Below are 72,089 nucleotides of genomic sequence, written 5' to 3'. Positions count from 1 at the left end.
GGATGGGGGTGTGGCCAGATGAATGCTGGCATGTAAAGGTACATTTTGAAATGTATTCAGTGTAAATCCACTGAAGCGAGATTTATGCAATATGACGCTGAGCAGCAGCTAGCATGAAACAGAACCATTACACTGCCACAATACCAAAGGGTTAACCCTTTCACTACCGCACTTGACTTACTTAAACCCTTTTGCTCTTTGGGGAGCATAGGTCATTCATGAAATCTCTCCAGCTGGTTCGGTGTTGGCCGATTTTCTCTGCCTCCTTCCATGATGTTCTTTTTTCCTTGAGATCCGCCTCGACAGACCTTCTCCAGCTGTTTCTGGGTCTTCCTGGCTTTCTCTTCCCCTGTGGGTTCCAGGTTAAGGCCTGCCTGGTTGTGTTGGAGGATGGTTTTCTCAGGGTGTGTCCAATCCAGCCCCATTTCCTGCGTTTGATTAGTGTTTCAAGTGGTTCTTGTTGAGTGGTTTGCCAGAGCTGTTCGTTTGTGATGGTGTTTGGCCAGTAGATTCCCAGGATGTGTCGTAAACATCTGTTTATGAAGGTTTGCAGTTTGTTTGAGGTTGTAATGTATCTTCTCAATGATTCTATGTTATAGCTATATGCTCGTTCTCTAATGTATAGTGGAATAGCTTACTCTGCTCGTTGTATTTCCCGTTAAAGTAACAGTTCATTCAAATGTGGTCCGTTGGAAATCACGTGGAGGCAGAGACAGCGCTGCGGGTGAAAACGGTTCTGACCGTTGCTTTATTGGAAGATCCAACAGCTTAATCAATCAGGTTTACAGCAATCAATTATTTCTATTTCTTAATCAGCTCGTCTCGAAGGTTTCTTTCTCGGCTCTGTTCTCGAACTCTGGTGGGGTGGATTCTCCATCTCTGCTTCTCCGTTCTCTCTGCGTGTCTCTCTGCGTCTCGGTGTCTCCGTGTCTCTGTCTCTCTGCGTCTCTGGTTCTTTCTCCATCATTCAACCTGTAGGTTTTATAGAGAAGAGAGAATCCCCCCCACCCTTGCCCCATCCAGTGCCGTCACCCCAGAGAGCCTGCTTTTCTATTGGCTAGAAGGTCTCCCCTCTAAGTGAGTCATTTGGGTCTTGCGAAACAGCGTTACAAGGTGACCTTAAAGAGGGGACAGGAACTAGTCTTCTCTTAGAATGATCTACCCAAGTGTCCCTGAATGCGACCCTCATACCGATTGAAATAATGGCCTGTTTGGACTGCTTAGCTACAGTAAACAGAACTCTAGTGCTGGCCTTCAGGCCTGACTTAAAGTTAAGTATTGGGCCCTCCATCCCACTTTGTTGTGTGGGGAAAGAGGTTTCATCTGTTTGCCATTTGGTCTGTTTTTTTATCTTTATGGCACTCTGGGCCTTTCCTATAACTGCTAAGTGAAGGCTGAAGGGGTGCACTGTTAGCTTTTTGACTGAGTTCTCCTGTGGCTTTTTCCATCAACCGCTAGATGATTTTAATCCTTCCTGTAATGCTTATATGGGTCATTTTGATCCATTTCGACTGAGGCCAGTTAACAGCCTTCTTGTTGACTCAAATGTATGGTTAACCTAACAGGTGATTTGGCATGGCTGTGAGTCTCTATTTTTCTAAGAGAAAATAACCTAGTTCTTTGCTATTTCATATATGTGCATAATTTCTATTGTTTAATTTACAGGTTTTATTTAGATAAATATACGACAATCCACCCTTAGTGGGTTTCATAACCCACTATATAGCACCAATATGTTCTAAATTAAACATGTTAAACCATAATTATCATTTTTGCTAATATTTTCAAAAAATTCAAAAAATCCAAAATTTACACAAATCGAACTACCAAACCCATTTCCGTCTGTACAGTTACAAAATCATCATTCACTCTTTCCGTTGGCTTCTTCCCCAGTCACACACAATATCAGTTATTACTATGACTCTAGACTAAGAAAGCTGTTCCTGTTTTTACAAGGAAACACTCTTTCAATAACAGCTTTTTTGTTTAGACTATTTTATCCATGTTTACTTAGCTTCAATGTGTCTGTTTTGTGTAATTGACTCTGCAAGAAAAGATTAATACATCCTACCCAAAAGATTAACACTCTAAACATCTAGGGAGATTCAAACAAGCAAACATAAATCATCTCTTCTCCTTGAAAAGACCACTGAGGCCTTAATTATTCTTCGCTTTCATCCCTGTCAGTTATCCCTGTTTAAACCTCCTGAGGTCTTTACGGCTACCTCGATTTGACTGTTTTCTTCTTGTTGTATTTTGTGCTAACCACAGCCTCTTCTTTGTTGTATGCAGTTTTTGGTACTGCTCCGATTTTCCACAGAAGGAAACGATTTTCCCTCTGTCCTTTTTTGCATTTTGGATTGTTATTTACAAACACACAATGGATTGGAAGGTCTCATTTTCGCACAGATACATTTTTACTGTTCTGTATTTGACAACACTCTTTTTCCAAATTCGTTATCTATATATTCCACAGCTTCAATTGTTAATATTCAATCAAATCACCTTTGTCTCATTCATTTTTGTGCTGTACTATCTTACTAGATCAAATATCTCAAGTTCAACACAATCACCACTCCACCCTTGAAAGTGGAATAACCATTTATTACACTATCAATACCTTGTTTCCAGACAGCCTCCTCGGTCCGGACAGCCAGCTCTAGACGAGGCCAACCACCAACAGCACCTATGTGCATGGTAACAAACCACAGTCCCTTTATACACACATCCCACACACTCCGCCAGCCTTCAACAAGCCGGTGCAGAGTCTCCTATAAGCCAATTATCAATTTCACATGTCTGCACCCTATTTGCAAACTATTTGGCCAATGGCGACCAAAATCTACAGAGCTTACCTATAAACAGAGAAACACGTTCGCCCAACACTTACCAAACCCAAAAAAGTGACACAACTCCCCAGATACTACTCCTGGACTCTCAATGAGCGGAAAACTAAATCATGAACCAGCTCCCGTCCACCCTTAGTTTCCAGCCCATCATATTAGACATTCCTACCAGTCCCGCTGTGTCACCACCACCTGCTATCCCTGACCGGCGAGAGATCCCTCCCAGCCAGTCAGTTCCTAAAAAAAAATAGTGTCAAACAAAAACAACGAAAATTGCAAACAAACATAAACAAAAATTCGTGAGTGCCTTCATGCAACACACCCATCAACAGAATTAAACTATCAGCTAGAGGCATAAATACCCCCGCATAATCACTAAGAAATAAAAATTAAAAAGAAATTAAGTAAAGAAATTAAATTTTAATTTTTTTTTTTTTTTTTTTTTACGTCTCCTTGACCCCCCTTGGATCAAGTATGTATAATCACTACTAAAATAGTCCTTTGTTATTAACTCTGTTTAATATTATGTCTAATATCAACTGTTTAACCCTTCTCTGACACCGTCTGGTTCAGAGTTCACATGACCACAAGAGCCATTGCGGTGACCATTTTTCTCTCTCTCTCCAATCTGTGCAGCCGGGCCAGGCTGCACAGGTGGGAGATACCAAAAATCGTCCACCATACCCTTCTCCCTTACGTTTTCCTCACTGCCACAGCAAGAGTTGATCAGACACACTGTAGCAAAAAGGAAAACCCATGATTGGTCTATTAATTAACTGTTAGTACGATTGGCTCATGCATCTGTCAGTCATTTCATCTCTCCCTGTTAGTTGCACATCCATCTTAGTCGCTTCCACTCATAACCTAATGTACCAACGCTTCTATATATTTTTTATTCTATTTTTATTCCAATCAGTCCTTTTTCCCATTTTAACTTATTAATAACTCTATTTTCCCGAGCACTATTAGCTTCGCTTGTGCATTCCTGCTTCGTTCTTATTCAACCTATGGCCTTTGCAGACACACCCTCTTTACACCCCTTCTGAAAATGTCCCAACTTTCCACATGTCCAGCAACTCTGTTTTCTGATGGACGCTTGCTTTCTATTGGACTCTTGCTGAGCCCGCCACCCTTTGCCACATGATCGAGCGAGATGGCCGATTTCTCCACATTGCCAGCACTCAGTTGATGCCGGCCATCCAAGCGGTCCCCCTCTTTGTCGTCCATTCCCTCCTTGGGGCTGCCAGTTCTGTTGTCTGGATGAGAGAGGGACATACCTGTTCTTCCCAGCCGCCACACCTTGGGCCTTTTGTTGTTGGGAGGGGCCTGGAAACTCACCCCCCCTGCGGCTGTCATCATTCCCTCGCTGCTCCGCTCCCTGTTCAGGTAACAGGGCAGGTGACTTCTCTTGTTCACTGAGTCCTTGTTCTGCAGTACGAAACATGATTTCCAAAATTACATCACTCATGATCGCAGTCTGTTTCGCCAGCTCTTGTTCTAGCACCTCCTTCTCGCGTGTGACTTGGTCAACCGCCAGCTGCTTCTCCACCAGTTTTCTACGGACTGTCTCATGTCTTTCGGACGCTTCCGTGAATGCTCTTTGTCTTTCTGGAGAGAGGCACGTCATCCTCTCTACCTCCACCCTGGCCCCCGCTGGCTGGCTCCTCGTCACCGGCCCACGCCTCTCATCCCGGCTTTGGTCTCGAGGGACGACTGGACATGGGAAACGGGTGGGCTGTAGAAACTGTTCATGTATAGTTCCATACCTGCTGTTGGTCTCTGTACCAGCCGTACGGCCAGAATAGACTTCGTGGGACTGCTGTAACAACGCCGCTCTTCTCAGTCTCTTTCTCTGTCCCTTGGTTAAACTGCAGTCGCCTGCAATGGACACCCCAGTGTGGCTCGGTTCTGGTTGGAGTAAAACCGTTGTCTCTGGTTCTCTCTCCTGTAAGACCTCCTGTATTGGAATCAAAGTCATTATTTCCAGTCCCTCTGTCGTACTGGTCACCTGAGGAAATTCCATCACATCCCACTCAATCAGATTAACTTCAGATATCAATCTTTCTACGGGAGTGTCTGCAAAGGTTGTCAGCCTATTGCTATTGTTGGCATTACTTCTTTTCATCGCTCTTCGTGCTCTCTTTTCTGTTTTTTTTTTTTTTTTTTTTTTTTCTCAATCTATAACAGCCTCCTTTTTTATACTTAAATACAAGGTTTTGTAAAGGCCTGAATCTCTTTGGCCATGGCTTCTTCACTTATATTGTGATATTTCCAGTCATTGACATAGACAGATTGTCTACTTTTGCTATCGTTATTGCTTCTAAACCTTCAGTTGTCTCTATCAATGTTCCACTAAGGTGAACTTCCTGTGTACCCGACATTCTCACCACTTCCAAACACACCTGCAATCACCGTTTGGAAGAACAAGTTTCTCTGTGTCCAAACCTATTTTTCGCTACTTGAGTTAAAATTCACCCACACTATCAGATTTATACCGGTGCAGACAGGGATTGACAATTTTCTTATCATTCATACTATACCAAGGCTCATATAGCCATTTCCCCAATTGGTATTGAAATCGTCAGAGCCCCAGTCCTCGCCGAGCCTGTGCAAAAAGAAAGCAAAAACATAACACTTAATACAGTGGCATTTCCCTTGTCATTTCCTCAATATTTATGCATTGGAAATGTCGGGCATTCCTATACTAATTCTTCTAGAGAGATTCGGTGTGATCTACTTGAATATAACGATACGGCTTTACTTGTTTTTGTCCGTTTGTCCAACCGGAAACTGGAGGTTCCAATCCTTTGTGTGTTCCTTTCACCTTTGGTTCTCTGGGGAACATAATCATTAAGTTCCACACAACCTATCAATTCTAACAAATGGTAAACTTGGTTAGCCATCTGTTCCAATTTCTTTTTGCCTTGTTGAAATTGTCATAATTTATACTTTAAATGACTGCTCCGCGTATTAACTATGTATAAATGTAATATTAACTTCCCTACTTGCTTTCTACTATGAAAATCAAAAACTATACTTCTTCCTACATTTCTCACCACATTTACATCTCACGCCTTCATCACATTCTTCATACAACACCATTCTACATTATTTTTCCACACATACCCCCTCACACCACCAAAAAAAACCTTTTGGTGGCGTCACTGCTTCCAACCACTATCACGGGAAAAAATTCATCTTTAGCAACTTAGGTCACTAAACCCCTGACCGTTACATAGCCCAGTTGTCCACGTTATTAAATTCATGAACCCCAGTACTATACCCACCGCAACATTTCCCATGATCCCTGAATCCACAGGGACCCGTCATTCCACAGCCCAAAGCATCTTCCCTCAGTTTCGAACCTGAACGAAAACACCCCAAGCCCCCTTCCAAGGAATATCACAACTCGCCCAACCATCACCTGTACCGGCACCTATTTCACATACATAACAGCTACATAGTTTAAAACAACCACCCAACCAATAACACACAACAAGACACAAAGCCAACCCGCCTCCAAGGACCCCAACCGAAGGGGGAAACTAGGGGACTGGCACCTTCCCTAAAATGAAAAACAAAAAACACGCCACAACCGTCTCTAACCAAAACCAACCTAATGTAAAACCCATCTCCCTTATAACAAATGCTCCAACTCCTTTCCCCCAGCCCAAACACACACACCACACTCAAGAGGGCCAGTCTGGGGGTCGGAGGGACCCCAACTAGAAACGGTCCGTAACGTACCCACAATCCATCTGAAGGCAAGGCATCGAGGGGGGGCGCACGTGGAGAAATAAAGGGAGGGAGAGAAGGAGAGACACAGGGAGAAATACAAGGAGAGACAGAGGGGGGGAGAGACATACATACGGAAGAGGAGTTCCCAAATGACCATGAATATTAACTTATCCTTCCGTAAAGTAAACACTATCTGTCCCAAACCCACCATAAGGGCAACCTAACTCGAATACTCTAACTAACTGCATGTCATGTATGTCCTGATGAACCGAAAATGGGGGACCCTGATGTAAACCAGACGAAAGTCTTTCCCTGGTCTGCATCCCCTTACCAATCGTGTGTATTGAGCCGTACTGTATTGCACCCATTCTGATAAAGTTTTTCAATCAACCAATCAATCAACAGAGTCCATCCGGGAGAGAGGGATAGACAGAGGGAAGGGGAGATACCGGGAGGGAGGGAGGGAGGGAGAGCGGGAGGAAGACAGGGAGGGAGAGAGGGAGGACAGATGAAGGGAGGGGGGCACAGACAGATGAAGGGAGGGGGGAGCTATGACGGGAGGGGGGGCACAGAGAGGGAAGGAGGGGGGGATGCTATAAAGGGAGATTTATTTATTTCCCTTCTATTTTCAGAATCAACCAGCAGACTTCACCGTATAGCCTGGTCCAGTTAACCCACAGCTTAATACAACTAATGGTATTTGCATGGAGTTCCCAAAAGCCACCACTATACCCCAAGGGACGGAGGGAGAGAGAAGGGAATGGGGGAGGGAGGGATGCAGGGAGAGAGGGAGGGAGGGAGGGAGAGGGGGAGAGAGGGAAAGAAAAAGAGAGACAGCGAGACGAAGGGAGGAGGGGGGACGGGGGGAGGGAGAAGGCAGGCCGAAACCCCACCTGTTCAAAAAGGCCTTCGACTGTCAGCCTCCTATCTTAACCTTATCGCCCTCGTTTTTTTTTTTTTTTAATCCTCCGTTTATTCTATGTTTCTAATTAACCATGTTCTATTTCTTCCCTATAACTGTTTTAAACCTGTAGCGTAGCACCATGGGATCCCATCGAACAAAAAGCGCATCACAAATCCAATCCATTATTATCACTATCATGTGTGGCTGCCGTCCTGGCGGACATCTGTGCTCTACTGAGTGCACCCTTCTAGTCCAGCGAGAGCGCTGACGCTCCGTATTTGAGCAGGGTTGCCGTCTGTCAACACAAGTTGGAACCCTGGAGGAAGCGATATAAGGAAACAAATTGCCAATAACTGTGAAGTTATCTTCGAACCCGTATCAGGAAATAAGCCTCCACACATCTGGTTAAATTAAATGCGAAACAAGACCTCATGTGCGTCTCATGTTACAAACGTGCCCTCGTGAGCAGAGCGCATCACAACTACATCTAAAGGTGCATTGTTCGCAAACATTTAGAACGGACACATGACTCATACGCACACAGGAACGGGAGAGAGGGAGGGAGGGAGAGAGGGTGGCAGGGAGGGAGGGAGAGAGGGACGGAGGGAGGGAGGGAGGGAAAGAGAGGAGAGGGAGGGAGGGAGGGAGAGAGAGGAGAGGGAGGGAGGGAGGGAGGGAGGGAGGGAGAGAGGGAGGGAGGGAAAAGAGTACTATATCTGCATGGGGGGGCACACACTATGGTATAGAGGGAGACGATATCTCATCTCTACAGTGGGGCGGGGGTGGGCACACACCATAGAAGCCATGAAGGGAGAGACTATGAAAGAAAGGAAGTATTCCAGGGAAGGAGCTGTACCATAGGGAGCTCACACCATATAATAAATGGAAGGATGGAATGGAATGTGGTACCCACTACGACAGTGCAGGATGGCACCCATTATAATAGTGCAGGATGGCACCCATTATAATAGTGCAGGATGGCACCATTATAATAGTGCAGGAGGGGGCACACCCTATAGGGAAGGCTACAGTGGGGAGGGGGGGCCCTGATGAAACTTCTAGTATCCTCTCATATACTGTACCATTTTAGCCATAAAAGGGGAAAAAAGGAGGGAGGGAGTGGAAATGGGAGGGAGGGATGGAGGAAGAAAAGGAGGTGAGGGAGGGAGAGAGAGAGAGGAGAGGAGAGGAGAGGAGAAGGAGGGAGGGAGAGAGAGAGTGGGAGGGAGGGGGGGCTAGGGAGGGAGAGAGAGGGAGGGAGGGATGGAGGAAAGGAGGGGGGGCAACCTAGGGAGAGAGGGCCAAGCAACAGCAGAGGTATATCCATTTCAAAGACAACACCGCCCCCTGCTGTCTCTATTCGCACATCAACCCCATTGCCCCACAGTGCGTCATCACGCAGCCACTCCTCCCATGACGTCAGCCGACGTGCTCACACAACATGAACCCCAATTCCCAGAATTCCCTGTACCGAATCGTAGTCCGCCATTAAGGACGGCTTCCCGCGAGACGTCGCCACAGGCTTACGTCACGTTTACAGCATCACGCGATATTCCCCGAGACTCCCAGCATGCAACATTGTTAGCACAGGTAGCTTTAGCATGTTAGCATAGTTAGCTTAGCATTTTTAGCATAGTTAGCTGTCCACTGCTAACACCATTAGCGTAATACTGTTAGCCCAATTAGCTTAGCTCAATGTTGCTATCGCTCGATTAGCCTAGCACGGCTAGTTAGCCTAGCCTAGCCCCTTACAATAGCGTTTCCTATACGGCCCACCATCCTGTTGATTTGAGCGGCACAACACATCGCGACGTTTTGCACAACCCAGCCATATTTTATAACATAATTTTAACTCTATTAAGCATTCGTTTATAAATCCTACAGTATCATTTTCTCGTTCGCCCGCCCGTCCGGCCCCGGCCGGCTCCGTATTTTAAATCTAACGCTCCCAATCCAGCCCCGTATTTCAAATCTAACGCACCCCCTCTAGGCCCCCACCAAGCAGATGCTCCTAGTGACGTCATCAGTGGTGGCCGCGATCTGCCATTTATTCACCGAAGCAGAAGAAGAACCCTGCTTTCTTTGATCTTTTCCACATTAAACCACGACCTCATTACCACTGATTAAAAAATTTCAAAGAACGTGACACATCCTTTTGGTTCCATCTCACTCGCCATTCACTCAATTCATTCGATATCGCAACGCAGCGTCCATACGGTATGTACGACGTTCTCGCGGGACAGTGTTATGGTGTCCCCGGTTTCCGTCCCTAGAGTTATCATAATGATACAAAAAATACTGGCATCCACTTCATAAGTCATAACCTCTAGCAGACTCATTCACACACATTCTCTCTCATCCGCACAGTTACACTCATACCTCCATTCAGCAACATAATCATTCTTAGCACTGGTCAACCTTGCACATCATGTAGCATCATTTGGTAGCCTTTTTCAGCCACCATGGATGAAGCTATAAGTTCCGTCATCTCAACACAACAGTCGTACTAAACATTAATAACCCCCAGCATTCCCTGTTAGCTTGCAACGTAGCTTAGCATGTATTAGCCCTGCTTTGTATAGCAGTAGCTTCCCGGGTATAAAACGGCTTTATTCCGTATACTGCAGCAATATAGTAATCCGCAACGTTTAGCGTTATGATGACGTACGTTTGATCATAGCTATGATACCATGCATGTGCCATCCTATTTCATCGAAACAACATATATACGTTGTTACATACCAAAGTCCTTATATAATGCCTCATCGCTTCTAAGTGCAGTTCTTTAGTTCGAACATAAGCGCAGATCTTTATAAACCCCCAGTGCACAAGTGCTAAATTTTCCGAGGTTTAAGAGGACTACTTTACGCGCTCCAGATCTCTTGTTCCGTAAGAATTAAACGGATTCGTACGACGCCGATTTGTCTTTAGCACGTCGATTTGTCTCCCCTTCATTTCATTAGTGCCGATACGGCTGTGCGCTCAATCGTCTAACTCGATCGCGCCAATCCCCTTCATTTCATTAGTGCCGATACGGCTGTGCGCTCAATCGTTTAACCCGATCGCGCCAATCCCCTTAATTTCATTAGTGCCGATACGGCTGTGCGCTCAATCGTTTAACCCGATCGCGCCAATCCCCTTAATTTCATTAGTGCCGATACGGCTGTGCGCTCAATCGTTTAACCCGATCGCGCCAATCCCCTTAATTTCATTAGTGCCGATACGGCTGTGCGCTCAATCGTTTAACCCGATCGCGCCAATGCAACCATTCCCTACCCCTGTTCGAAATCTGCCCAAACAAACCCCGACAATACAGACACATCTCCAACTCACCGTTTGACCTCTGCTGGTTGTTGTTGCTCGAGGATGGTGTAGTCAGGCGTCGTTGCTCTGCTCTGAGAGTTTTTGAAGTTCTGTTGTGTCCTTGTCCTGGGTTTCGTTCGGATGTACAGACCGGCAGTCACGGCGCCAGATTAATGTATCTTCTCAATGATTCTATGTTATAGCTATATGCTCGTTCTCTAATGTATAGTGGAATAGCTTACTCTGCTCGTTGTATTTCCCGTTAAAGTAACAGTTCATTCAAATGTGGTCCGTTGGAAATCACGTGGAGGCAGAGACAGCGCTGCGGGTGAAAACGGTTCTGACCGTTGCTTTATTGGAAGATCCAACAGCTTAATCAATCAGGTTTACAGCAATCAATTATTTCTATTTCTTAATCAGCTCGTCTCGAAGGTTTCTTTCTCGGCTCTGTTCTCGAACTCTGGTGGGGTGGATTCTCCATCTCTGCTTCTCCGTTCTCTCTGCGTGTCTCTCTGCGTCTCGGTGTCTCCGTGTCTCTGTCTCTCTGCGTCTCTGGTTCTTTCTCCATCATTCAACCTGTAGGTTTTATAGAGAAGAGAGAATCCCCCCCACCCTTGCCCCATCCAGTGCCGTCACCCCAGAGAGCCTGCTTTTCTATTGGCTAGAAGGTCTCCCCTCTAAGTGAGTCATTTGGGTCTTGCGAAACAGCGTTACAAGGTGACCTTAAAGAGGGGACAGGAACTAGTCTTCTCTTAGAATGATCTACCCAAGTGTCCCTGAATGCGACCCTCATACCGATTGAAATAATGGCCTGTTTGGACTGCTTAGCTACAGTAAACAGAACTCTAGTGCTGGCCTTCAGGCCTGACTTAAAGTTAAGTATTGGGCCCTCCATCCCACTTTGTTGTGTGGGGAAAGAGGTTTCATCTGTTTGCCATTTGGTCTGTTTTTTTATCTTTATGGCACTCTGGGCCTTTCCTATAACTGCTAAGTGAAGGCTGAAGGGGTGCACTGTTAGCTTTTTGACTGAGTTCTCCTGTGGCTTTTTCCATCAACCGCTAGATGATTTTAATCCTTCCTGTAATGCTTATATGGGTCATTTTGATCCATTTCGACTGAGGCCAGTTAACAGCCTTCTTGTTGACTCAAATGTATGGTTAACCTAACAGGTGATTTGGCATGGCTGTGAGTCTCTATTTTTCTAAGAGAAAATAACCTAGTTCTTTGCTATTTCATATATGTGCATAATTTCTATTGTTTAATTTACAGGTTTTATTTAGATAAATATACGACAGTTGCTTTTGTGGTTCTCCATGTTTCTGCTCCGTAGGCTATAATAGAACTGATTTGACATTGGTGTTGAAGATGCGGAGTTTGGTCTTTGTGGAGATGTGGTTTGAATTCCATGTTTGCTTCAGTATTAAAAATGCTGTTCTTGCCTTCCCTATTCTTGCTTTGATGTTTTTGTCGCTGCCTCCGTCCTTCCCCACGATGCTTCCCAGGTATGTGAAGCTGTCCACCTCGTCCAGTGCTTCTCCGTCCAGTTGTACGGCCTCTTCTAAATTGTGGTTCATCTTCATCTCCTTTGTTTTTGCTTTATTGATGTGTAGTCCTGTGGTAGCTGCAATTGTGGCAAGTTTTGTGAGTTTGGTCTGCATTTGTGTTTGTGTGTGTGAGAGGAGGACTATGTCGTCGGCAAAGTCCAAATCCTAAATTGAGACCACATTGTCCACTGAATGCCCAGATTTTGTTTGGCTGTGGTTTGTTTCATGATCCAGTCGACTGCCAGAAGAAAGAGGAAAGGGGAAAGTAGGCAGCCCTGTCTGACTCCTGTCTCTACTGTAAAGCTGTCTGTGAGCTGGCCGTTGTGTATTACTCTGCAGGATGATTGTAGGTACAGCTGTTGGATGATGGTTATGAACTTCGTTGGGATACCATAATGTGCCATGAGTTTCCATATAGTGTCTCTGTCTAGACTGTCGAATGCTTTGTGGAAGTCGATGAATGTGAGGTGGAGAGATGTGTTCCATTCCAGGGTCTGTTCTATGATAATGCGGAGGGTGGCAATGTGATCTGTACATGATCTGTCCTGTCGGAAACCTGCTTGTTCTTCTCGGAATTCTTTGTCCACTTCTTTGGACAGTCTTTCCAGGATGATCCTGCTCAAAATCTTCCCTGGCACAGATGTGAGCATGATGCCCCTGTAGTTGTTACAGTCCTTCAGGTTGCCTTTTTTGGGGAGCTTCACCAGGTATCCCTCTGCCCAGTCGCTTGGCACCTTTTCTTCATACCAGATTTGTCCAAAGAGTTTGTGGAGTAGTGTTGTTGCCATTTCTGGGTCTGCTTTTATGGCCTCTGGGGGTATTCCGTCAGGTCCTGGTGCTTTATTGTTTTTCAGTTTATTGGGCTTGTTGGTATTGACCGGTAGGGAGTGTACCGATGGATGGATGTTGGCTAGCGCTGTCGGTTTGGGTCTGTTCAGTATGTCTCTGAAATTTTCTGCCCATCTCTTCAGCTGAGCCTCTTGCTTTGTGAGTGTTTTTCCTTCTTTGTCTAATATTGGTCTGTCCGGAGTTTTGCGTTTATTAGCCAGTTTCCTTGTGATGTCGTAGAGTTCCTTCATGTTGTGTTGAGCTGCTGCTTCTTCTGCTTGAGTTGCCAGGTTGTTGATGAATTGTTTTTTGTCGTTCTTGATGCTCCTTTTTACCCGCTTGTCTGCCGTGGTGTAGTCTTGTTGTGCTTTTACTTTTGCAGCTCTTGTGCGACTATTGTTGAGAGTGTCTTTGGCTTGTATGCGAGTCTGAATTTTCTGTAGTGTTTCTCCTGTCATCCACTCCTTGTGGTGCCTTGTCTTCCTCGCCCATGTGTCCTCGCATGTCTCCGTCCATGCCCTCTTCATGTTCTGCCAACGTTCATCGATGGATAGATGTTCTTCCAGTTGGCTAAGGGGGTGGAACCGGTTTGAGAGGCTGATTTAAAATTTCTCTCTGGTGTTCTGATCTTGGAGGAGGCTGACATTGTACCTTGTACTGACTTTTTTTGCAGTGTTGGTGAATTTCTTGATTCTACCGCACTACAGAAGGTTAACACTTTCACTACCACACTACCAAAGGGTTAACTTTCACTGCGATAATACAGTATGTTAGCCCTTTCACTGCCACACGACAAAGGCTTAACCCTTTCACTACCACACTACAGAAGGTTAACCCTTTCACTACCAAAGGGTTAACCTTCTGTAGTGTGGTAGTGAAAGGGTTTAAGCGTAAATTCAGAATTTTTGGAGACCTACTTACCCCACTTACTATTGATGTTGACCGGTAGAATACTTTCTATCTAGTTCTTCAGTTAGTTCTTCGTACTATACCCTCAGATCCACAAAACTAAAGTAGCCTAATGGGGCTACTTGTCATCAGTCTGTACAAGCCTAGAAATAAATACTGACACCTACTCCACATTTTTTTTCACCATGGCCCCATTAACTTTACATTCGTTTTGTGGCTAACTAAGGAGGAGCTGGGTATCAAGTATGAAGCACAGCATGGATTGTGCAGATAGAGGACTCTAACCTTCGACAACTTGAGTGGGAAAATAGGGCTAGGTATCCAAAAGGTTGAAAGTTGAAGTTGTTGAAATGGTCCTAGAGACCTCTCTGGTCTGGTCTATATCCGTAGACTGTGGTGAAAACTACGATTAGCTGCAGTACTTTTACAATATATCATTGACACCCACAGTTCTAAAATATTTCTTTTTTATTTATAATTTTTTTAATGAAATAAGAGGTATAAAGGTATAAATCGTAAATGATTGTCAATATGTTTTTAATTTTTAATTTTTTTTATCAACCACAGGAAAAAGGTACATATTGTACGTTATGTTAAGTAATATATTGACGAATTTATGAAAATGTACATTACAAAAAAATTTAAAAAAAAATGCTCCCCTACTGGGGAATGAACCTGGGATGCTTGCTTGGGAGGCAAGACTCAAGACTACCAAGACACCTTTCTGATAGCCTTAACCCTTTATATCTTAACCATAACGTTAAAAGTTAAACGAACCGTCATCATAGTAAAGCTGTGTTTGTATCAGGGTGGGTGGCTTATCTAGTGGTGAGAGCACTCGCCCCACAACCACAATCGTTGTTGGTTCAACTGCCAGTCATGGTCTTTGTGTTGGACCTTCACCCATACTGGCTTTAAGGCTTATATAGGTCAATAGTACTCTGGAATGCTCTGCCGAAAAACATCTCATCCACAATACATAATAAAATTACTTAAAAAAAAATATTAAGAGATATCTTGCAAACTTGTCAAGTATGTAACTGTTATCTGTGTATTTTTTTTCTTTTACTGGAATGTTAGATTTTATAATGTGAATTTGTATATTTGTATTCATTTTTAAATTTATGTGTTTTGTTTTATTTTTTATTCGTATTTTTTGTTGTACATTTGTATTGTATTTGTTTTGTCCTGGGCCCTATTCCCCGTACCTGGTTCAACTAAGTCGATCAAAAGTCCCATTATCCAGATTCAATTAACCCGATGTTTGAATCCAGGCTTTCCCTGTTCCTCGAATGCTGATTCAGTCTTGTTAATTCGAACCAGACTTGATACAGAAAAGACAGCAGGTGTCAATTGCAGAAATCCTGATTTTCTAATGGCATTGATTGATTGATTGATTGATTGATTGATTGATTGAAAACGTTATTAACAGATTGCAGAATGGGTACAATACAGTACGGCTCAATAGCCTCGCCGACAAGTTATAAATGCATAATCTATAGGCTAATTTTAAATCCCTCATTACCCCAATCAATCAGATTATATTTCTTTAAATGTGCCTGCTGGCAGTAGGCTTAATGGAATGAATAATCGAATGAGTTCAACTCTTTCAGAATAAGTAGATAAAAACAAGCCCAAAGAGTATCTAATTCAGTGGTCAGTCACCAACCCGTCGATCGCGATCGACTGGTCGATCTTTAAGACTTTCCCTGTAGATCTTTCCCTGAATTTTTTTTTTTTTTTTTAATTATAATATGAGAGTCCACATTACAGTTCTACTTTTGTTTTGATGTGAAAAGTGATGCTGCATAAGATGACTGCACTTAGCACTGACTGAGAAAGTACATATTACAGTTCTACTTTGACGTTTTAATGTTGGACCAAAGCATTGCATGTAATTAGAATACAGGCAAATAAAAGTCATTTAGTTTTAAGTACAATCTTGGCTGTCTTTTTCTCTCAACGCTTCAATAGGTAGATCTTGCCTTCACCAAAAAAAAAAGTGATCTTGGGCTTAAAAACATTGGTGACCACTGATCTAATTGATACGAATTAATAGATACTTATGAGGATATCTGTACTGTATGTGCTTAGGTATCATGTACTATATAAATACATGGTTCCCAAAGTTTTCAAGGCGCGACCCCCAAAATAACGTGTCAGAGAGGGAGTTGGATGCTATACAGTTTCACTATTAATCAGGTTTTAATCTGTTTCGGACATCATCCATACATGCATTGAATTGATTAACCTTTGGTTTATACCAGTGACACCAGTCATGTTAATCACCCTCTTGTTCATCATCAGATAACAGTGCTTGAACAGATAAATGCATTTTCTCAAGTTCATTCATCAAAACGTCAAAGGCATTCACTTTTCTCACGTCCACGTCATCAAGTCCGTCAAACAGCGCATCTCCTCAGACATTTTAATCCCAGTTACAATATCACAATAACGTGTGACAGTGATACAATTCAACAATCCACAGATTCAGATTCCTCGTAATTCACATCCACGCGACGTCAATTAAATGCTTGAATGAAACACAATCTGTGCGCTCCGGTTAACCAAATGCATCATCCACAGCGGAGAATATGAAACGGATCAGAGCCAAACGCCCGGTAGGCCTTCCACAATAACCTCGGATCCAAGTTTTCATTCAAAATATCCCGCGGGATTCACATTTGCAATGCTCCGTTATTAAAATAACCACAGTGTGTGTCGCGTGCTAGCAAATAATGACGTGCATTATTTAGGACAAAGTAAATCCATAAGCTGAATAGGGTTTATTATCAGCATTTTTGGTCTATTATTACATTTCAAAAGCATTTATTTGACCAGTTTAATGTATTTTAATTGTTTTTAATTATAGGCCTATTTCACACATTCTATGAAATCAATACATTCTGGAAATCATCTCGCGACCCCCCCGCGGCTGCTCGCGACCCCTCTAGAAAAACTAAGCACAAAAACATTATTCAGAATGGTATAATGGGATCTCTGAGGAAGGGAGCTGGCATTTTTTTTCTGAGGGAGTGGCCAGCTTATCCAGCTAACTTAATTAAATCTGCGCTGGAGCAGCTTCAAAATTTTCGATCTGTTGCCATTGTGATTTAGCCAAACTTGATTTGTGGAACCGAAAAGCCGGACTTATGTCAAGTTATCCTGAAAATTATCCGGCTAACTCAGTTAGCTACGTACGAGGAACAGGGCCCAGGTCAGCGTTGTCCAAACTAAGATATTTGTCAACCAGTCAACCATTAACACTTTGAGTGCCAACGACGAGATTTCTCGTTAGTTCATGCCAATCGTTGAGTGCCAACGACGAGCGATCCTTTTTTTTGTATTATTATTATCGATTTCCATAAATTTTTCATCAATCTAGCCTCACGTTACCAGTGGGGATCTGTCTGAACTCGAACATGGAAAATACCGCCCCCTATCGTCTCTCCGGATGGTACTGCACCCCTTTGGATTGGATTGAATGAAACGCATGGAGAAAAAAAAGTCCTTCTTCCACATTTTACTTGTCAGACAAGTAACCGGAGACGATCCAAGTAATCGCCTACCACCAGAACAGCGGAGAATGTGTGTTTCCAGTACCCAGCGTTGGATCAATAAACGCAATCGATATTTGGAATGGCGATCAGGAATTGGAATAATCGTTTTGGAGAACATCTGATCTGAGGTAAGGAATCTATTTTACCAGTCTTGGGATAATCAGAGCTATTTTCACCTATATATCAGCGTGTGCCATATGTGTGTATGTGTGTGTGTGTGCAATCAGGAAATAAGATAATCGATTTTTCAGCCCGCTTCTATAGCGTGCATAAGTACACATATACTATCGATAATCTAGCGAACGATTCATAAATAGGCCGAAAAATGACATTGTGTTTTGTGTATTCCAGTAAAGCGCGATTCCTGCAGAATATATATATATTTTTTCTGGAACTTTAAAAAAAAATTTAATTCGAAAGTTTTTCAAAATTATGCGTTCGCAAATATGAGAGCTCTGTCATTGAAGTGGGTGGTGGCACGCAACAGGGTTCCGGGGCACCGGACCCGTGGCACTCAAAGTGTTAACCACCTGAACAGGATCCAATCAGGAGTGATTTTACACCAAGAGGTTACTACTCTGAGGTTTCAACGTCATTACATCTGCCCTGTCTAGACTTATAGCCTTGACCCCTCTAACCCACCCCCACCCTCTGAGGTCATTGCAACTTGAACACATTTCCTAAAGATAAACACACAAAAGACAACACACTCAAATAGCTTTGAAATGTTTTGAAAAGAAGGTGCTGTCAACTTATAAATTTTTGGTTGCAATACGGGAACACTGTGAAGTCCTTGGGGGGATTGACATAGACATTGTGTCACACTGGGTGGCCGGGTTTTGGCCTGGTTATGTCTGTCCCCCCCTCCCCCTCCGCTACCCCCAGGCAGTAAACACTTTCTCCCCATCTCACTCTAGGACCCCAAGACCATAAATACATGCGCGCTGGGACGTAAATACACATGGACAACTCTGTCTGAGCATGCTTGATTTACGCCCATCCGACGCCCGACTAGATCCCGACCGGGACCTTTCAAATCCGTCAGAACAAACAGGCGAAATAAACTCCACCTGCCTGGGGTGTCTGGTGTTTCTAAATCAAGTGCCCCTCCCCCTCCTTACCTTCCACATGGTAATGAGACTGTTGTTGTTATTGATTTTGTTGTTGTTATTGAAGCAGGTCAGTTTGGTTTGAGTTGTAACTAGATGACAACAGTTTTCCTATTATAATGGAAAGAAAGAAATTCTTGTTTGATTCTTCTAATCTTTTATTTATGTTTTTTTTTTTTTTAAAGGATGAATGAATTTAACATAAGGATTAATGATTTACTTCTGCCAGGTGGGCCCGGGGTCGTGGAGGTTTAGGGTACAGTGGCCTCCTCGTCACCCTTTGAGTCGACCCCCAGGTTAATGATTGTGGATCTGACTTGTGACTTATTGACTTTTAAAAGGTCTCCTGCCGCTGTGGTGTCAATTTGTTTGTCTTCTGTTCTGTCTTCAGCAGGGACCAAGAGGAGCGCTCCACGAGACACAACACTTCTTCTCTAGAGGACTGAAGACCGAAGGACTTCTCCTACTACTACTCGGAGAGCGCTTCCTCTATAGTCGTCTCTGCTCAAATCTTCTTCTGTCAAGTAGGATTTTGATTAACCCCCAAAGGGGAAATTCTGCTTGCAGCAAATGATAATAAAATACACACACATCAATGACCACGTAGAAATCACCACGCGTAGCGTAGCGGTTGGCCAGAATGCGGACCCTCCTCAGGAGTCAAATGACATCCTGCGGCCTCACAACAAGCAGCAGCATAGTGTGACAGCAGCATACTTGACTACTTGGCTGCGCTGGGCGTGACCTACCGTCTGTTGCGGTTCCACCCCCATTGAACTATATAATGAACTATATAGCTCACCCTGAGGTGTCTAGCTTACCTGACCGGTAAAACACTGCCACAGAGAGAGAGAGAGAAGAGAGAGAAGCTAGACAGAGGGAGAACTGGAAACAAAAGAAAAAGGAGGGACTCGTATTACATATCACCTAGGAAATTTAAGAAGGAGGGACAGACAGAAAGATAGAAAGACAAGAAGAGAGAGAGTAAGGAAGAAAAGAAAGCAGAGAGAACTCTACAAGACAGGGAAGGGAGCTTTTTTCCTTTTTTCCAACATTTTAAGTTCTAAACAAAGCAGTTCAATTGAAGACACCGTGGAGGAGGAAGAGGAGAGGTAGGAAGGTGAAGAAACGGAAGGAGCTACAGGAGAGTGAGAACCGTGTCAGAACTGTGTCCATCAGCTGTCAGATTATGGTGCACGCCGCAGCAATGGCTCACGGGAGGAAGCAGCGAGCGGTGTCCCCCCCGGATGGAGAATGGGGCTGGGTGATCGTCGCCTGCTGCTTTATGGTCACTGTCTGCACGCGGGCCGTTACCAGGTAGGATACACACACACAGCCACGTTTTCATACCTTGCGGGGACATTCCATTGACTTCCATTCATTCCCATACCCCCTTACCCCCTTACCTTAACCACCACATGCCTAACCCTTACCCTTACTCTGGGGTCTGTAAAGGATGCACCAGGATACACACACACACACATATATATACACACGCACACACATGCACACACACACACACACACACACACACACACACACACACACACACATTGTAAACTTCAAACACATCATCTAAACTTCAAACAACAGGTTCACAACTCACACCCATAGGAGGGAATGACTTTATAAAACATACATTTGAAAAGCCGAGGAAAGATTTAAATGGTTTTCTTCAGTAGAAGAAGTAGTGTTTGCTTGGCAGGTGTCGGGGCCTATTAATGTAGCTGACTCCTTACAAGCATGTATGTTGTCTGACCACCTTCAAATGCCCTGAATGTTTTCCTTGCATGTGATTTCTGGATGAGATTGCTGTATTAACACCTCAGAATGTGGTCCGATAGATGTGCCCATTGTCGCATAGAAACACTATAGTGAATCACTATGGAAACTTAACATTACTGTGATAAAACCACAGGAATACTATTGTGATTCACCATATATTTCTATAATATTCCACTACAGAAATACTATAGTTTATCACTATAGTATTTATGTGGCAAATCTATAGTGTGTCTGAAAGAAGCACAGGAATACTATAGGTTTTTACTATAGCTAATGATTGTATGGGGCATGGTCTTTTAGAGCCATCAACCCCCCCATCACAGTGTGAAAGACACCCATGCTACTGGAGTTACCACCTAAGAATCTCCTAAATCTGAGGGGAAACCCTGCGACGCATAGATTCCTAAGCCTCAAAGTTCAGAGTGTAGAGGTCAGACTTTGACGAATATTCCCACATTCCTGGCATTCCCCACTCCCAATTCTTGTTGTAAACAAATCCTACTGTTTTTTTCTTTACTGAGAAACCGCATATTTAAAGACACTGAGAGATAGAGACAAATGGGGAGAGCGAGACTGAGAGAGATAGGGAAAGATAGCATTTACATTCAACCAGTATTTTGGGTACTAGCTTTTATCCGGGTTAAAGGGGACATATGTTAGTCCTTTTCAACAAGTTGGTCTTTGAGGTCCCTAAACATGTCTTTGAAGTTTTCGGCTGAAGAAAATAACACTGATTATGCATTATAGCAGCCTCTATACATCTCCGTTTCAGTCCAATTCTCAATGGGCTCTTTCTGTGCCTGTAACAGAAGTGGTGCACTATCCTCTACCAGCGAAGATCCAGCAATACCATATCAAATGTACCGTTAGAAATGTTGTCAGAAACATATTTTAGGTTCAACTTTAGGTAGAAATGAAAAGATTTACCGTGTGAGCCGCCATTTTATAGACGCACACTTTCCAAGATCTCTTCACACTCACATACATGCACGCGCATGTATTAACTATGGCGACTGTGGCTGGAATTCTGAAAGGCTCTTTTCAACAGGCAGCGGGTTCTTGCTGAATTCCGTCAAAACAATGCAAACCCACAGGAAAAAGCCATTTTCACAATAGAGCCCCTCTGCGGTCTGAGATAAGCTGTTAATATGCATATTCACATATCTTTGATCACAAGTATCCCTGTATACATGAATAATCAGAATATCACAAGTATTATCATTACATTATTGTCTTCCTATTATCCTGCCCATACCTGTACCTCCCCCCCCCCCCCCCTGTGCCATTATGACACCTGAATTTCCCCAAGGGGATCAATAAAGGAATATCTTATCTTATCTTATTTTATCGTAAAGCTGACTTTACACAGACCACAGAACCGTAACAGTAGACAGTAAACGTGATACAGTCTCATTGCCTCAGTGTCTCATCCCAGCTATCCCCCCCAGGCTTCTCATCACTGGGATATGAGCTTATCTGGGTCACTATGAACCGGACACTTATGTTTACATGCGTCAACATAAAAACATATTACTCAATATACCATTTACAGTTGGGATATTTAGAGAGAGAGAGAGAGCAAGAAAAAGAGAGAGAGGGAGAGAGAGAGAGAGAGAGAGAAAGAGAAAGAAAGAAAGAAAGAAAGAGAGAGAGAGGGACAGAGAGAGAGAAAGAAAGAGAGAGGGACAGAGAGAGAAAGAAAGAGAGATGGACAGAGAGAGAGGGAGGGAGTGAACATGTTAAATAGTTAAAAAGACACTGGGAATTCCAGCCGGCTTGTTTTACTGATGTGATGGAGAGAGTTACCTTCTGTTTCTGTTGACACCAAACACATACACACAGACACACACACACATGTGTGCATACAGACATACATATGCATGCAAGTGTGCATGAACACACACATGTGACACACACACACACACATAGAGGTTAGGTTACAGATGGCGCAGACAGTAAACAACATGCTTTAGGCTATGTTCAGACTACCAGCTCAAATACTGTATGTTATTTTGGCATAATCCAGATTGTTTGTATCCAGATTGACTTTACCGAAAATGAGAAGGAAATAATCTTTGTGCATTCTTTGGCATATAGTGATAGATGAGACATACAGTATGTACAGACAAAAGGGGTTTGAGTAGGGATGGGTACCGAATTCGGTACTTTTGAGGTACCGAACCGAAACACGTCGGTACTACCGAGTATCGAATCAAGTGAGAAACCGAAAAAAAAAAAAAAAATATTAAAAATTTCATGTCAACGTTCACACGCACAATATAATGCTTACCTAGGATTTGACTTGATTCAACAACAAAGCAGTCGGAGCAATGACAAGCCGAAAACTGTCGAAATTGTAGTTATTTGAAGTTTGGATTTTTTTTTACGACTGAGGTAGGTAAATTAAATTTCGACAGTTTTCGGCTTGTCATTGCTCCGACTGCTTTGTTGTTGAATCAAGTCAAATCCTAGGTAAGCATATATTGTGCGTGTGAACGTTGACATGAAAAGAAAAAAGTAAAAAAAAAAAAGTAAAAAAAAAAAAAAAAGGTAAAAAAAAAAAAAAAAAAATTTTTTTTTTTTTTAAAGTACCGAAAAAAGGTACCGTTGGGTACCGGTATCGTTTCACCGGTATCGGTACCGGTATCGGTTCAAATGTGAAAGGTACCCATCCCTAGGTTTGAGGATCATTTTTGTGGGATCTTTAATGAGCTGACAATTTGAAAGTTCAACTCAGTTCCAGAGCCGAGAGACGTAGTCCCAGCCGGACCAGGTCACGTGAGGAGTGTGAATTTGCCTCACATTGTGAGTTTAGAATCCAAGACGTGTAGAATTTCAGTGTTGAGGCTGAATGAGGCACTGGCATCCTAATCTTACCTGTTCTGACATCCTAATCTTACTGTACCTGTTCTGACATCCTAATCTTACCTGTTCTGACAGTACCTGTTCTTACATGTTCTGACATCATAAATACCACATTTAAGTACCTGGGAATCCGCATCACAGAGGACCTGACATGGACAACACACACTGTGTTAAAAAAGGCAAAGCAGCGCCTCTACCACCTGAGACAACTCAGGAAATTCAGAGTATCAGGGAAGATACTCCAGTCCTTCTACTCTGGGGCTGTGGAGAGCATCCTGACTGGGAACATCACTGCCTGGTTTGGCAACTGCACTGCCCAGGACAGGAAGGCTCTACAGCAGGGGTCTCAAACTCGCGGCCCGCAGGCCAATTGCGGCCCGCGGGATGATATTTTGCGGCCCCCTACTGGACATCAAAGTGTAGTGTTAATGCGGCACTACTGTTTGCCGAGTCGTTGCGCGAGAGTTGGAAGTTTTATTTATTTTATCACTTGTAGGCTACCATAGCGCAGGCATGACAGCAACGTTATGTTAGTGACTTGGTTGAAACGTGATTCCGGAGTGATATGATATCAAGTAAAGTGGAAGCAAATGCATCCTCGCTATCTCTCTCCTCTGCAAGCAGTGCTGCGCGCTGTCCGCCTGCACTGCCACCGTCTGTCTGTGTACGAGTCTGGTGCAATCACATACGCGTCCCGTCAGCGTTTTTCCCCCTCACCCACAGTCTGCGAATCAGAGGCAGAGTAGGGGAGTAGGGCGGGTCTTCACGGACTGCATGTCGTCTCTTCTAGGCTTGTTCATAGTAAGGGCATTTTATCAGATATTTGACCGATCTGCAAACTAAATCCTTACCAATCAATTTCTTCACTAATGTGTTTGTAAAGGTGTGTAGCAAGATGTATTAAAAAGTTGAAGTTCAAATCCTGTATGTTTTTTCGTAACAACTACTCAAAGTAGAGGTACCGAATACCGATTTTCGAACAATCTAAAATGTTCAGTTTGGCCTTGGGTAACTTGTGAGGGGTCAAACTAGTGGGTTTTCATGATTCTGAGTTGATTGCAATCATTTATTTTTCACTAAAATCATTCCTTTGTGGAAAAATGGCTATGCCCACCTTTCCCGCTCGGCCCCCCACCCCCCCACAATGCCTTTCCACTGCTAGCATAAACATTTTTGATTACTTTACTATTTGCCCTTTTAGGACTTTATTATTATTATTATTATTATTATTATTATTATTATTATTATTATTATTATTATTATTATTATTATTATTATTATTATTATTATTATTATTATTATTATAGTTGGTTGGCATTCAGAGTGAGGAAGTTTAGAGTTAACATGCTGAAGCCATTTGCAACCTTCATTTGATCATGGACAGACTGCTTTTTACGCCTGATATGTAAGTATTATCTACATTTTTTACTTGAAATATTTCATGTCACTACTTTGGTATTGAAATGTAACATACTGTACAAGTTGTCAACTTTGCTTACTTGTTAGCTGTGTAACAGTAGGCGCAATAATTTTTTTTTATATTTTTTTTATTATTGCAAAACAAAAATTATTAAAAGTCAGTACTCAACACACAATGCATAATGAAACTTTCAGTAAAGGTGGTTAAAATATATGCAAGTACAGAAACAAGATAAAACAAAAATAGTCTATAATAACATTTTAACCGTATACAGTGTATATCCAGCGAAATTACAATTATATAAATGTTAGTATATAATATACCCCTAATACCTATTTTCTAAAACCCTACACACATATGCTCCAGCTCGAACCCCCCCCTCCCGGACCCCCTCTTGGATAGTACCTCCATTATCCCTCACTCCTAACCAGACACTACCATTATAAGCTAGCTTTTATTCTCTCCACCACTTCTAACCACATTGACATTTTGGATTCATTGAGACCCAGAATTCTTGCTGTAGATATTTCTTGATATATCACATCGAGATATGTAAGAAACCACACTTTTCGGCAAATTTTTTCCGGTTGAAACCAACGTGATGCGATCAGTTTTTTAGCTACTGTGATACCCGATAAAACCAATCTCTTTAGTTGTGGATTCACTGCAAACTCAAAAACATCATTCAATAGTAATACCGAGGGGTGTACAGGTATATTCCAAGATACGAGTATTGATAATTGTTGGGACACATCTTTCCAGAATGCCTTAACTGGTGGGCAGTCCCAATACATGTGCATAAATGTTCCTTCGTCCCCATTTGTACATTGGGAGCATTTGGAGTCTTGTTTAAGCCCCATTTTGCACAGCCTTATAGGAGTCAAGTATGTCCTGTGAATATAGTTCAGATTGATTTGTTGATGATCCGGGTTCCTTGATGTAAGTCGGACATTTGCCCAGGCTCCTTGCCAATCAAAGTCATTTTCCAGGTCTGGTATATCCCTCCTCCAGACAGTGTCTAGTTGAAGGGTTTCATACGAGGACGTTAGTAATTGATAATAAAAACCTGATACAAAACCTCCCAATGTTTCTCTTTCATAGAAACATTTGTGGTATCTGTGGTGTTCAATTGGTATGAGTAATGGAACACCGTGAGACCTCAGACAAAGTCGTAACTGTATGTAAAAAAGCCATGTGGACTCGGTGAGGTTAAACTTTGTGCATATTTCGACATAACTACAGAGGCCCTGGTTATTAAAAATATCCCCTAATGAGTGTATGCCTTGCTCTTCCCATATAGGGAATCTTATAGGGCGTTTTCCCATTAAGAGTGCATTGTTATTGAATATGGGAGTGTGATTATGCCATTCTTGAGGGTTAGGATATTTCTTTTGTGTTTCCCGCCATGTTCTGATTGCATGGGTAATTATTGGGCCAAATTCTCGCTCACAATGCTTGATTGAAAGTTTAGTGTGTGCTATGTCTTTCAGTCTCTGTGGGGCGCAATAATATGGTTAGCTAGCTAACGTGAAATCCATGATGTATTACTCCATGATTGTATCCAACTACCATGTATTACACACCTCAAACTGAATCTTATGATCATTTTATTTTCTTGGATGCTAGCTTTCTGGCCCATTAGGTTACAGTGGTGTATTGTCTCTGACAGGATCTTTTGTGTTTAACGTTACTGTGAAGCAGATCTTCTATTTTCCTTTGCAATAATATCTATTACAATGTTAATCATCTACTGTACATGATATTGTCTTTAATGTCACAAAATAATGATATTATGACTGAATAATACAATGTTTATTCTACTTTGTAGGACATAAGTCTAGCTGCAGTATGGATGGACTCGACTCCACCTTTGCTAAATTGTTTCATCTGTGAAAGCCCGGAGACACCAGCTCAGAGGCTGATACAGCCAACTCCTAAAGGCTACCCTACTTTTTTGGAACAAGCACAAGTAGTTGAAAATGCTAAGATTTTGGAGCGTTTGAAGGAGGCTCAGAACATAGGAAGACTCAGGTACCACAAAAAGTGTAAAGATGATTTATACAACAGATTTGTTGAAGTTACCAAGAACTCAGGCCAAACATTAAAGGCAGAGAAAGAGTCAGCAAAGAAGAGAAGATGCACTTGCTCTGACTTCAGTGCAGCTTCTGCATGCAGTTCTACAAGTTCATGGTCCATTCAGCTTCTGTACAAGAATGTATGCATTCTTTGCAACCAACCTGCACAGATCTACAAAACTTCCAGAGGAAGCTAGAAAGAGATACAGAGTGCCAGATAATTTGACTGCCGATAGACTGAAGGCAAGCTTGCGGAAGACAGCACAGAGTCGCAGGGATGACTGGGGCACTGAAGTTGTTGGACGTCTGGAAGGGATCAATGACCTTGTGGCAGAAGAAACCCTGTACCATTTGCGCTGCAAAACTCTTTTTGAGACAGGTGGCCATTACTCCAAGACTGAAGATAGAGGACAAAGGAAGAAATTGATGAGGAACGAGAGGCTGTTTTTGTTGAATTCTGTGATTGGTTTGACTCAGAACGCGAGCATGGGGTGATGACTCTTGACCAAGTCCACAAAAAGCTACAGCAGTTTGATCTGTCACCAGATAAGAGCCTCTCTTATTCAAAGTATTGGCTAAAGAAGAAACTCCAAGATAAATTCCATGACACCTTGTATTTCACATCACAGGAGAGAAGGGCAGATGTGCTCTGCCTCAAAGATGACACAGACAACATTCTGTGAGATCATCATGCTAATCTTGAGCATGGAGATGAGAAGACTCAGATCATAAAGCCTGCACTAAAGTTTGTATGCAACGACATTGCCATGGTCGATCTATACCCAAAGTCATATCCCACAGCACACAGTATGACTGACATCCTGTCATAGTCACTGCGAGAGCTTTCCTCACCCCTCATCCTCTCACACCCTTGTATGGGCAGCATCCGACCCCAGGATTCCCACGCAGCCAGTGGGACACTAATTGACACGGCTGAGAAGGATTCCCTCGTCAGCGAACTACTACTTCAGCCCACGGATCCTGCTCTACCCTCATCACAGTGTTAACCTAACTTCCTAGGTACGACAACGAACCCTAGCCTTGCTACTCTATCCTTGTTGAAATACCTTGTCCTAATCTTGTTCTCTCTGTGCCCAGGACCACCGCTCTGGTACACCTCCCACCTGGACACCCTGTGCTGCACAAGGAGTGCACCTGCTCTCGTCCATTGCACATTCTTGTACCTGTTGCACATTCTGATGTTGTAAACCTGTCTGCTTGGGGGTAAACATTAAAGCCAACCTAAAACACTCCATTCTCTCTCCACCTGTGTTCTGCTATTGGGCTCCGCCAACCCCTGCCCTAACACATCCAGAGTCAGATGTTCCTGAGGCCAATAGTGAAGACCGACGAAAGAGTAGCCATTTGAGGGCAGAACTTCATAAAGGCCTGTCGGCCTCGATCAGGAGTTTTGCCATAGATGGGGCTTGCCATACAACTTGATCATAGATTTGGGTCAAAATGGATGCTCAACAAGTTACACCAGCTGGGATACACAGTGTCGTATTCCGAGACACAAAACTACAAATACTGCTTCCTTAATGACAGGAATGGAGATGGCATCCAAGATACTTCTGATACTCTTTATACCATTGTGCAAGAAACTGATGAGCAGATCGATGATGAGGTTGCCGTTGACCTTGAGGATCTATCATTTACGATAGCCAGTGGAAGTGAAACTAGCCATCACAATCGGGTGGTCATGGAGGTTGGGGAAACAACCAATGTATTCACTCAGTTTGTCGGAGACAATATAGATTTAAGAATTGTCTCTATTCAGGGAAACATTCCTTTCCATTCAGTGGGTTGGATCAAAGTCACCTCTCCGGCACCATCTTTGCCAAATCCCAAGACGACAGCAGCTGTGAGTGAAGTTGAAGGCACTTGACAGAGCTAAGATCCTGAGAGGAGCTGAAGTGAAGATTCTTCCATTCACCAACAGAACAAGGACAGGGATAAACACCATCACATTTCTTCCCATTACTGAGCTCGCCTCTTCTGTGACACAAGACCAGCTACTCCTCACTCCGGGCGATACACTCTGGTCAGCAGAGTATGTCTCTGAACCCCAGTGACTATGGATGGACATTAGGTGTACATGGCTATGAGCCAGTCCCAACACTAGACCCCATGGCTCCTGAGGAGCTACTGCAGTTCACAAGCTGCAACTGTAACAGAGATTGCAGCAACCGGCGGTGCAGCTGCAAGAGGAATGGCGTTAAGTGCATCTCAGCATGTGGAGTCTGTAAAGGAATTTCATGCAAGAATTGTGGTCATGATGGTGGTGAGTCTGGAGAAGACTCAGAGATTGACTCCTGAAGTGATCAGCACTTGTAACTACTTGTAACTACAAATAAAGCTACTTTCGAATTTAAATATAAGAGTGGGCGTTGCCTTTTTTCAACCAAATAAATGATTGCAATCAACTCAGAATCATGAAAACCCCCTAGTTTGACCCCTCACAAGTTACCCAAGGCCAAACTGAACATTTTAGATTTTTCGAAAATCGGTATTCGGTACCTCGACTTTGAGCAGTTGTTACGAAAAAACATACAGGATTTGAACTTCAACTTTTTAATACATCTTACTACACACCTTTACAAACACATTAGTGAAGAAATTGATTGGTAAGGATTTAGTTTGCAGATTTCCATATATTTCCTTTACTATCAAGATGGATTTCGGTTTGCCTCGACTAGTAGACGAGAGTAGCCGAGTGAAGCCGGGGGAGGAGTTAAGAGGGCGGACACTGCCGATTTCACGAGAGCCCCTCGCCTAGTCTCGCGCGGCAGATACGCTTTCACGTCACCACACACACATTACACACCTGTCCAGCTCATTATAATGCGATGGCCGTGTGCAAAATTAGATCAGATTCAAATGTACAGCACACCATATACTGCTACAGTGGAATATACTATTCATATACCATAATGTATACCATCTTGTTGCGCGCTCCTGGCCGCACGCACACACAACACACTGCTGTATGTGTGTGTGTGTGTTTGTGTCTGACAGCTTGAAGTTTATCATGATGATATGATGATAAGTTGATAACGCATAACATAATAAAGTTTTCAATCAATCAAACGTCTCATAACTCCCTGGCTGTCACATGGCTGGTGACTGACAACTTTTCTGAGCCAATAGGCGCTTTGCGCGACCGTAGCAAGTCGCTTCCCAGCCGGGAGCAGCCGGCTGAGAGGTACTGTGGAGCCTCGCTCTGAATGCTGCGCGCGGCTCGCTCCCGCGGGAGTTCCGCGCCTCGCCTCGTCAGATTTTCAGAGCAAATCGGACAACATTCTAACCGTCATGCAACGCGCTTGGCGAGGCCGTAGTAAAACCTGCGCAGATCTGCGTCCGCCTATCCCATCTTGAACAATCAAGTCGGAGCAGAGTTGACAGCGCATCTACAGTAAACTCACTCCCAGTTTTATCTCTGTGAGATAAATGTAGCTATTAGCCTATTTTCGCCAGCAGAAAAATATGGCATTTTCAAAGATGGTCAGTAAAAGAAAAGTCGACTGCAATTCAAAGGTGAATGGACGGGAAAATATGCGTTCATCCTGAGTCCTAGCCAGGGGCGTAGCTGGAGATTCTGGGCCCCATGAAAGAATCAATTTGTGGGCCCCCAATCTATTAAAAAATGTGGGGCATTTATTTATTGATGAAAACGCATAATATGGTTTTTACCTATTTTTTTTATAAACAGCTTTGTGATAGAATAAAAAAAATTCACAGTGCATTTCCATAGCTGTGGATGAGTCCACTGACACCACTGAGAAGCCTGAAGAACCGTTCATGTTCTGAAGAACTGTTCATGTTCTGAAATGTTATTGCTAAAGATTGAGAAGATTGGATCAGTTGTACTTTTTTTTTTAATACTTGAAACCCTTTTTTTGTGGAATATTTGATGCGGCCCAGCCTCACCCAGACTCTACCTCCAGCGGCCCCCAGGTAAATTGAGTTTGAGACCCCTGCTCTACAGAGAGTAGTGCGCTCAGCAGAGCGTACTACGGGTATTGCACTACCACCCCTGCGGGACTTATACAACAGGAGGTGCAAATCCAGAGCCTGCAGAATAATAAAGGACCCTCATTACCCCAACAATAGCCTGTTCAAGCTGCTGCGGTCAGGCAAGCGCCTCCGCATACATGCAGCAAGAACAGAGAGACTCAGACTCAGCTTCTTCCCCCAGGCCATCAGAACACTGAACACTGATCTCTCCACACACAAGCACACATGAACACACACACACCACACATCCTGCACTTTTTAAAGGTCACTTTAAAAAACATAACTATGTTTTTGTATAGTATAGTTAGTATAGTTAGTATAGTATAGTTATATATATCATAACTGTATATTGTATAGTATATTGTATAGTAGTGTATATAGGACTCATTACCTTCAATTCGTAAGCTTAGCATTGTCTTAGTACTTTTTATCATGTCTATTTTATTATCTATTCTATTTTATTATATTATTATTAGTTTTTTTTTTGCACAATCAAGGCGGACATGGCCACCTTCATTTCACTACATGTCTCGTGTATGTATGTGACTAATAAATCTCTTGAATCCAAATCTTACCTGTTCTAACATCATAATCTTACCTGTTCTGACATCATAATATTACCTGTTCTGCAAGAGAAAAGGGAGAAATTGTCACCTCTGGTGACAAGTTCTACACAATCTATCTGTATTGTCAAAGTCATGCCTCCAAGAGGAGTTGACCATTAAACAAATGTTTTCGAGTAGAGGGGATCTTTAAGATCTAACATAAATAAATGTTTTATCATTTATTATTTATTGCATGTTTTTTATCACTGGAACGTGCTCGGACGGGTCTGGTTTTGCTGGCGTTGTGAGGTTTTACAACCTTACCACCACAAGCTAAGCTATACCTCACCATTCTACACTGTACTGTATAGAAGCTGACTGTATAGACTGTACAGAAGTACAGAAGTATAGACTGTACACATACTGTATATATGTATATTGAACTTTTTTTGTTTTGTTTACACTTGTTTACTATTTTATACTATCTTGTTATTTTATCTAGCACACTCTCAGGAGCAAAACAGAAAGAAGCATTTCATGCAAAAGTATTCTGTATTTCTGTATGACAACTAATAAAGAAACTTGAACTTGAACTTACCTACACTTACTGCACAAATGACCTTCCCTCCCATATATTTGGCTTTAGTAGTAGTTTGCTTTGTCTCTGGTCATACCGAATTGTCTGGTTCCTCCCGTTTTCTTTGTAGTATTATAGTCTGGTGAGAAAAGCTAACAAGAAAACTCACCCCAACTTCATAGAAATTCGATGGGTTCTGTCTCTGGAATCGAGCTTTGGGAGAGAGTGGTGCATGCTGACAAATATTGCCTGAACTTGTTGACGGACAGAAAAGTTCAGAGAGTGTTAGCAAAGCTGTTAAGTCAGGTTCTCATTTAAAAACAAACCAAGGGACAACAATACCCTCCATCTGTTTTCTCTCCGTTTTGTGATGGATCATTATAGCCACTCAACTTAATGTGAATCATTCAAATGGGTGACATTGCTCATTGTCTATTTATTCAAGTTAATCAAATAAAAAAGAAGTAGTATTAAACATGGAAAAAAATAGACACATTTGAAACGAAATAGGACCATGACAAGTGTATAACAAGGATCAACGGATTCCATATCACAGTCATTTACTGGAAAGCCACTTAGTGTCCTTATCTTTCCACAACCCAACATTGTAAAGCACATGAAGCCCCTCAAATGATTCTAACAAATGCAAATGATTCTAGTTAATAAAGGCAACTGCTGCTTGTTGCATGGGGTTTGGTCTGGTAAAGGGCTAATGCACTCAAAACAGAACAGAATCCATCAAGAATTGGACTTTGGACCATGCTGTCTTGAGATGAAGCGCTTAACCCCTGAAGTGAAGTGGTCTTGGAGAACTGGAAACCCTGTGTACATGCTTGCATGCGTGCGTGCGTGTGTGTGTGTGCATGCCCTGACCAGCTGTAGGGCATTAGGATCAGATATCTGTCACATTGACGCTGAGTACTGAACAGTGTATGTGTGTGTGTGTGTCTGGGGGGGGGGGCTCTGTTCCATGGCTGTGTCACCTGAACAAACAGCAGCTCAGCATCGTACAAAAACACACGCATACACGCACACAAACACATTCATGCACGTGGCGGCAAGAGCTAGCTCAAATTTCTTTTGTCTCTCAGTGCCTCTTTTATTTATTCTGTCTTCCTCTCCCCCTCTTTCTGTTTGTCTTTTTCTTTGTCTCTTAATCTCTGTTACTTTCTCTGTCTCTTCCTCTCTCTCTCTCTCTCTCTCTCTCTCTCTCTGTACATTCAGACAGACGGGGTTGATACATGTTGAGACAGTGAGACAGTGCTAATGCATGCAAAGTTGACTGAAGGAGGAGCTTGGAGTGAGAGGGATGTAGCTTCACTCTGAGCGACACAAATCAAGCTAATCGAGGTGTTGACATTAATGCTACACTCTGGGCATTAATCTGCTACACTGTCTTAGATAGAGTCCACTGTCATCTAGACGAGGCCAACACTCATGTCCGTATTCTTTTTTTTATGGACTTTTCCTCTGCTTTTAACGCAGTCCAGCCCCACGTCCTCTTAAAGCTCCTGTGTGACCTGAACACTCTGGTCCTTTGGTTCAGGGAATTCCTGAGAGAACGACCCCGGCGTGTGAGCATCAACAACACCCTTTCTGACTGCTGTGTCCTGAACACAGGTGTCCCTCAGGGATGTGTGATATCTCCCCTGCTGTTCTCAAGATACACTAATGAAGTCCAGTGTACAGTATGTAGCAGTGACCGTTGATCTTAATGTCACGAAGACCAAGGTGTGTGTGTAGGAGGCAATAGGAGAGCAGACAGCGCAGATCCTACAAGCCAATCAGTATGCAGGGTCAGGAAGTGGGGCAGGTCACCCGCTTAAAATATCTGGGAACCTCTTCTTAGGAAACTAAGGAAGTTTAACACCAGTCAGCGTACCCTGGCCATGGTCTACTAATCACTATGTCGTCATGGTATGGAAACCTCTCAGTAAAAACAATAACTAACTCACACAGGTTGTCAACTAGGCCAGCAAGATCATAGGAGACAAACAACTCCAAGGGCGGGATCCACTAAGAATGGATTGCACCCGTAACTGCGCAGGGTTTGCGTGCGGTATCTGCTCCACAAAGGACATTGCGCGGATGAAATACCAGCGCAGACACGCCCATTATGTGTGGAGTTTTTTCCTGATCTGCTGCAGCGCAGTTGGCTCGCGGAGCAGTCTGCACCTGACAGCACTGAAAGAGAGAGCTCGGAGGACGTTCACTTGTTTAAACAAACTGTATAAACGCCATAATACTGTTGATTTGTTTACAAATTAGGTTAGCTAAAAAAAGGGCAGTGTGAACGCAAACCAAAAGCAAACAATGTATTCTCACATTTGGTCCACCAGAAAGTCCGGACTATCCGTGGACTTTCAAATGTGAACACGGCCATAGCACTTAGGGCTTTGCGCGTAGTTACCACCTTGTCTGTGAAGACGGTAGATGCGTAGCATTATTTGCTCGGTGCAACTGGTGCCGGGCTTTGTGGATAGGGAGCCTTTTTGGAGCGCCAATTGCACCGGACGCAATGCTGAAGGAACGCCGTTACCACCTCATTTCACCCGTTGCGCATCCTCTGTGGATAGCAAACTGAGTTTCAAATCTATATGCACCGGCTTTGCGTCGGAGAAAGCTGCGCAAACCCTTTGTGGATCCCGCCCTAAGACTTATTATCTCAACCAAAAGATTTCTACAACCGACAAGGTCCAGATGTACAATGATGACTCCACCACCCTTTCCAACCAGCGTGCCATCAGACCAGACTAACCCAGGAAGAACGCTTACAAGAAATCCTTTATTCCATCAGCTGTGACCATTCTCAATAAGAGCCTGTTTAAATAGGCCCCTTGGAACTCGCCTGCCCACACACACACACACACACACACACACACACACACACACACACACACACACACACACAAGCACACAAGCACGCATACACACAAACAAACACACACACACACGCATACTTTTGTTTGTTTTTTAACCCTTTCCCCTAGGCCCCCTCCTTTTTTTTCTGGGGCAGTAAACCTCCACACGCACGTACACACATATTTTAGTGTACATTTGTTTATTTATTGCTAAGTACTGCTGTGCATTATGTTTCGTTGTGAAGGTTACGACGGCTCTGCATGTCAGTGGAGGAACAATCATTTCATTGCTGCCACTTGGTCACTTTAAGATTTTGTCTTAATGTATAATGTCTGTGTATTGTTGTGTATTGTATGGTGTGTGTGGTCTCATGCCAGTGCCAAATGTGGCCTGAGCTCTTGAGACACAGAACACATTGGAAAGCTGTGTCTCCTCATTATATAGACCGTCTTTGAGACAATAGCTGTCTTTGCACCACAGGAACTTTCCCCTGGAATTGGGACGTGTTCAAGAATGTGCTCAAGTGCGTTTGCACCACGGAAGTTCTGTGAGATCATTTGACCCCAAAATACCCTGCCCTGGGGGTAGGACTTTAAAAGACTCTGCTCTGGGAGTAGGACTTTACTGAAGGCGCTGAACATTCTGAATTAACCGAGTACTAAGTACTTTAATTGCAACCAACATTTCCAAAAAATCTGAAAATGTGAATGTGTAATGCTGTTATAAACTGATATATCAAGTGATCTATGCACAAACGCAATTCTTCTTTCCCACAAATCTCTTAGTTCCAGCCAGGAATGTTTGCAGGTCAAGTATTTAAAGATCATTATTGGCTATTACTAGACAACATGGTCAAATCATTGTTTTCCAGCAAATCTCTTCGTTACGATTAGATTGTATGAACTAAGCAGGTGAAATGTTGGCAGTTCAAGCATTTAAAGATCGCTGTTCCCTACTGACAGAGAAGATTGCACTACAGCCCTGCAACGTGTACTGCTGTTATAAACTGATACATCTAGTGATCTATGCACAAAAGTGATTATTTCTTCCAGCAAATATCTTAGTTACAATTAGATTATATAAACTAAGCAGGTGAAATGTTCGTGAAATGTAACCCTGACAGTGTTAGTGCCTTGCTCTACCCATTGAACTAGACAGGGAATGGAACCCCTACCCCTGGCAGTGTTAGTGCTTGGCTTTACCCATTGAACTACACAGGGAATGGAACCCCTAACCCTGACAGTGTTAGTGCCTTGCTCTACCCATTGAACTAGACAGGGAATGGAACCCCTACCCCTGGCAGTGTTAGTGCTTGGCTTTACCCATTGAACTACACAGGGAATGGAACCCCTAACCCTGACAGTGTTAGTGCCTTGCTCTACCCATTGAACTAGACAGGGAATGGAACCCCTACCCCTGGCAGTGTTAGTGCTTGGCTTTACCCATTGAACTACACAGGGAATGGAACCCCTAACCCTAGCAGTGTTAGAGCCATGTTCTATTGAGCTTCATAGGGAACAGAACTCGTTCCAGTGTTGGTGTCTTGCTCAGACCAAACTGGACTAGATGTCTTCAGGGTTAGTCTAGTCCAGTCTGGTCTGGTTCACCTACCATCAGTCCAGGTCTTAACAGCTGCCGCTTGACACACAATTCCTGCACGTTGCATCATTTCAACTGGGTCTGTCTTGCTCTCACTCACTCTCTCTCTCACTCAGCTTGTCAACTTATTTTTTTCTTTTTTGTATTATGTTTTTTTTTTTTTAGGTTTTTATTGGTTTTTACTACCGGGCAGTCCGGTAGAGAGAGAGAGAGAGGAAGAATGGGAGATAGACGGGGGAAGACATTCAGCAAAGGTCGCCGGTTGCGGGAGTCGAACCCGGGACGGCCGTGTTGCGACGCAGCGCAGTACGTGGTGCGCCACTCGGGCACCCCAGCTTATCAATTTATAATGAGGCCAGATAGAAAGAACATTGCATAACACCACACCACACACAACGATGTAGGGATCTAAGGAATGTTTCTGACAGAGAGAGAACTGTGTGGTTGTGTGTGTGTGTGTGTGTGTGTGTGTGTGTGTGTGTGTGTGTGTGTGTGTGTGTGTGTGCGGCCGTGCGCGTGTGTGTGCGCGCTTATGCACGCACGCCCACTCCACATTGTATGCGACATTGGCCAGGAACATAACTGCAAGCATATTTCCTATTCTGAATGGTTGTCATGCATACAGGGGCCATGTATGAGAGAGTAGTGGCGCTGTATATTTCTTTAAATTTAAAGTGTTAATCCTCAAGATCCTAATTCTTGTTTGTTTTGGCGACATCTATTGGTGATAAGTGGTTATTTCTGTTGTGATTTTGCACTGTATAGGGAGGTGTAATTCATCATTGGGAAAATGGATTATCGGCTATTGTAACAATTCTGCCGCATGAACATTGGCAAGCTTTCCATTTTTGCACAAAATGAGTTCCCTTCTACCACTAACATGATTGTTTAAGCATTTTTGGTTGAAACAAAGATAAAAAAAAAATAACTACAATTACCACTAGGCAGCCTGTTGTTCAGTACGCAGCCACTATTGGTCTGTTAGGCTGTCGCCTTTTCCCCGTCATGGGTCATAGTACCAAGCTAGCTAGCTAACGTTAACGTTACCCCGCTAAATGCTATTACGTAGCATTATGTCTACTGTCGTGAACCATTTTAAATGTGGGCATGTAGAGGAGTTTCGGAAACGAGTAAAATGTGCAGGTCCTCTTCTCAGACCTGTGGGGCAAAGCACTGCACGCATCATGCCGGCTAGCAAGCTAGCTAGCTACACGCCACGGCATGTTGATACGATAGTGATGCACAGTCACGAAAGGGGCTACCACGATAGGGGTGGGAATCGCCAGAGACCTCACGATACGATACTATCGCGATACTTGCGTCACGATACGATAGTATCGTGATACTAAATATATCGCGATACGCTGAGTATTGCGATATTAATATTGCGATATTGATTTTTATTTGTTTTGATCGAATTTAATTTAATTACCTTTTTTCAACTGCAAAGTAAAACTTTGTCAACATGTTTTATCTAATAAAATAAAGTTCAGTCTGTTCATCTCACTTCAATAATTTTTATTGCAGAACATGGTATTTTCTCAAGCAGACAGATGTAAACACTCAGGGCTGTCCCCGACTAAGGATTTGGATGGTCAACTATGATAGGCAAAAATGTGCAGTTAGTCGACTATTGGTCGACTAATAAAAAAATTAAAATAAAAAAGTATAATATATTAAAAAAATATATAATAATAATTATTGTAATCATTCCATTTGGGCTGTGGGGGTGCTTAATGTCTGAAGGAGTCGACTGAAGGCTCTTGTCCCCTGCAAAAGCATGCAATTGGTCCACTGATGGATACATCTTGATATTTGTCTAGTCTGTGTGTTCATTAGATAGGTGAAATCCTCTTTCAGTGCCTCTGTGCCTGTTTTCGTAGGCAGTTAGCCTCTGGTATGCGTGCCATTAGCGTTAGCCACGCTTCTAGGACTCTTTTCTTTTGGAAAGAATGATAAAAAAATATATATATATATTTTTATTATTATTATATATTTTTTTTTATTCGACTAAGAGGTTGGCAGTTGACTACGGCTCCTTTCGACCGATTAGTCGACTGATCGACTAATAGGGGTCAGCCCTAAAACACTGTAATCTGTGTTGCATGTACCTGACAAACTGAACTGTTTGTATTACAGTCATATTCCAACTTAACTGAATGCACATGTGTGTGTGTGTGGACTACTGTACTATTACAGGTATTGAAATGAACAATGCAACTCCCTTATACAAAAAAGAAATAAAAATTTATTTTTAAAAATGTTTATGAATAATTAAATATCGATAATTGGCGTCCCTGTATCGATACAGTATCGCCACGCAAAGTATCGCAATACTACTACGTATCGATTTCCCCCCCACCCCTAACGATAGCTAACTAACATTAACGTTACAAGCTCAAACACCTTATAACTACTACTACTGTCATGTCCATAAGTTCCCTGGCAGAATACTTTGTTTGTGAGGACAAAGGTATACAAAGAGGAGAGAACCATTTTAAATCGGGGCATGTTAGGAGTTTCGGGAATGCCGACTAGCAAGCTAGCTAGCTACTAACGTTATAATCTATACACAATATGTACAACGACACAATGATTTACATGAGTATTTACAGTGATTTAATATGCAGCAAAATAACGTTATACGATTTTAATTATAAATACAAATATCGTAACGTGGTTGTGGCTTTTACAAATAGTGGTTAGCTTTAGAGATAAATGGCTATGATCATGGAGCACTAGTGTTGGGTGAAACAGATACTTGCCACAGATTCAGGGTCAGTTATTTTCCCATTGTACGAATTGATAAGCTTATGGAATGTAAGGGAAATCTGATCCTAGGTCTGTGACTGACTACAGGCAGGAGGCAGGCTACGCTGTGGTGACGTCAGTCAGCACCGCCAAAATAGCAGTCTAGTTTCCCAGCGAACGAAAAGATAAACGTTGTTATTTTGCTACCTTTACGATTAATTGCGAATATTTTCATGTTGAGCTATAGATTGTGGATAAATACGCACAGAAAGGTACACCATGCCAACGTTAATGCTTTATTTATCTAAAACGAGCCGATTTAGAAATGGTCAATGGGGAAATACATTGCATTCCACAGAGAGTGGAACAGGAAAAAACTAAAATGACGTAACCACTACACCTCCCTATTGTCTTGCTTTTTATCTTGAAAATTCATGCCAATGATTGAGTTAGTTATTCTATTCATTTCAAACCAACCACTGTTGCTTTTGGTGATGTAAAACACATCACTTTCTGTGTGCCAGATGGAATGTCCTACCAGACACCACTCTTTAAGAGCCAAGAACAACAAATGTAAAAGCATTAATGAACTGGTTATTGGTAGAATCACTATTTTGTTATATCAATTAGCGATAGAGAGTGAACATAGACATTTATCTATATGGAAATGTTCAAGATTATTACCGGTACTTTAATAAAAAATTGTTACATGCAGCAGTATTTAAAAAAGTTAAAGAATATACAATTTTCTATGAAATAGCACCATGACAATTAAAAAATAAGAGAAAAAAACAAATGTCATATCACATTGTAACTTGTACTGGAAAATGAAATACCATTAAGTCGATAAAACTATTGAAATATATTGTTATATGATCACCCATCCCCAATACCAGTAGATCATGTAGAGCATAGGTGTCAAACTCATGGCCCGCAGGCCAAATGTGGCCCGCCACGTCATTTGATGTGGCCCCCCAAGAGCTCTGGTAAAAAAAAAATTATAATTTTTTTTAAACATTAATCTTGGGTTAAAAAATAGCGGCGTTAAAATAATTGTGGGTTAATGCCTTAATAAAGCTTTAACTTTGACAGCCTTAGTTATTACACATTCTTACACATACATGTATGTTGAACATCTGAGGTATTGATGAACAAAGGGAAAAAGCCAAAAGCACTTACTCCTCAGACATTCTTTGACAATTTTACAGCCCAAAATACAAAAAAGATCCAGGCGGAATAGGTAACAAAGGGTTGAAGAAATATTGTCTGAACTGTCAGATGCAAACTGGCTGTGTGACATAACCGAGCATCTCGCTCAATTGAATAAGAAGCTGTAGGGACGCAAACAAGTCCCACCCAAAACTTGACCAATATAGTTGTGAACTGAGACAACCCTTATTTTGTTATTTTTGAGTACAGTTACAGTTGTGTGTTCATGCAGACACATAATAGCAATTTCATTACGAATTGAAAATGGTGGACCCTGATGTAAACAAGTCGAAAGTCTTTCTCTGGTCTGCATCCCCTTAACAATTGTGTATTGAGCTGTACTGTACTGTACCCATTCTGCAATCTGTTAATTAAACTATCTTCCATTAGTTGGATGTATGGCCTCTGCAAGGTTGTGTGCAGCCATTTGTTTTTGTAACATCTGCTACATCTGTCCCACGTGTTCTTTGCAGCTCAGTTGTTAGTTCTGCCCCTCTTGACTGTGACAAAAAGGTTTTGAACAAACTTAATGTCATAGCTTGTATTTGATGATCTTCTTCTTTGTTATTTACTTGAATGGTTTGATCATTGATTAATGGAGTAATATGGGGTTCTGATCAACAAAAATTATTTGTTAAAATAACATAAGCTAACATATATTTTTACATCTATGCAAATGCATATGCAATATGTATAACTTGAATAAGTAATAAATACAGAAACAACATGTTTGACAATATGTAAATGAGTAGCTACATTTATTTTACATTACATTAACATTTATACGGTCTTTGGCCCTTTGAGGGCAACCATAATGCTGATGTGGCCCTCTGTGAAAATGAGTTTGACACCCCTGATGTAGAGAATGCAGCAATGGGGGGATATACCCCTTTGTTTAACAACAAACTGTGATATCATTCCTATGATACTAGACACTTTTCTCACACTTTTGTAGTCATTACTGAATTATCTGTGTGACGACTTGGCAGAATGTTATTTTTTATGCTGACCCCTGAGACCTTTTCAACATATGAAAGACCATGGACATTTATTTTCCATGTAAACCAAAAAGACCTCGTTATAGTGTATATCAGTAATATAGTGTATATCAATAATATAGTAATATAGTGGCTCATATTCTGGATAAAACATGTTTCTCATGATGTTTTCCCCTCTATATCCTTGTCTGTGTTTCTATCTATCTATCTATCTATCTATCTATCTATCTATCTATCTATCTATCTATCTATCTATCTGTCTATCTGTCTATCTGTCTATCTGTCTGTATGTCTGTCTGTCTGTCTGTCTGTCTGTCTGTGTCTGTCCATCTGTCTAGGTGTATCTCTATCTTTTTTGTGGAATTCCAAGGTCATTTTGGAGGAGACTACTCGGGAACAGCCTGGATCCACAGCATGGTCGACTGCACCACCATGCTCTGTGGTAAGAACACAGATTCATAGTAGCAGTAGCAATAGTAGCAGTATTGGTAGAGGTGGCAGTAGTCCTTTTCTCTCTCTCTCTCTCTCTCTCTCTCTCTCTCTCTCTCTCTCTCTCTCTCTCTCTCTCTCTCTCTCTCTTCCTCCTCTTCCCTCCCTCCCGCTCCCTCTATCTTCCTTCTCTATCTGCTCTCTCCAGTTTCATACATATACATCCTCTCTGCCTCCTCTACCCCTCCTTCTGTCTGTCTAACTACCTCTCTCTCTTTCTATCTCTCTCACGCCATATATCTCTCTCTCTCTCTCACACCATATCTCTCTTCCTCTTCCCTCCCTCCCCTCCCTCTATCTTCCTTCTCTATCTGGTCTCTCCAGTTTCATACATATCATTTACATATCCATCCTCTCTGCCCCCTCTACCTCTCCTTCTGTCTGTCTAACTACCTCTCTCTTTCTCTGTCTATCTCTCACACCATATCTCTCTCACACCATATCTCCCTCTCTCTCTCTCGTCAATTCGTCAATTACTGACAGGGATGTCGTTGGTCATTCATCAACACTGACGTCCAGTTAAATCAACACTTTTTACACTTTCTTTTTTTATACAGTTTTCTGCTGTATGTGACGTTTCTTAAGCTTTTCAAGTCAGGAACCCAAATTACCCTTTTTTCTCTCGTTGTGGGACTCAAGCTCATTGGAACATATCACAAAGATATTACTACTGTTGGCATATGGGGGACCCACCTGAAAAAGGACCCATCCTTTAAGAAAGTAGGTACTAAAGGGGAACCTCGGGTGTGTTCCTTTAAGAAAGTAGGTACTAAAGGGGAACCCATCCTTTAAGAAAGTAGGTACTAAAGGGGAACCCATCATTTAAGAAAGTAGGTACTAAAGGGGAACCCATCCTTCTCTCTCTCTCTCTCTCTCTCTCTCTCTCTCTCTCTCTCTCTCTCTCTCTCTCTCTCTCGGAGGTGTGAGTCAGTTTAATGATGGTGTTGTAACTCTCTGTCTCTCATTAACACTGTGGTAACATTCTACTGTAAGTTACTGTAACCTGCAGATATCTTGCTAGGTGCTAGTTTCTCATTAGTTGTGTTTTCACCGCTGTTGTTCCATTTTGCGTGTGTGTGTGTGTGTGTGTGTGTGCGCGCGTGCGTGTGTGTGTCTCTCCTCTAGCACCGCTGGGCAGTCTGATTGGTAACCGGTGGTCGTGTCGCGTAGCAGTGATGATGGGAGGAGTCCTCTCCTCCACAGGACTCATCCTCAGCTCCTTCGCTCCCAGTCTAGAATATCTCTACTTCACTCTGGGCATACTCACAGGTACACACAGGCATCTCACTAGACACATATCACTGTCAGTAGCGGGTCCTTAGCTACTTCACCCCCTTTTTTTTCCTCCTTTTTTTTTTGCTCACACCTGCGCCATGTTTTATGATAATGACTACTACTAGCTTCTCTCTCCATTAGGGTTTGATTTTATTTTATTTGACATTTAAAAAAAAAATACAAGATTCCAGAAAACATGATGCTACAGAGAAAAGTCAAGACTTATTTCCATTGTGGTCCTTGTAGTGCGGTGGCTTAGCACCAGATTTGAGAAGGATGTGGACGCGCCGGACAAAAGCACCACATTTTCCCACGTGTTCCTCATCATCATAGCTTTTATTTTGGGGTAGGGGCCACATCATCATGATGGATTTCAAGATGGCCGCCATGTAAAATCAAGGTTCTGCCCATTAATAAATATCTTGGTCCATAGCGCGCTCAATATTTGAGCGAACACAAAGGTATTGGTATCCCTGTAAACTAGAGAAGCTAAGCTTTCCATTGGTATCATGTTCATTAAGCCCAACTGTTGGGAAGGGGGTTTTAATAGGCAATGATTCAAAATTATGTAAAATCTTCGCCTAGAAAAAACTGCCATGCTCATCTTCCAAAAGGTCCCTTGGCTGTTCACATGAATATATCAGAGTGAACATTGGTTTTATAGGTACCCACAAGCCTCTTCTTTCCAGACATACCCACTTTGTCCAACTTGCATGCTATTTGGAGCAATAATCAAGCAGGTTTGTGCATGTGGTACAAATGTGTCGAACATTCTAACAACTGCCAAAAGTTTGAATGTTGGGTTAGGGTTTGTTGTTAGAATGTTGAACATAGAAGATCAATTTTGGTGTCAAACTATACATTTTCTGGGTCAATAAATGTGTTAATGCTATGAAGAATGTCACCAGATGAATATTTGTACCATTCTAACAACATATTTACATAATTTTTTACTTGTTTAACAGTCAGACATGCATGAATCGAATAGACATTTTATTAGGATCACTCGTTACATTTATTATTAGTATCATAACTCTCATAACTCTGGGTACCGTTCACATTTGAACCGATACGGTACCGGTACCTGTGAATCGATACCGGTACCCAACGGTACCATTTTTCTGTACTTTAGTCTCTAAAAATGTAATCTACCTACCTCAGTCGTAAAAAAAAAATCCAAACTTCAAATAACTACACTTTCGACCGTTTTCGGCTTGCCATTGCCCCGACTGCTTTGTTGTTGAATCAAGTCAAATCCTAGGCAAGCGTATTGTAGAGGAGCCAATAGGTTATTGTATTATATGAATGTTTATGTTTATTTTTATAACCTTACATTGAAACGGCATTAGGAATATTGATTGGATTTAGATAAAGTCATTGAACCGTATTATTTGTCATAGAACCTTCTAGAACATTTGTGATGTCACAGTATGATGTCATAGTCAAACATTCTAGAACATTTGTGATGTCACAGTATGATGTCATAATGGAACATTCTAGAGCATTCGTGATGTCACAGTATGATGTCATAATCAAACATTCTAGAACATTTGTGTATCTATATATTCAACAAATTCTTTTTGGACGACGGTGACATGAGGGGTAGTGGGAAGAAGAAGAAGTCTTCAGTGGAGAAAGAGTCAGAGTCAGTGAAGGGATTGATCGGCGACGGCGACATGAAGGGGAGTGACAACAAGTGGTGGGAATCGTTGAGCCTTGACGAGTATAACTTGGTCTTGGCGAGAGCTCAAAAGGAGCTGCAAGCAAGGAGAGACAGCGATAGGGGTGAGAATAGCCAGGGCAAAGGGAAGGAGTCGGGTTGTGACAGAATGGAGTATAGTGGGGAGGAGAGTGAGAAAGAAGGGTGGGGAAGAAGAGGAGGGTAAGTGAGGGAAAGTGGAGTAAGAGGAAGAAACAGGCGGGGAGGAACGACAGCGATGGGGGCGAGAATAGCAAGGGTAAGGGGTCGGGTGGTGACGATATGGAGAGTAGGGGGGAGGAGAGTGGGGGAGAAGGGTGGACGAAGGAGGAGAAGAAGAGGGAGGTAAGTGAGGGGAAGGGGAGCAAGAGGAAGAAAGTGAGGGACGATAGCTCAAGTGGGTCAGAAGGCGAGGGTGGAGGAAATGATGTTGCAGAAGTGATTCATATAGTGGTTAGGCTTGAGGGGGAGAGGGGAGTGAGGAAAGTAGGTAGGCTCGACTTGCCCAAACTCATTGACGAGCAATTTGGTGAGGTAAAGTACGCGAGAGTTTTGTGGGATGGGAATCTGGCCGTAGGGTGTGGTAGTGAGGAGCAGGTGGAGAGGGCTAGGAAGATGAGGAGCATTGGTGGGGTGGGTATAAGTAAGGTAGCGAGAGTAGGGGAGAAGAGGGAGGGGGGATGTAAGGGGGTGATAGCTGGGGTACCGGTCGAGGATAGCGTAGAGCAGCTGGTGGAAGAGTTAAAGGGGGACGGGCGTAATGGCATAGTTAAGAGTGCAGAAAGGATGAAGAGGGGAGCAGATAGGATAGTGACGGTAGTGATTAAGTTTGAGGGTGGGGTTGTTCCTAGTGAGGTGTTTGTAGGGCGTAGGATGTTTAGGGTTAGGGAATTTGTTCAGAGTCCTCTTAGGTGTTATAGGTGCCAGGAGTTTGGCCATATAGCTATTACGTGTAGGAAGGGGCAGAGGTGTGCTAGGTGTGGCGGGGAACATGACTATGGGGAGTGTGGAGAGGGAGTGAAGCTGAAGTGTTGTAGTTGTGGTGGGGAGCATAGTGTAGCATTTAGGGGGTGTGAGGTGATGAAGAGGGAGGTCGCGGTTCAGAGAGTGAGAAGGGAGGGTAAGTTATCGTATGCTGAGGCGGCTAGCAGGGTAGGACAGGGAAGTCAAGATAGGGTGCAGGGGGTTGGAGAAGGGCACTTGGCAGAGAGGGTAGAGCAGGAGGATAGAGAGAGGGTAAGGGAGGAGAAATTTGGTATTGTGGCCTTCGTGGCAGGGGTAGTTAATCGTATGGCATAGGCTAAGGGTAGAACAGATAGGGTAAAGATGATTGTTAGGATAGCGGTTCAACATTTGGGAATGGAAGGTCTGAAATTGGAGGAGGTGGTCAGGGAATTGGATGAGGGGGTTGTGAGGGACCAAGCAGTCCAGGATAAGATTGCAGGGGGCAAGGAGGGTCTCGCAGAGGGGGGCTCAGACAGGAAGTAGCAGCATTAGCTGCACTCAAATGGACAATGTAGGGGATGACGGATTCCAGTAGACTGCGGGAAAAGAAGAAGAAGAAGAGCTCATCAAAAGAACTGCGGAGGGCAGTAATACGCCACGATGCGTCTACACTGCCGGAAATTCAAAAGAAGAAGAAGAAGAGCTCATTGTGCATCTTGAAACAGTGCTGAGCAGTACTGAACAGATAGACTAAACAACATAGATTGAAGCCTGCATTTCTAAACCAGGGTGCCTTGCCTACCATTTTGCTGTTTATTTACGGCTTTCAGGTGAGGAGGAATTTTCATGTGTCGAGTCGGCTGTGATTTTGGAGACTCGGAAAAGTTTTCTTACCTTGTAGTAGTGACGTGAATATTTAGGAAAATAGCTTTAGGATCACTTCTGTAAAGAGAGACTGCTGTGGAAGAGAAATAAACCATTTGGATATCTTTGTTTTACACCGGAGCGGCTGTGGACCTTATTTTTCTTTATCAACGAACGTACTACTCACGAGTAAGCAACTTTAACCAGTAGAGTGGAACATCGGCCCTGATACGTATATTGTGCGTGTGAACGTTGACATGAAAAGAAAAAAGGTTGCGTTTCGGTAAGTACTTTTAAAAGTAAAGAATTCGGTACCCATCCCTACTAAGCAATGACGTTATAGTTTAAAGCTAAACTATACGTTTTTCTCTCTTGTTAGAAGAGGGATAACTTCTTCAGTTAGATTTGATTTGATCTTTATTTATCTCGAACATTTTCAACCATAAACACATATTTGTAATAACAAAAACTAAATAAAAATGAAATAAAATACAAATACATTTAAATATATCTTCCTATGGAGGGAATAATCAACATAGCTCAAGACAAATGGTTTTGTTCGAGAAGGGACAGAAAGAAGCAAAATCATATTAATATGTAATAAGTTATCTATCAATACATAGTTAACTAACGGAATAGATAGTTAACTAATCAAAGTATCAGAATGTTTATAAAAATTCCTGCGGCCTGCAGGCCATCCTCTCCTCAGTCACGACTCACGAGAGCACTCGCAAATTATGCTGCATGCATGCATATCATTGTCAAACGGTGCACGTCTCGAGTCGTGCCATTGTCGGTCGCTTGGTTGACAGTGGCACGCACGAGACCACTGCACAAGACCTGCGAAAATATCTGAATGTTTCATAAAAATTCCCGCGGTGGCCATACTCTCAGTGCACGTCTCATGACAGCTGTCGGTGGCTATACCGGTCATCAACACCGTAATGACCAAACGACCAGGATATTCTTCATAGCATTAACACATTTATTGACCCAGAAAATTTGTAGTTTGACATAGGGGTGGACGGTATAAACGGTATACGGTATGAATTTGCGCTACGGTATGGATTTTGACTATACCTTGTAACCGGTAGAGCAGCTCTAAAATAGCAATGACGTCATGTAACCACAGCCAGGGCGCGACTATTTCACTCGTATTTGCCCCTAAAAATAGATAGAATTAGTCATAATAGATGTGCGAACTGGAAAAAGTTATTTAGGAGCACAGAGGCTTCACGCGCAATTGTCATTTCATAATACACAGAAGCAAACTAGCTCTTCCACCCTGCGTTTGAAGGCTGTCTGACAACTTCTCTCGCAAGTCGTGCAGTTTCTATGTGTAATGTAAACTCTGCGACGAGTCCAATGGTTTAACATGCTTTGCATCCTCGCCATTCTGGAATGCCCACGTCGCGCTAAAACCTTATGTAATGTTAACTGTCGATGTACTAGCCTCAGCAAGCTAAGGTTAGCTGGCTCCACTATAGCAGCCTGTCGATGTACTAGCCTCAGCAAGCTAACGTTAGCTGGCTCCACTAGCAGTCTGTCGATGTACTAGCCTCAGCAAGCTAACGTTAGCTCCACTCTAGCAGCCTCCTCCCTCCCTCTCTCTCTCTCTCTCTCTCTCTCTCTCTGCTAACAATCCTGATTCGATTCTTGAACCTATTTAATTAAAAAGGAAGATATTGATGACGTGGCCCCTACCCCAAAATGAAAGCTATGGTGATGGAGACACGTGGAAAAAATGTTGTGCTTTTGTCCGGCGCGTCCAAATTTTTTTGCTAAGCCACCGCACTATTGGTCTCAGACAGACAAGCAATACAAAACATGACTACAAATAACAATTTGACAAACTACATAGACATGTACATTTTAAGTGCTGTACAAACGTAGCCACAGACAACAGACAACTAGAAAAGTATCGCAATACCCAGCTGTTAAAAACGGTCCAATACTCCATTCTATTAGTATTGATACTTTTAGAATAATAGCGTAGTGGGCGTGTCAGTTGAACACACCAAGTTATTTTCCACATTGTCTGTTCGTGATTCTGCCTAAAGCCAGGACTCGACAGTGTTTCACTCCATTAGCGACTGAAATAGATGTGTGTGAAAAATGATTGTGGTATCGCTATAGAACTGGTACCGTGACAACACTACTCCCCCATTCCCGTCTCATCATAATAATGCCTGCACTTTCCCTCTCTTGCTCTCTTTACCATCTCTCTCCTCCGCCTCCCTCCCCAGGGCTAGGCTTTGCTCTCTGCTACACTCCAGCCATAGCCATTGTGGGCCAGTATTTCAGGCGGAGGAAGGCGCTGGCGTACGGCGTCGCCATGTCGGGCAGCGGGATCGGCACCTTCGTGCTGGCGCCCGCTGTGCAGCTGCTGATAGACCGCTACTCCTGGAGCGGCGCCCTGCTGGTACTGGGCGGTTTCGTGGCCAATCTGTGCGTCTGTGGCGCCCTGCTTCGGCCAATCACGCTGAGGGAAGAAGCGGAGGGGGAGGGGCATCTCGGTGAGTAGAGAGGAGAGAAGGTTAAAGGAGGGGAGAGGAAAGGAGAGAGGGAAGGTTAAAGGAGAGAGGAGGAGAGGAGAGGAAAGGAGAGAGGAGGAGGGGAGAGGAAAGGAGCGAGGTGGAGGGGAGAGGAAAGGAGAGAAGGTTAAAGGAGGAGAGGAGGAGGGGAGAGGAAAGGAGAGAGGGAAGAGGGGCGATCAGAGGATAGCGGAATACAGGAGAACGAGTTAAAGAAGAATAGAGTCAGACAGAGTAGAATGAAGTAGATCAGAACAGAGTAGAGTTTAACACAATAAATCTCTGTGGGGCAGTCATTTACTATACATTATACTTATTGTACCGCTGGTGTCCAGAAAAAAACATTGCATTTCCAAGCCACTAAAATAACACATTACAGTTAGTTAGTTAATGAATAAAATAAAACGAAAACCCTGTTTTTTTTTATCTCGTTTTAATCTCGCATTTATCATCTCCATCACTTAAAACCAGGCAATGGTGCGGCAGTGACGGACGCGGAAATCGGGGTGAAACTCAACAAACAATCCGAGGACGCTTTAACACCACCACCATCATCATCACCATCACCACCGTCATCAGCGTCGCCTCAACCTCTGCTGTTGCCCACCACCATCGCCAAAAACCCTGCCTCTTTGTGCTGTCAACCAATGAGGAACCGGCGTTTTAGTTCCTTCTTCTTGTCCAGCCAGGAGTACAGGTTTCTGTTGTTGCCTGACTTCCTGCTGCTGGCGGTGTCCTTCGTGTTCCTGGCCAGTGGGTGCAGTCTTCCCTTTGTCTACCTGGTGTCGTACGCCCTGAGTGCCGGGGTCGACCACCACCAGGCAGCCTTTCTCATGTCCATACTCGGCGTGATAGGCATCGTAGGGAACATCACCTTCGGATGGCTCACTGACAGACGGTAAGTGTGTGTGTGTGTGTGTGTGTGTGTGTGTGTGCGTGCGTGCGTGCGTGTGTGCGTGCGTGTGTGTGTGCATGCGCGCGCGTGTGTGTGTGTTTCTTCATGTGTGTGTATAATTGTGTGTCAATAATTTAAATTTGTGTTAAATTATGTGTGGTCCAAATGTACTAAAAAATTTACAAAACATGGGAAAACCTTTGAGGACCATTTTCCAGACTTCTTTAGAAAAGGATTTGAGATTAGAGTTAGGATAAGGGTCGGGTTCAGGCAGGGGTAAGGTTGGTATTAGGGTTAGGTAAGGGTAGGGATGGGAATCGAAAACCGGTTCCCGTTGGGAGCCGGTTCCTAATTGTCCAATTCCTGGAATCGCATGCCTCTGTGACTATCGATTCCTTTTAACGCTGCCATGTTTTCCCGACCGTTGCGCATTTATGGGGGGACAGCACCCCCTAATAGGGGAAAAAAATACTTGAATAGATATCACTATGAAACTTTCACAGTTTGTTATGTACATATAAACTAAGAAAAAATATATTACAAGTTTTCTGAATTTTATGTTTATATATGCAAATGAGGCACTTCCACCATTAAATATGCACATATTATTTGCATGTATCGCCAAGACTCAGATCACCAAAATGGATAATGCCAGATAAAAAAACTTGGTTTCATTTTGTTGATACATTCAAAACGAAACTTTTTATAGAAAGACTTTGTGGCTATGTCCTCTTATCAGCCCATACATCAGGAAATACTGTATACTGTCATAAAAAAATTATTTTTTTGCCTAGTTTTGGTATCAAATGTACTATAAACCTGGCTATGAATGATATATATCAACAAAACTTTCTATAGAAAGAAGCATAATATGGATGGGAAGAAATGTGGAAAGTTTGGTGTGTGTAGGTACTAGGGAAATGGAGTTCCAACTCTTTGTGTGTAAGTAAAATGAAAAAAAAACGAGTTTTTCCAGAAAACAACCTCAAAGTTTTGTATTGTAAAATGCCATAAATATTTTTTTTGAAACAGCTATTTACAAACACAACACCCAATCAAACCATTAGTAATAGACAACCTAAACACATGCCTGATAACTGAATAATAATAATATGATGTTATTGAACTGAACAGAACTACACACAGGCTACAAACTGTGTAGTAGTGTAGTACCCCCTAATAGGCAAATATATTATATATTGCAAGTTTCCTGAATTTTATGTTTATATGTGCAAATTAGGCACTTTAAAAAAATATATGTGCACATTTATGGATGCAATCAGGCAAAATGAAGTCAAATAAACAACTAAATGTGTGTTATTGACATTTTATTGTCACTAGTTTCATAGAAGACATGTTTAGGAAGCAAAATATAACAAAGTCTCAATATCATTGAAAAAAAGGAAAAAGGCAATTTTGGGGGTGCTGTCTCGCCTTAAAAACAATAAAGTTAGCGTTAGCATGCAGCCATAGAGCAGACTATTTGATTCCTTAAGGGCTTGAAATTGCCTGGGTTTTGGTCATTATGCTCCCGAAATGATCCCACTGTTTGACTGCTTCTATGTGCAGTGAAAACTACTATGCTTTGCAACCTAGTCATTAATTTAATTCGGGGTAAACTAGCGTTAGCTTCGCGTTAGCCGCGGAGCTAACGCTAGCTATAACCTTGCTCCATACACGCTGCTCCGCGTATACACAAACACACACACAGAGAGAGAGAGAGAGAGAGAGAGAGAGAGAGAGAGAGAGAGAGAGACTAGAAGAGGGTGGGGGGCTAGCGGGGGAGGAGCCGTGTGTGTGTGTGTGTGTGTGCGCGCTGGTCTTCTCAAAGACAGAGGAATAACGACCAGTTGAATGCAACTACAGTTCAATAGATTAAATTAGTTTAAGGTATTGAACTGTAGCGGCTAGGTGGCGCAGTGGGCAAGGCGCTCGCCACCAACGCAGGAGATGCTGGGTTCGAGCCCAGCTCTCGGCATTGCTACCAGCTTGGCTGGTCGTTCATACTAATACAATTGGCAGTATTAGGGGGTGGGAAGCTGGTGGGTGGGGATCGGACGTTGTGGACAGCGACTCCTACAGGTCGGTTGGTGCGCCTGCGCAGTAGAATCAGGAAGCGACGAGGGCGGCGTGTCCCTCCCACGCAGACCCTCGCCGCTGAGAGATCGCACTGTGCAGGTGAAAAGATGCGACGGCTGCCTCCTCGAGTACCGGAGGGGACACGTGATGCAAGGCTTCATCCACATTGCAGCCGGCTTGTGGGAGGCATGGCCTAACAACGTTCGAGACAGGGGAGAGTAGAATTGGACAATGCAAAATTGGGTCGGGAGAAAAATAGAAAAAATTGGCAGAAAAAAGTTGATAAAAAATTAAATATATTGAACTGTAGTTACATTGAACAGGTCGCTATTCAATAGATTAAATTAGTTTAAGAATACAAAAATTCAAAAAAATAAATAAATTAGTTTAAGAGAATCTCAAATACATTATTTTATAGAAGTGTATAGTTAAACTTTTAATTTTTTTTTACAGTTTTTGTATTTTTCTGACAATAAATGACAATCAGAAATGTCAAGTTGCCTGTTGTTATTTCTCTAACCAGCTTAGTTCTGTTGCATTTCCAATTTATTTATTTTAATTATTAATTATCAGGAATCGATAAAGAATCGGACCGATAAGCAGAATCGACAATGGAATCGGATCGATAAAATCTTATCAATTCCCATCCCTAGGTAAGGGTCAGGTAAGGGTTGGTACTGCACACCCTGAGCACTGATCAAACACCACCAAGCAGCTTTTCCCTTATTGATATATTGGCATTGTGTGAATCATCACCTTTGGATACTCCCTGACACACAACAAGTGGTTAGGCCTTTTGCAGCATGGGGGTTGGGATTTTGAGAAGTGAGTGAGGGAGTGACGGAGGGAATGAGTGAGGGATGGAGGGAGTGACGGAGGGAATGAGTGAGGGATGGAGGGAGTGACGGAGGGAATGAGTGAGGGATGGAGGGAATGAGTGAGGGAAGGAAGGGATTGCCTACTTATTTTCAGTGAGAGAAAGAGGGATAAGTAAATAAATAAATGTCATGACGATGCAAAAGGTTCTTGAACCAGCTCAGAACCCAATTGAGAAAAGTATTATTCTAAACATTCTGTGGGTCCACAAAATGAAGCAGCTCCAGACTCTATACCTGATGACATGAAAGTACACCTGCCTTCTCTGGTAGCTCACACATATTGACTGAAGTCTCCTGGGCCATGGAAATAACAGTTTGATTCTTAATTTGGGTGGTGTTCCCCTTGAAGATTTTTTTTTTGTTCTATTCATAATTATTTTTATTTTCAAAACTGATTGCACTGCACATTGTTTTGTTGTTCTATTTTGTTGTACACTCAGCAGTTCTGTAAATGAGGTAGCCTCACCTCAGAGCTCACCTGAGTATAAATAAAGGTTTAAAATCAAATCAAACCTTGATGACATCCTACTCATATACCTGCAAACCACCATAGTGTGTCTGACGTTGTCCTATTGATTGTAAAAACATCAATATTTTGAAGTCAGATCATTGAAAATCTATTTATGTCAATAGGAAAATCAACCATATTTTCTCTCAGTTCTTGTGAAGTTGCCTTTATGTACATGCAGGGTTTTCACAGGATACCGATGATAATATGTCAACCCAGGCTTTAAGGCTGACTAGGATCAGAAACAAGGACACTGATAAAGGACATATAAACAAGCTGTAGTCCTCTTGACCTGAGGGGAGCAGATAGACCTGACACACATAAACAAGCTGTAGTCCTCTTGACCTGATGTCAGCAGATAGACCTGACACACATAAACAAGCTGTAGTCCTCTTGGCCTGAGGGGAGCAGATAGACCTGACACACATAAACCATTGACCTCATTTTGACCTCTGACAAGTCCATGATCTCCAATAAAGGGGTGATAGCATGCGGGTTAAGTGATCATTATATGATTTTCTGTACCCGCAAAAAGCTAAAACAAAAGGCCGGCTGTCACAAAACAGTCACATCTAGGGATCTCAAAACCTACTCTAGAGAGGCCTTTAACTAAGAACTGGAGAGCATGGACTGGTCAGATGAACTCAGTGGTACACAGGTTGAAGAAACATGGCTTCGATTCAAAACCAAATTCACAACAATACTCAACAACATGGCACCCCTAAGAACCACCAGGGTTAAAAATCGCGCTGAGCCATGGATGCACACTGAAATACTGGCCGCTATGAAAACCAGAGACAAAAAATGCTCTGAACTTCATAAAAGTCAGACAAAGCTTTCCAAAAGCTCAAACAGTGAACTCCAAGCCCACGTGGTTGAACAAAAAATTCAAAGAAACAGACTAAGAAATGACGTAAACACCATGATCAAAACCGCAAAAAAATATTATCAATGACAAAACTGAGGAAAACAAAAACAAACCACGTGAACTTTGGAAATTACTCAATAATCAACTAGGCTGCAGTAAAAAACTTAAAACCAGATTCTCAAACATAAACATAAAGACGGACAACACGCTCATCACAGACAAGCTGGATGTAGCCAATTACTTAAACATCTTCTTCACAAACATAGCCACAACACTGGTAAACAAACTACCCTCCCACTCAGGGCATTATGGGGTAGAACACATAGTAGCCTACTACAAAGACCTAGGGGTCCGCAAAGACGACTTCAAACTAGAAATGGTAACAACCGATGAGGTACTCAAAAAACTGAGCGCCCTCCAACTTAACAAGGCCACTGGCCATGACAATATCCCCTCCAAATTCCTCAGAGACTCAGCAGCCGCCATCACCCCAGTCATCACACACATAATAAACCTCTCCATAAAACAGGGACACGTCCCCAAGGACTTCAAAATTGCGAGAGTGACCCCTCTGCACAAAAAGGGCCGCAAATTCACTCCATTCTGATTGGCAAGCTAAAAGCAATTGGTTTTGATAGTTATTTTTTTTGATCCACTTTTTCTCCCATTTTTTCTATATTTTCTCCCATCCCAATTTCGTATCATCCAATTCAACCCTCCCCTGTCACGAACGCTGTTTCTTGCCTCCCACAAGCCGGCTGCAATGTGGACTAAGTCATACATAGCACAAGTCCCCTCCGGTACTTGAGGTAACAGCAGTCGCATCTTTTCACCTGCGCAGCTCGATCTCTTAGTGTCGAGGAGTAACGCGTGGGAGGCTCACGCTGCCCCCGACACTTCCTGATTCTACTGCGCAGGCGCACCAACCGACTTGTAGGAGTCGCTTGTTCACAACGTTCGATCCCCACCCTTCAGTTTTTCCCTCCCCGTAATACGGCCAATGTGTATTACTGCGGACGACCAGCCAAACTGAAAAACAATGTGGAGAGCTGGATTCGAACACGCGAATTGGTTTTGATAGTTTATCAGTGAGCTGGATGCAATCCTACCTGGAGGGGAGAGAACAGATGGTGGAGGTAAACGGTACTCTACCCCCCCCCCCCCCCCTCACAGTGAGCTGTGGTGTTCCACAAGGAAGGATACTAGCTACTAGGTTCCTGTTCCTAATTTATGCAAATGACATGTCGTCAGCTTGTGACTGCAACTTGTTCCTGTTTGCGGACGACTCAGCCCTGCTGGTCTCTGACAAGAACAAGTTGCAGGTTGAAAAAACCCTCAGCTCGGAACTAGGCAAAATCGGCATATGGCTCGCTGATAACAAACTATCATTACACATGGGCAAAACAGAGTCCATTCTCTTCGGTTCAAATAACAAACTCAGCAAGACCGACGGCTTCTCAGTTACAGTGGGTGACAATATTGTCACAAGGAAAGATGAAATTACCTACCTGGGTTCCATCCTAGAGGCAAATCTTTCCTGTGACAAAATGGCATCCAATGTAATAAAAAAAGTCAACCAACGAACTAGATTCTTGTACCGGATCTCCTCTCTGGTAAACAAGAATACCCTGAAGACTCTGGCAGGAGCACTCATTCAAGGGTACTACGACTATGCTTGCACCTCATGGTACCAAAGCACCTCAAAGGCGCTAAAAACAAGATTACAAACATCACAAAACAAACTGGTCAGACTTCTACTTGACCTTACCCCTAGAACCCACCTCACCCCTGCCCACTTTGACAACCTAGGATGGCTTAGAGTAGACGACAGAGTACAGCAACTTGCAATGGGCCTGGTCTACAAGATACACTATACGACTAAGGTACCCATGTACATGTCAAAATACTTCCCAAAGGTCAGTGAACACCACGACCACAACACCAGAGGAAGCTCAACAAATCATGTTAAACCCAGATTCGGCTCAAACAAGGGACTAAACACGTTTCGCAATTATGCCACATCAATGTGGAACGCCCTACCCAAAGCTGTAAAGGAATGTGAATCCCTACGCACATTCAAAACCGCTCTTAAAGAGTACCTACGGGAGGCTGCAATTCTAAACTGGCCACCGTAAATGTCCAAACCCCCCCACCCCCTCCTAATAGACAGTCTTCTCCCCACCGCATGTATATATTCTCTCCCCGCCGTATGTATATTTCTCTCCCACCCACCCACCCCCTCCTAATGTACAGTCCCCTCCCCATCATATGTATATACTCTGTCAGGATCTATGGGTAACATTTACATTTACATTTAGCTGACGCTTTTATCCAAAGCGACTTACAAGTTCTGTACGACAGGTCATCAGGAAGGGTAGAACTCTATCAGCTGAGTAACAATATTCATCAAAGTGTTGCGTGTTACAGTGTAGGTTAGTTTATTAGGACAAGTGCATGACAGTAAGGTTAGTTAGGGTTAGATTTTTTTATTTTTTATTTAATTTTTTATTATTATTTCAGATAATGGTTGAAGAAGTGTGTCTTTAGTCGACGGCGAAAGATTGGACGGGTTTCGGCTACGCGTCCTAACTACGCTAACTGCGTGTATGCCTTCTACAACGCTGTTCCGTTGCCGTTTTGCGCTCTGATTGGCCGCTGAAGCACGCCCCCCGAGTGACGCGCGAACAGCCCGCAGCACTGCCCTGCAGCCTTCACCGAGCTCTAGTTCTAACCAACTGTGAAAAGCCCCAACTTGAAACATGGAGTGGAGCGCGATGGAGATCAACCCCGAGGTTGGAAAATCACTTAGATTTCGTAAATATTTACCCGTTTCTCATACGGTTAACGATTCAGTAAACGGAACAGCGTTGTAGAAGGCATACACGCGTCCTAACTGGGGTGGGTAGTTCATTCCACCATTGTGGGGCAAGGACTGAGAATAGGCGGCTTCTCTTTGATGACCCTCCCGGAGCTTGGATAGGAGTACTGTAGGTCTGAGGCGGCCAGAAGATGCAGAGCGTAGGGGTCTTGAGGTAACAGTACTGTAGGGGTCTTGAGGTACAGTACTGTAAAATGTATATATATTTGAATATCGTATATGTCACAAATGTAACAGTACTAAATACCTGTATGTCATGTATGTCCCTATGCCATAAATGTCATGTACCGTACTTTTCGGACTATAAGCCGCGGCTTTTTCCCCCATTTTTCGACCCTGCGGCTTATATAACGGTGCGGCTTATATGTGGACGAAACCCGAAAATCGAAATATTGCTTTTTTTACTGCAGTGAAATGTTATTTATCTGTTTCCTTATTTGCTAAACTTAATACAAATGAGTTAATTCTTGTTATTTGTCCGACAGTATTGTGTCCCAATGGGAGTCATTCTCTGTAGAGGTGGGAACTTAAAGCTCAATATAAGAACGGCCATGCACCACCACCCACAGAATCGAGAAAGAGCAATCAATCTGTCAATCCTTTCCGTGTCCGGGCCGGGTGAAGTTTCCTGTGTTGACTCAAATTAAGCCGCAGTCTCCACTCCTTACATATATGGTAATTAAACATTAAAACACATGCAGCTTATAGTCCAGTGCGGCTTATATATGTACACATCATTCAATTTAGCTGCTGCGGCTTATAGTCAGGTGCGGCTTATAGTGCGAAAAGTACGGTATGTCATAAATGTCACTATGAATTGAAAATGGGGGATCCTGATGTAAACAAGACAAACGTCTTTCTCTGGTCTGCATCCCCTTAACAATTGTGTGTATTGAGCCGTACTGTATTGTACCCATTCTGCAATCTGTTAAATAAAGTTTTCATTCATTCATTCATTCATTCATTCATTCATTCATTCATTCATTCATTCATTCATTCATTCATTCATTCAAACAAGCTGTAGTCCTCTTGACCTGAGGGGAGCAGATAGACCTGACACACATAAACAAGCTGTAGTCCTCTTGACCTGAGGGGAGCAGATAGACCTGACACACATAAACAAGCTGTAGTCCTCTTGACCTGAGGGGAGCAGATAGACCTGACACACATAAACAAGCTGTAGTCCTCTTGACCTGAGGGGAGCAGATAGACCTGACACACATAAACAAGCTGTAGTCCTCTTGACCTGAGGGGAGCAGATAGACCTGACACACATAAACAAGCTGTAGTCCTCTTGACCTGAGGGGAGCAGATAGACCTGACACACATAAACAAGCTGTAGTCCTCCTGACCTGAGGTCAGCAGATAGACCTGACACACATAAACAAGCTGTAGTCCTCTTGACCTGAGGGATGTTTATAAAGCTGACAGACAGAAGTAGCTGTAGGACTGTTGTACTGATCTCATCTATGGATGATTGCTTTATCTCTCAAACAAAGAACCAAACCAAACCAAACCAAAATGCAAACAAGAGTTTGTCTCTTGTTTATTAGTTTCCGTGTTGACCTCCTTCCCTGGTAAACAAAGCAGGCTGTATATATTGGTGACACGTGTCTAGCCAGTGTTTACTGTTTGGACACTGACTAAAAGCATTTAATCTGGAAAATAGATAAAAGCATGTCAATATTGCAAAGTAATAAAAGTCAGGTATTGTGCTGTTGAGAGCGCTGGTAAATTCATTATCTATGTTTTTTATGACTAAATTGATCTCTCTTTTTCTCCTTATCTCGCCCCTTGCTTCCTCTCTTTCTCCCTCTCTTTCTCTCTCCCTCCCTCTTTCTCTCGCTCTCCCTCTTTCTCTTGCCCTCCTCTCTTTCTCTCTCTCCCTCTTTCTCCCTCTTTCTCTTGCCCTCCTCTCTTTCTCTCTCTCCCTCTTTCTCCCTCTCCCTCTCTCGCTGTCTCTCTTTCTATGTATCTCTGTCTGTGTCTCTCTCTGTCCCTATATCTCTCTGTCTCTCTCTCTCTGTCTCTGTCTCTCTCTCTCTGTCCCTCTATCTCTCTGTCTCTTTTTCTCTGTCTGTCTGTCTGTCTCTCTCCCTCTCTCTCTCCAGGTGTCTGAAGCCCTACCGTACTGCCTGCTATGCGTTCGCTGTGGGTATGGAGGGTCTGTGTTGTCTGTTCATCCCTCTACTCCGCTCCTTCCCTCTGCTGGTGCCGTTCTCCATCCTGTATGGCTACTTTGACGGCGCCTACGTGGCTCTGATCCCTGTGGTGACGTCGGACGTGGTCGGGACACCCTTCCTGTCCTCGGCGCTGGGCGTGGTCTATTTCCTCCACGCCATACCCTACCTCATCAGCCCGCCTATCGGAGGTCAGTGAAGGGGGGCGCTCAGTGTGTGTAACTTCTCCAATCCATCAGATGGATTGGAGAAGTTAAAAGAGACAGTGTGCATGAGAGAGATAGTAAGGTGTGTGTGTGTGTGTGTGTGTGTGTGTGTGTGTGTGTGTGTGTGTGTGTGTGTGTGTGTGTGTGTGTGTGTGTGTGTGTGTGTGACTGTGTGTGTGACTGTGTGTGTGACTGTGTGTGTGACTGTGTGTGTGTGACTGTGTGCATGTAGGCCTGTCCCCGACTAAGGGTTTGTATAGTCGACTTTGATTGGCCAAAATGTGCCGATAGTCGATGGATAGTGCATGCAAGAAATATATAAAAATAAAACATTATAAAAAAATGTGGGCTGTGGGCGGTGCTTAATGTCTGAAGGAGTCAACTGAAGGCTTCTTGTCCTCTGCGAAACCATGCAATTGGTCCACTGATGGATACATCTTGATATTTGTCTGGTGTGTTCATTAGACGGGTGAAATCCTCTTTCAGTGCCTCTGTCCGTTTTCTTAGGCAGTTGGGCCTCGCTGGTATACGCGTCATTAGCGTTAGCCACGCTTCTAGGCCTCTTTGATTTTGGAAAGAATGAAAAAGAATATATATATATACTTTTTTTATATTTTGCATTAGACTAAGAGGTTGGCTCCTTTCGATCGATTAGTCGACTATTCGACGGTCAGCCCTAGTGTGCATGAGAGAGATAGTAAGGTGTGTGTGTGCGTAAATGTTGTTACATCATCATTTGCACCATGGCAGCAGCTGCACCAGCATGCTAGTCTAGGCTGGACCAGATAGTAATGGCTCACTGCTGCCGACCTCTCACCCAAATTTATACAACTCAAGGCCACATCATATGCAGGTGTAAAAGATTTTCAAATGGTGAATGTTTTAGAAGGAAACTCAATATACCAGTATTTCTTCCTCTTGTTAAAGTCCTCGATCCAAATTGAGTACATTTAATTTAATTAAATTTTTTAAAGATTATGTTTTTGGTAGATTTTTATTGGCTTTATTGGACAAGTCCGGCAGAGAGGAAGAACGGGAGGACATTATGGGGGAAGACATGCGGCCGAGTCGAACCCGGGACGGCCGCGTTGCACCACAGTGCGTTACGTGGTGCGCCACCCTGGCGCCCCACATTTTATTTAATTAAAACACACTAGTATCTTTGTCTGGACCGTTCAGAAAGTTCCGCGGGCCTAACTTGTGTCCTGAGCCGTAGCTTAAGAACCGTCAGCCTTTGACATCTCAACTAACCTTGTGCAATTCTGACTGGACAACCGGCTGACAATGGTTGAGTTATTACTAATCTGTTGTCACAGAGAGTAATGCACTCATTCGTCAATTACTGACAGGGATGTCGTTGGTCATTCATCAACACTGACGTCCAGTTAAATCAACAAATCTTTATTTTTTGAACAATTCTTTTTTATTTTCAATTGAATCATCATTTGCACCATGGCAGCAGCTGCACCAGCATGCTAATCAACACTTTTTTATACTTTATTTTTGTATACAGTTTTCTGCTGTACGTGACGTTTCTTAAGCTTTTCAAGTCAGGAACCCAAATTACCCTTTTTTTTTCTCGTTGTGGGACTCAAGCTCATTGGAACATATCACAAAGATATTACTACTGTTGGCATATGGGGGACCCACCTGAAAAAGGACCCATCCTTTAAGGAAGTAGGTACTAAAGGGGAACCTCGGGTGTGTTCCTTTAAGAAAGTAGGTACTAAAGGGGAACCCATAATTTAAGAAAGTAGGTACTAAAACCCATCCTTTTCTCTCTCTCTCTCTCTCTTTCTCTCTCTCTCTCTCTCTCTCTCTCCCTCCCTTCAGGTTGGTTGGTGGACACAACAGGAAGTTACACTGCAACGTTCTTCCTCAGTGGTGCCGCCCTCATATCCAGCTCAATGGTCCTCTGCATAGTTGGTGGGATACGTCGCTGTCGCCGCCGGACACCATCACGCCCGTCCACGCCCATCGTCAAGGACGCCAAACATGAGCCCCTCCCACTCAGCCTGGCCCACCAATCAGACCGCTACATTGCTTTCAACAGTGAGGCCAAGCCAGCCGTCAGTCAAATAATTGCCTCGTAGTATTGGGTGAAATGAACAGTTTTATCGTTGAAATACCAAAGTATTATGAAGGGACAGTGATAAGTGGATATTTATTATTGACCAAGCAGGCCATGAATCAAATAAGTGTCATGGTGCTGGACATGGTGAACATGTTTAGTTTGGAAATACAGTACCAAAGTGTGTTGAGGAACAGAAATAAAACATTTGTAGTGATTGTAAATGACAAAGGTCATAGCTGAATGTTTTACATGGAATCACTTTCGTCCATGCTGTTTAAACAGCAACTAATGATAAGCGGAGAGTTTCGCCTTCAAAGCTTCTCCATGGATTTCAGTGCTGCACTCTGAAACAGTAGGATGGATTATGTTGACTTGTGACGGGTGGCAACAAGGAATTCTTATGAAATCACCGTTATCCTCTCAAGCTCAGTGAGCCAACGTGCCTAATATCAAACCACATGTGACTTTTGGTGTCTCATGCAACATGGACCGCGGCACGGTTGATTCAGCCATAGAGTTCATTATGTAATCTATGATGGTTGGAATTCAAACCCACAAAAATCACCATTTTCAAGTCAGTAGCAACAAATCAAGTGTGATATTTTAGTTTTTAAGCAACATAATGGACTACTGTGCGTGATGACGTTCTCAATATGGTTGGTTTTGGTCGGCCTGTGAGAGGTGGGAATTGAACCCATCAATGAGCTGAACAGGTACTTCGACCTTCTGCTAAAATGCATTGCAAGGAAAGACTCCCACGTCACACGAATGAGTCCCTTTTTGCCTTAACCTTCTGGAACTATTTCCTGTTGCTAGGCAACACCTGGTGCTTCTCGAACACTCTTTTGGAACTCTTTGATCCTGCCTTTGATTTCATTAACACAACTCCTTTTAGCACACGGCTCTGGAGAGCCTTTCACCTTCAGGGATACAACAACAGAACAATGCCAATCAAATGTTTTATTATTATATTGTTTTGTTTTAATTTACTCTTGTATTGACTACAAGTATACAGGGTTGAAAACAGTAGTGTAATGAGAGTATAGGAGAAAGGTATAAACTCAAAGGTAATTATACTTATGTGTGGCTGTGCTCTGTATTGTTTTGGTCAAACGTATATTCTCCATCACAGCAAGAAAAATAATGTGAAGAGAAAAAAAGTACAATTTTGTGTATGTTCTCCATAAGCATGTATTGGGCCTATTATTTACTATTAAAACGGACTGCTGGCTGGTTGTGTTGTAGTACCTCTCACTGCCAGAAGAGGGCAGATAAGAGCCATATATTATACAGTACTGTATTAAATTGAATGGCCTGTTGAATTAATATCCCAGTGCTAAGATCCTTTTAATTCAGGGTTATCCAAAACTGGGTTCCACAAGACATTGTGTTTGGCTCTCGAGAAAGTGTTTTTGGTCCTCCAAATGATGACACTGGATGAGAAGATATTGTCTGGTGTATTGTGATGCATCAATTATATCTGAGGAGGCGTTATTTGCAAAAACTTGATTCACTTTTTTTTTTTATTATTATTATTCATGTTGGAGATACTGTTAGAAAGCTGAATAAAAGCTGAATTTATATTAAAATGGTTGTCCAAACCACATAAAGGGATGAGAAATAACATGAAAGACCGTACAATATAATGTCTCAAATGTTTGTTGTATTTCCAGTTTAGTTTAGATTGTTCTAGCCTGTATACCAATTAGTTCAGATACAAAACACCAGCAAGAAACATAATAAGACTTGAGGAAAAAAACTACTTTATATGTCTCTAATGATCATGGTCCAATAGAAGTTTTTGGCTTTCAATCCACCAATTGTGTTATATGTTATTTTGGCCCTTGGCTCTCCTTAAAAATCCTTTTAATAAGCGAGTTAAACCATTGTTTATTGAACACAAACTCTTAAGATCAAACTAAAAACCATAGGAAAAAGAAGAAAAGCAACGGCATAATAGTAAATACATAGTAAAGATTATGAAGCTCATCGCTTTCAGTTCCTCAGTCCAAGAAGTGGAATTTGATCACAATTTAAACACATACAAACCTTGGGCAGAAGCAGGTTGGCATATCTAATCTAAACGCTGAATACCTTTTGAAGATTTGGGACTGGAAGAGACACGGTTACTAATGTGAAACTGCTAAAACTGTGATATTTGTTGGTACCACTGATGTCTTCATATATATGCTATTTCAATCTATGTGATGTTATTAGGGGCATTATAAACTTGATGGATCAACAAAATGAGGTCAGTTTCTTAAACTATTGGTCACAGGGACCCAAAATATATCATGATTCTGTTGTAGGAGAGACCCCACATGACTTAAGTACCAATGGGCTATAAACCAGCTGCACCAACCTTCTTTTATTTGGACCTTATGGAAAGGTATCATGGTAGTATTATAGTCATTTAAGTTTTACCATTGTATAAATAATTGACCATGTCATGTATCGCCATGGTACGTCTTTGGTACTTAATCCAATTTAAATCATGATACTGTGGGTAAATCGTGGTATTTCCATCATATTTTGGCCACTACCACCATGGTAATGGCCAAAGAATTATGTAAATACCACGATAGTCTTTGGTAGGGGGGGTCGCATGCTGAGAAAGTTAAAGGATGTTATTATGATGATTGATGTACAGTGTAACTTGGTGATGATTTTTACTGGACCTGTGTTGCTGTTCCACCGTGCAGAAAATGGTCTTTGTTCTACATTAGAACTATTTCTTATAGACCTGTCTGAACTGCCACACACACAGATATGGATACTTCTGTTGAGAAACTGTTGCAAGATGTCATACTTGAGAATCTTACGCTGTCCAAAAAAACTAGCATCCAAGATAATTAGTTGTTTTTATAATTTTAATGTCAATAAAATGAAATAATTCAAAGTAAAAAATATTTTTGTTTCTGCCTTTCGTGTTATTTAAAATTCTGCTTCCCGTTTCTGATAACCGCTGAGTCATGTTTCTAGTGCAGGGGTTCTCAACCTGGGGGTCGGGGGTCGCCAGATGGTTTTGGGGAGGTCATGAAATTATAAAGACATCATCATGTTCATAACAGATGCTTTTTTCTCCTGTTATTTCTTTTTAGTTTAGTTTATTTGACAATTATTCAAATACATTACATGTTACAACAAGTCATGCATCCTAGAATTATCAAGGATAGCACAAAAGTCAGACTTATTTCCATTGTGGTCCTTGGTCTCAGCAGCACATGGTATTTACATAAACATGTATTACACATATTACCATCAGCCTACAGTATATTGCTAAAAATAGAATTAAAAAGTAAAATACAACATTATTAATAAAATATACAAATACAATATACTAAATGTACAGACACACTAAAACTACTGTTGTGGCTGAGTAGTCGTTAACACAGCAGGAGACGGTATTTCCAGTTTCAACAAGCAATTTATTTAAGGAAAGAAGGTTTAACAGAAGAGCTATGGATCAGTAGACGGTCACCACAGTTTGAAGAAAAACACTCTAACCTCCCAACCCCCGTGCCCCCCAGATAATACCTTCCCAGCCCTGCCCCAACATGACAGATATGATGACGTGACATATTATATCAGATATGACATGACGTACATTAAGATGACACATAGATTTAACATCGAAGAGAGATAAAGCTGGAGTCAAGATTAGTGAAAGAGAAAATGAGTGTGTGTGTGTGAGTGAGTGAGATGTGTGTGTGTGAGTGTGAAAGAGTAGAATGAGTGTGTGTGTGTGTGAGAGAGATGTGTGTGTGTGTGAAAGAGAGAATGAATGTGTGTGTGTGTGGGAGAGAGAATATGTGTGTGTGTGTGTGAAAAGGAGAATGAGTGTGTGTGTGTGTGTGTGAGAGAGATGTGTGTGTGTGTGAAAGAGAGAACAAGATGTGATGTACAAGATTAAAAGAACAAGATGTGATGTACTCGAAATGTCTATCTGTCCCTATCTGTCCCATACTTAAAGTTGTTTTAAGAACATCAGCCGGCCTGTCGCCCTAGCGTCTTTAAGCACTGCTAGTTGACCTATATTAAACTAGTCCACCCCATATACACATTTTCCACAACATTCCCCCATTTGGGGCTATCCCTAGTCCCACCCAAATCATATAACCAAGAAAATGTGAACGTCTAACTAAACGAGAAACCATATTTATATAATAAAAGTTTAAATGCCTAATCTAAACAAGAAACCTAGCCATATAATAAATTTTAAATGTCTAACTAAACAAGAAACCTTACTTCATTCACTGGACCCCTAACGGACCAACAAAGGCTGACCACCGTTCTCACAATAAACACAAAACCGCTCAAAACAAGAGTAATAATAAAACATCAAAAAAATACCCCAACTTATAATCCTAACCTGACAGACAAATCCCCCCAACCTCCACCGCTTACCAAATGAGCCACAGTTCCGGCCGGAAACCGCGACTCTCATCAGGGAAAGGAGAAGTTGACCGTCAGAACTAAACATAGAACATCCCTCCCCAAAAAAAAATGACATTGTCTCTTCCATAACATTGAGTCCTAGTGTCCATCGCTCAGCCCCCCTTCCATGCCCACGCCATAGTCTCTTCACCGTATTGCCAAAAGTCACATTTTGCCAATACAGCAACCACCGCGCCACACCTCCAGTCCCCGTAGAAACATGTCCCCATGCCGGGACGGGAGGTGCCCATCTTGCCCACTGCGTCAGCCCCCCCCTTTGTCCCTTCAGTCCCCAGAACCGATCCCCAGAACACTTCTTCTCAATGCTTCCTCAGGCTCAGAACCGACACTCCGTACCATTCCATACCGATGCCCCTTCCCATTCCGGTTTGACCAGGACCATGAGTAAAATAAACCAAAATAATAAAAAATAAACCATCACTCAGACCATCCCCCGTCACTCTTAAAGGAAAGAACCAATACAAAATGTCTTCAAAAAAAAACCTTACATGTTGTTTTCTCTTTTTTTTTTTTTTTTTTTTTTTTTTTTTTTTTTTTTTTTGAAGTAAAAGGAATAAAACAAACAAAACTTGAACCAAACAAAAAGAAAATGTCCCTTCCTCAACATACCCCTAATCCTCTATCCCCTCGTCTCCCTTTAAGGCAGCATAGAGCTGAGGGCATGGCCCGATTGGTGGCTCAATCTCTTTCTGCCCCACCATCAGCATTCGGCTCGTTACGTGTGAAGTTACCAGCCTACCCAAGAGAGGCATACCACAACAGAAAAGGAGAACCAATATCAACCCTGCCACCCCAATGGATATCCCCGTCTGCATCATTATGCTTCCCCACTGTCCCAATCCTTCAAACACCCCACTCCCCCACCATTCTTCATTCCGGCCAGAATTCTCCCTCAACTCCTCCCTCAAATCCTTCAGCTTAGCCATGGCCTCGGAGAACTTTCCCCCTGGCCCCACATTCGTTGGAATGAATGTGCAGCAGTACTGTCCAAACATGGAACAGACTCCACCCTTCTCCGCCATTAACCAGTTCAGAGCCTGTCTATTCTGCCACGCCACCGTACTGGTCGCGTGCATCTGGTCCCCCATTGCATCCAACGCCTCCTCGGTGTAGTTGAGATACCGCTGCTGATTGTAAAACAAATAGTTGATCCACCCTGTGTTCTTATTGACCGATATCCATGCTTCTGTGATCAGTGTTTTTGAAAAGAAAATGCTGGGAAGCAGAGGGATGAGGGGTGTCAATTCAGAGGAATCTGGATTGTCTCTCCTAAGATTGGAAAGGGACCCAGCCTTAAACTGCACCTGAAGGTAAAATAAGGGGACTGCTTCCGTTCATGAGAGGAGACCTTACCGCCGGAAGTGGAGACCTGCATCTCTGTTGGGGGAGAGGGGCCGACGTCGGACAAGGCAGTCCTAAGAAAGGAGCTGGTTGTTGCGTCGTAGCGGACTGCCTAAACCTTACGGGGAGAGGTGCATCTAAGTAGGGGAAGGAGTGCATCCGAACGGGAGGAGGGTACTCTTAACTGGAAGGAGGTTAAAAGGGTCAAAGCGGCAGAGGCATGGGATATCCAAACCCTGCCGCAATCTCATTCTTAGCCATGAACTCGGCTGGAATGCCCCTTGGCTGTCCTATGCTGTCCAAATACACCCTTGGGTCTGCCTTGTAGCTACGCTTTGTTCGAGAGATAGGAGACTCAGAAGGTCCTTCCGTAACTGATAATGGTAGGACCACCATTGGCATGATCGCCTGAACCCGAGCACATCTACCTGACCAATCTAAAGGAAGTGTATTCCTCAACCTCCTACCGCCGCAGAGCCAGTATTGGTCCGCCAGTGCTATATCCTGGACATGAAAAGGGCAAGCTACAGGCCGTGGGTTGGTATCCACTCCCTTCAACACGACCCCGTGTCCACACTTTCCTTCTTTCGTGCAGTTAGTCGTGATGCTCCAAATAGTAGTGCACCGCCCCTCTGCCACCTCCCCTACGTCCCGGGTCCCCTCCTTTTGCAAGCACTCAAAATCCTTGGTCAGCCATAGTTTGACACCTCTGGGTATTGGCAACCCCGTCGCTACCCCCTGCACACGTACATCCAATTTCCTACAACGTTCCCGCATAGTGACATCCTTGAAATCCGTGACGTTTCCTGCCGCCTTAAAACGACTAGAGCCGAGAAACCCCAAACACTCTGCCTCACACCAAGGGCGACTATTATGGGGCCCCTCCCATGCCTCTGCCGCTTTGACCCTTTTAACCTCCTTCCAGTTAAGAGTACCCTCCTCCCGTTCGGATGCACTCCTTCCCCTACTTAGATGCACCTCTCCCCGTAAGGTTTAGGCAGTCCGCTACGACGCAACAACCAGCTCCTTTCTTAGGACTGCCTTGTCCGACGTCGGCCCCTCTCCCCCAACAGAGATGCAGGTCTCCACTTCCGGCGGTAAGGTCTCCTCTCATGAACGGAAGCAGTCCCCTTATTTTACCTTCAGGTGCAGTTTAAGGCTGGGTCCCTTTCCAATCTTAGGAGAGACAATCCAGATTCCTCTGAATTGACACCCCTCATCCCTCTGCTTCCCAGCATTTTCTTTTCAAAAACACTGATCACAGAAGCACAACTCGCCTACTAACCCTGTATCGACTAGTAAGGTTACTGTGGCCTGACTGTACATTAAGCCAGGTGCATTTATGCCACTGTTGTCCAGTCACTCACAGTCCCACATCCCGCGTTTCTGTGACTATAAACAGGGTCATAACGCTCTCCCAACCGGCTGGCGACCCAGTCGATAGCGACCTCATAGTCCGTCATCAAGTCAGGACCCCAAGCGGCTGACTGTCCGTAGTACCTATCAGCCACTCAGTTTAGAAACCGACGGTCTTGTCCCCACCCCGCTTGCTCCGGGCATGGAAATATTGACTGTTTTCGCCAGCCTTGCCTGTTCACGGCAGGAGCTGTGCCCCTTCCGGTGCACCGCCCTGCTCCTAGGTGTGGACTGTCGTCCACGTACCACCCAGTGCCCACACCAACTTACGTGCAACGTTTCCTGGGCCGACTAGACGGTTCCACAGTGGTATGTTAATGCATACCTCGTTACGCACGAGGGCCTTCAGTAACTCCCCAGCACTATAGTGTGTGTTTAACGTGCGCCCAGACTCTTGCGAGCCCACTGCCGCCTGTTAGGGACTAGAGGTTCGGGGTGCCTACCCCCTCCCTAATCCCTGTCACACTGAGCCCAACTGAACTTCGTGCCCTTCACCAGCAGCCTATCCGGACGTGCCTTGGAGCAGACATAACAATCCTCTATCTGATTCTGCGCGCTCGTGTACTGGACCCACTTAAACCACTCATTCCCTAAAGCCGCCCTATAAATAGGGTCAGCCTCCGGGTTTTCCTCGTCATAGTCATAGTCGCCCCCATCTTGTTCCCCGGGAGGAAGCAAACCCCTCAACCTGGCCCAGAGTGAGCCCACTGAGTCCCTCAACGTTCCGGCTGTCCTCTGGAACATATCCTGTCCCCCCACCTCTTCCGACTCAGTGTCCTTGACCTCCCTTTTTCCCCTCACCCCTGTCCCCTGTGCTTGGTTCGGGACAGGCTCAACTCTCCTTTCTACCCCCACCGCAGTTGCGCAAATGGAGACGTCAGCTCTCCCGTCCACGTCTACTACCTCCGTCAATGTAGCGTTGGCATATGCACGCACTATATGCCTCTCAGGACGGTCTATGCGCACCGTGCATTCAGCGGCCCAACATGAAACGGATCTTAAGTAGTATTTAGAGGCAGATGGTAGCGAGCAGAACTTCGTTTTAGCGTCGCCGTCCACCGTCCCACCTCTAAACTCAATCTCATTCTGTTACGCTCTGCACTCCAATGGATGATGATTACACACATATTGTGATACTGCTGAGGGCGTATTGCTGACACCAACATTGACACCGCACATTTCACAACCCGATCCTCGTTAGTATAGTGGTCAGTATCCCCGCCTGTAACGGGGGAATGGTCAAAATCAAAAACATGCCCTTGCGGTCCTCCGGGAAACACCCCTTTTGGTTGTAGTCTTATCTTCTCCCCCCCTTCCTCGATGGGGGGCAGAGGGGGCGCCTGATTCTGAGCCTGGTCATGAAAGCCTGCCGGTACTTGAGCCTGAGCGGGACCCCGTGGGACTCTTACCCACTCAAACCCGTCATCCTCAAGGACGGGTCGACCGTGACGGTTCTCAATGACGTCGTTGCCCCCGGCCGACCGTCCGCACACTGCTGCCAACATCTGCGGGAGCATCAGCAGGCACTGCACCTTCCAGTTGCCGTCTCGGGCCCTCCATGTCGGGTTCTGCATAACTGCGATCGATTGTATCCCCCAAGAGGTCGCCGCTGGCCTTTATGCAGTGATTGAAGTGGAACCAGGTCGCTGATCCTTTGACTTGGACTGCCGTCCCAGTTGATCGGATCACCTCGTACGGGCCCTCTCTCCGGGGTGATGACCACTTCCTCTTGTGGACCTTTACGAAGACCAAGTCCCCAGGAATCAGCCTCGGTTTGGTGGCTTCCTTCTCCGCCTCCTTCACCCCCCTTTTCTCCTTTCTCTGCTCCTGTCGAAACACAGCTTCATGTATTTTAGTCAATTGCTGAAGATATTTTTTCAGATCTTGCTCAAAAATATCTAATGCCGGGCCCCTAGCCAGGTGTCTAAATGGCGGTGCTGGCATGCTGCGGCCTGTAAGCATTTCATGCGGTGTTAGCTGTGTTTGGCGGTTTACGCTGCTTCTAATAGCCATCAGAGCAAGCGGCAAAGCATCAATCCAGTTAAGCTTAGTTTGCATACAGATTTTCAACAGTTTGTTTTTAATGACCAGATTGGCCCTTTCCACCTTTCCCTGCGACCCGGGACTATAGACACAGGAAAGGCGCTGTCTTATACCTAATTTCTGCATCAGCCCTTTAACCACCTTGTCGATGAACTCGCGGCCATTATCGCTTTGTAATATCGTGGGAATTCCAAATCTCGGAACGACCTCGCGACACAGGAACTTGATCACTGTGTCCGCGTTCTTGTGTTTAGATGGAATGGCCTCAATCCAGCGACTAAAGCAGTCCTCTACTACCAGGAGGTATCGTTTGCCCTGCACTGGCGTTATCATATCCGTGTAGTCCATAATCAGGTGTCTGAATGGTCCCTCAGGGAGGGGTGTGTAAGCCGCCACTGTCGGTACTCCTTTGCGCACATTGTCCTGTAAGCATGTTAAACACCTGGCTAGTGTAACGTCAATTTGTGCCTGGAGCTTTGGGGACCAAAATCCCATTTTCGTGATTCGTCTCAGGGTCTCTGCTCTTGCACAGTGATCAACACCATGAGCCTCAGGTATCACCAAGGACAGAAGATCGATGGAGGCGACTATCAAACCGTTATGACTCCTCCACAGACCATCTGCCCCCCTTACAGCCCCCCTCTCCGTCCACGACTGTTTCTCGGCCTGCGCGGCTGAGTCCTGAAGATCACTCAAATTATCCTCAGTTACCTCAGTCGTCAGTTCGGCCGCAAACATCAGAACAGCCGTGGACGGCACCGCAGCCGCCGCCTTTGCGGCCTCGTCCGCCGCATTGTTTCCCGTCGTCACAAAGGACAGGTCTTTTCTGTGTGCCTGGCACTTTACGATAGCAATGCTTTTGGGCAACTTTACAGCCTGAATAAGCGCCACAACCTGCTTGTGGTGAAGGATCGGTGAGCCGTCCGATTTCTTAAAGCCTCTTGCCTTCCAAATGGCCGCGAATAGGTGGCATACGCCATGCGCATAAGCAGAGTCTGTAAAGATGTTAACCGTG

The 72,089-nt window shown here is 43.4% G+C and overlaps 1 protein-coding gene across 1 annotated transcript; it reads left to right on the top strand.

Annotated features, from left to right (window-relative positions):
- Positions 1 to 19,755: 19,755 nt before the first annotated feature.
- On the top strand, positions 19,756 to 64,710 carry LOC311235343 (monocarboxylate transporter 12-B-like). The gene is made up of 7 exons (XM_084322776.1): positions 19,756 to 20,058; positions 41,783 to 41,886; positions 43,059 to 43,202; positions 48,963 to 49,232; positions 49,722 to 50,148; positions 59,468 to 59,727; positions 61,576 to 64,710. Exons 1-7 carry the CDS (start codon positions 19,931 to 19,933, stop codon positions 61,833 to 61,835), a joined length of 1,593 nt encoding a protein of 530 aa, XP_084178902.1. The 5' UTR covers positions 19,756 to 19,930; the 3' UTR covers positions 61,836 to 64,710.
- The last annotated feature ends 7,379 nt before the right edge of the window (positions 64,711 to 72,089 follow it).

The sequence above is a fragment of the Notolepis coatsorum genome, assembly GCF_963971535.1.
Source record: "Notolepis coatsorum genome assembly, chromosome: 10".
NCBI classification, from domain to species: Eukaryota; Metazoa; Chordata; class Actinopteri; order Aulopiformes; family Paralepididae; genus Notolepis; species Notolepis coatsorum.
Note: the sequence above shows the minus strand (reverse complement) of the source record. Positions and strands in the feature narration are given on the sequence as shown.

What these genes read in the sequence shown, in the direction of transcription:
- LOC311235343 (XM_084322776.1), top strand. Translation starts at nt 19,931, where the DNA reads ATGGTGCACGCCGCAGCAATGGCTCACGGGAGGAAGCAGCGAGCGGTG. An exon ending in GGAGGGGGAGGGGCATCTCG is followed by an intron (nt 49,233 to 49,721) that starts GTGAGTAGAGAG and finishes ACTTAAAACCAG; the next exon opens with GCAATGGTGCGGCAGTGACG. An exon ending in CATCAGCCCGCCTATCGGAG is followed by an intron (nt 59,728 to 61,575) that starts GTCAGTGAAGGG and finishes CCCTCCCTTCAG; the next exon opens with GTTGGTTGGTGGACACAACA.